Source organism: Myotis yumanensis, unplaced genomic scaffold (genome assembly GCF_028538775.1).
Source record: "Myotis yumanensis isolate MYYU_CA2020_CCGP unplaced genomic scaffold, mMyoYum1.0.hap1 SCAF_1, whole genome shotgun sequence".
NCBI classification, from domain to species: domain Eukaryota; kingdom Metazoa; phylum Chordata; class Mammalia; order Chiroptera; family Vespertilionidae; genus Myotis; species Myotis yumanensis.
The window spans coordinates 163,240,816-163,312,478 of record NW_027223752.1 but is presented as its reverse complement, the minus strand read 5'-3'; the positions used below and the strand labels follow the sequence as shown (position 1 = coordinate 163,312,478).

Sequence of the window (71,663 nt, the reverse complement as noted above, 5' to 3'; positions counted from 1 at the left end):
GATGTGACTAGGTGTGCCCACCTCCACAGGTGTGTGGGCAGGAGGAACTCTTGCTCAGAACCAGATGTGACTAGATGTGCCCACCTCCACAGGTGTGTGGGCAGGAGGAACTCTTTTTCCTTTGGTCTCAGATCCTACAGTGTTTGTGAAAACTTAGGTCTTGATTATGACCACAACTTAAGTTCCTCTTCCTCTGCTTTGAAAATCCTAGGCATAGTTAGCACTCAATAAATATCAATAAACTTGTATCTATTAAAAAAGGTCAATAACTTTGGTGCCCTGACTTTGTCCCCACTCACCTAAAGGAGATTGTAAGTCCAGTGCATGTTACATATTAGATCAGGGGTCCTCAAACTACGGCCTGCGGGCCACATGCAAATACAAATATTGTATTTGTTCCCATTTTGTTTTTTTACTTCAAAATAAGATATGTGCAGTGTGCATAGGAATTTGTTCATAGTTTTTTTTTAAACTATAGTCCGGCCCTCCAATGGTCTGAGGGACAGTGAACTGGCCCCCTGTTTAAAAAGTTTGAGGACCCCTGTATTAGATGTTCAATTGATATTTGTTGAATTACTCCTGCTTCAAGAATTCTTTCCTCCAGCCCCGCTACCTGAGAGTGACAGCTGCCAGTGACCTGTGCTTCTGAGAACAAAGGCTGTCACTTGGGAACACAGGGTCCCCATGGGCAAGGATGTTGGTTTTTATACAGAAGAGACCTGGCACTGGGCCTGGGAGGCAACTAGTTTGAGTTTCCAAGCTTGGAGGGTGCACAATCCCCTCATCCCAACAAACACACCACCTACATTAACAAACAGGCACAAAACACATGTTTGTGTAAATGCGTGAACAAAAATGCAATGAGTGTAAATAACATCTTTATTAGTAAACAGAACTTTATCTACAGAGTGATGGTTTCACGCCTGGCCTTTGCACCTGCTGAGTCTCTGTCTCTGCAGTTCAGAGAGGTTGAACAGTTTGTTCTAGGTCACATAGCTGGCAAAATGGAGATGCCCCATTGCCTCTCCCCAGGTCAGACGGAGGTAAGAACAATCCAATCTTCTCACCTGTTCACATTGAGAGCAGAGGTTGCAGAAGGGGGAAGAGGGGAACCCAGGGTAGTTTGTCCCCCAGCAACAGTGGCAGTTAAGTTCACCAGGACATGTGGGACCCAGACTAACTCCAGACTAAAAGGCAGAGGGTTTTGCAGATGCTCGTTTCAAGTCCAGAAGTCAAGCACACACCGAGAACGTCTGTGTGCAGGGTGCTGGTTGGACCACATTCCTCTTTCAGCCGAATGCCCAACAGCTAGAAGACAGAATGACAGATGGAGGAGCTTGAGGCCAATTGAAAAGGAGAATTCAACTCAATTTAACAAGTGTTTTTCTTATACTTATTGTGGGCAAGGCTTGGTGCTAGGCACTAGGCATCTAAAAAAGTAAGACAGGGGTGGTTGGCAAGGTAGTGAGGGAGGTTGACAAAGTCAAGGACAAAGAATCAGAACGCAAAGCCCTGGGCATTAGGCTTTATCCCAATGCGCCCCACAGGCATCCTGGTGCCATCAGCCCAGATGGAGGCCCTGGGGTTGTCTCCCTTGCCAGGCTGTGCCTGTGCAACTCCAGCTCCCAACACATCGTGTGTGATGGAGACAGACAAGGAGAGCAGGGCTCTCAGCCCACCCTCTCCTCCAGGACCAGCCTGGCTGTATCAGCAGCCAGTGGACACCATGCCTACGCTTGGTTATGAAGACAACATGCCCTCACCTTTCCCACACCCCTCACTCTAGTAGCAGAGGCTGCTCCTTCTAAAAGTACTTGGCCCCCACTCTGCTCCTGAGGGGGCAGGGGAGATTGTCAGCTGGGCGAAGCTTGGCCCCAGAACACGACACCCTTCCTCTGAGTATTTTCTCATTCTGGGCCTCCAAACAGCTCTCCCCTCTCACTCATCCCACTTCCCCATGACTTCTCCCACCAAGGCCTTCCTTCACACAGTGTCCTAGGGCCTCAGCTGAGATGCCCAAATGGACTTGTCTTCAGATCACTGGGTGGGCGTCCTGGTCCCAACCTAAAGACTGTTCCCAAAGGTTTAGGGTGGGGCCTGGAAATCTGTGTTTTCAAGAGAGTCCCAAGTGGTCCAGGCTGCCAGCAGGCTAAACTCTCTACGTGAGGATGCACTCCTGAGCTAGGTGTCTCAAGGGAGCACATGGCTGGGCTGTGGTTCTAGGGTCAAATGTTTTCAAGAAATTTTGCCTAGGGAAAGGGGGTGGATGGAGGAGGAAGAGGGCATAGAGGGGATAAATGGTGATGGGAAAATAAAGCAAAAAAAAGAAATTTTGTCTATGAAATTCTCTTTTAGGGGAGAGTTGTGATTATGGTAACATATTAAAAGATTAAAAGGGCCTTGACAACAGATTTCCATCATCTGTATATATATAAAAGCCTATGTGACCATTACTACGGAATGACCGGAACAACCATTGCTATGACGAGTGCTGACCATCAGGGGGCAGACGCTCAATGCAGGAGCTGCCCCCAGCCCACAGGCCCCAATCACTGATGGGGCCTGTTGGCCAACCTCCCGGTCCCTCCCCCTGGCTGGCAGGCCCCAATCACCTGATCGGGGCTGGGCCCTGGGCTGGGATGGGGAACCTGAGATGGGTGGCAGTGGACGTGGGCAGCGAGGGAAGGAGGAGGAGGGGAGGCGGGGAATGTGATTGGCCCTGATCGCTGGCCAGACCTAGGGTCCCCACCTGTGCAAGAATTTTGTGCACAGGCCCTCTAGTTTAGAGATAAACAAAGAAGCTCTTTTGATGAGCAGCTGAATTCACAGCAGTGTTTCTGGAACTGGTGTGGGAAGTTCTGCTCCAGGCTTTTTCTTACTTCTCCCCTCCTTTCCATCAAAACACACCCACAGTGTACCTACCCTTGGTAAGGGTGCCATGGGGAGGAAGGGAAGAGGGACTAGAGAAATGAGTCCTGGGGAAGTTATTAGCTTATTCATAAGTTCCCAACTTCACTGGGAAAATAATTCTGTGATCCAGTGAAAATATTTGTTTCCATCAAGCTTTTGAACGGGTCTTCCTAACCTTGAGACTGGTGAAGAAGGGATTTGGGGGAAGGTGGGCTTTTGAGAGCATAGGATTCATTAATTCATTCAACCGACTAACTGTCAGCAACCCAAAGTTGACTGAGAGACCACTGTGTGTAGAAAAACCTGAAAGGTCCAGCTCAAAATCACACCACTGTAGGTGAGACCCCAAATGTGGTTGGATTAGAAGTCAGGGTTCTAGTTAGGATGTTACATTCAGAAGAGAAGAGAATGGGGAAAATCAGTCCTGAGCACAGCTGAAGAGCAGATTTAGCTTAGTGGAGATTTCACTTTGAAGATTCCATTTTAGGTCACCTTAAATGGGCCCATTTAAAAAATATATGTATTTTTATTGATTTCAGAGAGAAAGGGAGAAGAAAAGAGAGATAGAAACATCAATGATGAGAGAGAATCATTGATTGGCTGCCTCCTGCATGCCCCACACTGGGGATCAAGCCCACAACCCAGTCATGTGCCCTGACCAGGAATTGAACCGTGACTTCCTGGTTCATAGGTCGACACTCAACCACTGAGCCTTGCTGGCCATGTTAAATGGGCCTATTTTGAAGGGTCACCAAGATAATTGTTATAGCGTCTGTAGTCAAACTGTCAGGCTTGAATCTGGGGTTATGTGTTTGTGTGCAGAGGTGGGTTATTTACGCTTGTGTGCCTCAGTTTCCTCACTTGTCAATGGGATTGTTATATGGATTAAATGAGATAAAGAAAACTAAATGCTTAGAAAAATACCTATTTATAACAAAGGCTCAATAAATGTTAGCCTTTATTACTATTAGTACTTTTGTCAAATGGGAGTAGAATTTGTGAGGATTTGGGCACTATCTGTGCTGTGGTCAGGCTGCAAAGCACATACTCACACGACAGGGCTCTGTGGAGAAAACACAGTTGATCTTGGAGTCACAAGAGGCCAGGATTGCAGGGGACTAGAGTCCCAGTCCCCTCAGCAGTGAGGTGAGGGTTGCAGGGGACTAGAGTATCAGTCCCCTCAGTAGTGAGGTCAGGGTTGCAGGAGACTAAAATCCCAGTTCCCTCAGTGTTGACCGGCTCCTTCATGCATCATCACATCTCATCTCTTCCTGCCCTGATTCACTGCTCACTCATCACTCTCCTCCCTAGAATCACTTCCCCGAATTAACCACTTGCCCTCAGCCTTAGGCTCTGCTTTCTGGAACAAATTCAAGCTACGACAATAATACCTGTTCACTGGGGAAAATTTGGAAAATAAGAAAAGCATGACAGCAATCATTAGTACCCAGGCATATGTGGCATATGTCAGTATATTTCCTACTAGTCTTTTCACTTTGAATATACATGACAACATAATTGTCATATACATGGTTTGGCATCTTACATTTTTAAAGAAGTAAACATATATGAAAATGGTTTCTGATGATATCTTTTATTGGCTGTATGCATCATAATTTATTTAACTATTACCCCATTGTTGAAAAAAGTTTTTTTATTTTTAAAACCCTCACCTGAGGATATGTCCTTATTGATTCTTTTAGATCAAGACAAGGGGAGAGGGAGTGAGAGAAAGAAGGAAACATCAATGTGTGAGAGAGAAACATTGATGGATTGCCTCCTATATGCACCCTGACTGGGATTGAATCCCCAACCTAGGCATGTGCCCTGACAAGAAATCAAACCTGCAACGTTTTGTTTGCTTGTTTGTTTGTTTTGTATGGGATGTGGCCAGGGCTGAAATTTTTGATTTTAACACTTGGTTAGTATAAACCACACTGAGAACAGTATCATTATATATAACTTTATCCTTATTTTTGATAATTTCTTAAGAATAGTTTCTTAGACGTGAAATGATTGCATCAAAGGTCATGGACATTTTAGGATTACTATGAAAAAAGAGAAACTGGGCATAGCCTCGCTTTCCACAGGACTAGATTCTTTTGCCTAGTTTGAGTTCCTCACTGTAACCTAATTTGATGCCACAGGTGATTAATTTCAAGGACCCACAGGTGGCATCTTTGCTTGGACCGGGGTGGATTCAGATGTGAGAAGCCAGTCATTGTTGTCTGCAGCAATGGAAGGCCAGAGAAACCACCCGGGCAGCAGGCCCACCCACTCACTTCTCATGCTGCCCTGGGTCATTCACCTCCCCCAGGCCTTCCTTCCAGATGCTAGTTAGCCGGCAGATATCACTGTGCTGCTCCAGAGGTCAGTCAGTCCTACCTCTGCGTAGACACTGCACAGCTGTCTATCGTATGGAGTCTCTGATGCTGGTGGTCATCTGCCCAGGACAATCTTTAGAGCAAGACTTGTGGAACTGCTTTTTTAAAATCTTGGAACTGCTTATTGAACCTTCTTCAAAAAGTTGTGCTCTTTTGAGAATTCTCTCCTGTGGGCTCTCTTGACATGAATCATGGGAAGTGAAGTCCCTGAGCATAATTACAATCTCATGTTACCAGGCTGCCATTCTGAGGCCATAGTAAACACGGTCTTATGCTCAGGGTGGGAGTCTGTGGCATGGGAGCGTGGTGAGCAAGCATTCACCCTCTGTGTTTGGTCAGGGGGCAGCATGGAGTGAGAAGGGCTCCAAGGAGGGTTCCCAGCTGTGGTGGGTGGTGCTGCCTGGGTCTCCTTTCCAAATGTGTCCGGTTGGTGTTGTCATCTAGTAGGAAACTCACATGCCCTGGGCAGAGAGACTGAAGCTTTGTGGGGAGAGGTGTTTTGAGCTAGGGCTGAGCCTGGGCACCCTGGGTGGGGTGGCAAGGCCTGGTTCCTGCTCTGTCTTATTTCAGAACCTTCTCCCAGGCCTGGTTACTTAAGGATGAAACCTGTTTGCTCTTTAACATAGAGGCAAGAAAACCCTTTCTCTACTCTTAATTTGATTATTCCACATTTCTAACTAAAGACTCATTTCATGAGTGTCTATAACACATTTTGGTGGGATGCCTTAGAGCCTCTGTAACACAGGCCACACCAGGGGGTGCCACTCTCTTAGCCCCCCCAGAGCTTAGTATTGGGGGTTCTCTTCCTTCCCTACCATGTTACTACTCTGGGTAACAAGGACTTGACCTTCTGGTTTGGAGCTTAGAGCTGTCCTGAGCTATTAAAAAAAAGAATACAGGAAGGCATTGTAATGAATCTCTGGAAAAGTTAATCAGTGGTTGTGTCCGTTCTGCAGGGTAATCCACAGGGCGGTGCAGTGAGCGGACAGTGGGCGGTCCTTGCCAGTTGACCAGGACAGCGAGTGTCCCCCTCAGCAGAATGAATAGGTTCCCTGCATAATCAGACTGTGAGCTGCGGACATCAGCCTGGTTCCAGTGTGGCTTCCTGGATTCTGGTGTTTCCTAGCCCATTCTCTGTCCCCTCAGCCAGTGCCTTACCCAGTCCTCCTAGGACTGGGCAGCCAGGTTTTCCTCAGGAATTTCCAGCCTATTGTTATGGGCAAACCCTATGCCCACTTCCTTCCATGCCTTCCTCCTTGATTATCAAAGAGCCTTTTCTGTTCTGAAGGAGACTCATCTCTTGGATTCGATCAAAAGTTTTGCTTTCACAACTGTTGTTCCTGAATTGGGCATCAAGAGGCTTATTGGGAAGTGAGAAAATGGATCACAGGCAGTTCTTTCTCTCTGTATTCATGTGTAAAAATCTGAACCATCTTTGAGGCACAGTGGATGACTCTTATTGACAGGCTAAGAATCAGCATAAAGAGCTACAGGGAAGACAGAACAGAGAGATGGACAGTTCCCCATCACATCTTGTGAGGGGGAGTAATGATGGGAATGTTCTATGCCATCATCTTGGTGATGTCACCCCTCTCCCCTTCCACAATTCAGAAAGTGTTTTGACACCTCTCTGAAGTTCGCTTTTGGCACTCCCCCTGATCATTTATTCTATTTTTCTACAGGATCATGGCATAATATAGTAAAATATACAAAGGTATGCAGGTGTATGGATTCTTACATGTGTATACATCTGTGAAACCACCATTGGATCAAGGTTTAGAATATCTCACTGATAATTTTTTAAATCTGAGCAATAGACTTCATTATAACTGGCAAGTAACATTAGGAATGACCTCATCTTTCAAGAGAGATTTCACCTCTCCACCCACAGCAGGGGGTGTGGTTTTATGATTTAGGCTCATTAATATGATCATATATTCATAAAACATGTGATAGCATTCATATCACAAAACAAAATATGCATACATATCAGGAAAAGGATTATTCCCTTGTACCATAATGAAAAAATTAATATTGGTATTACTTAATGAGCTGAGGCTCTTAAAACTATTACTTAAGGAATACAAGTTTTGAACAAGGTGGTATTTCCTCTTATCACTGGGCAAATATTTACAGATGATTATTTTAACAAAAGTTATTTAAATCTATATTTTTTGAGTATTTTTTTGGCTCACAAATATTTTAATGACATCTTGGGGGGTCAAATGCAACATGTTTATTTCCAGAAGATACTAGTATAGCAAGGTTTGCAAGATGCCCTTTATTCATGCCTATCTTTTATAGATTTATGCCTAGTTTTATTTTTGGGCAAATTCAGCCACCAAAGCAGTTTCTGATCAGAAGTGTGAGAAAAATCTTCAAACTAATTTTTGTTATAGGTAGATGCTAGAAGCTACCCATTGTCTACACTATCATGAAAGTACAGCAGGGAACACAGAAGGCTGATGGACCTTGGGCTTTAGCAGGGCTAAAAGCTATGTACTGATTGTTCTGTCGAGACAATGGTGGCTCAAGGCAATCCCCTAACCTGATCATCTTTTACTGTTTACCAAACTTTACCTTTGATATGTGTGTTTGCTTTGCTAAAGGGCAAATGCATATTCTAGTAAGTAAAAAGCTATGGGTCTGGAGATTCTGAGAGCCACTCTGACAGAGAGTAAGGCCTCCACCTGGCTTCTCCCCTGCCTTCTAAATTTATATTTCTTGTCTAGTATATCCGTTTATGCTCAGCCCCTTCTCCAGATCCTGAATCCTCACTGCAAAAGGTTCTGGCAGGTAGAATGTTTTTTTTAAAGTAACATACATGTTTAATGGTCTTGCACTATAGCTTTTGTGCTGTGCAGGGGCCTAGAGCAGTTCCCATTTTATCACTGGAGGAACTAATGCCAAAGGCAAGTTAGCTACTTCCTGCCCCCAGGGAAGACTCTCTGCCCTACCCAAAGCTTACTAGTCACACAGTTGTCCTAGCTACAAACAAACTGAGGGACCACTCATCAATCATGATGATCATGAGGGAAGATGAGTTCATCACCACTTTGACTAATAGAGATGACAAGTACAGTCCCTGCCTGGGGGCCCATTTCTAAAGGAGGTTAATGGGGTGGGGAGGGTTGCCATGATGATCGCCAGTCAACATGAAAGAGAAAAGAGAAATTTGGTTTAAAATGAAATATGAGCCTTAAAAGGAGGAAGCACAGGTATGGGAGGAGGGGGGGAAAAGAAGGCAGAGGGAGTATTTGATGGCCTACAGACAGGATCTATCACATAGTAAATGGAAAGTTGGCCTGTAAAATAATTGACCATAGGCCAGAAACCATAGCCACTTAGGTGACTATCAAAGTGAGTAAAAGTGTAATGGTGCCCTGAAGCTAGATGAGAATTGGTGGGCATGTCTCCATCTTTTGTATTAGGACCCTTTACAGTTTTGTCCGGACTGGATTTGAACACATGCATATTTCCATCTTGTGGCTTTTCTGGAGATGTAACAGGAAAGCCCACCCATGGGAAGTCAGTTCTCCCTGACTTTGATTCTCATGACCAGAGAGAGGCTTCTTGTCCTGCTTTTTCTCAGGCTAAAGATTGTGTGGGCCTCCTCACCTTCCAAATTGCAGGAGATAAAGGGACCACAATCACCCTAAAGAAGAATAGATTCTCCTGACCTGTTTTCCCTGCTATTCTGCTTCTCCTCCAAGTGAGAAACAGGTGTGTGGAGAAGGCATCTGAGGGGTCTGAAGGCCCCATGGGTACTGAGAGGTCCAGGGATTGGGTGATGTGTCCCCAGGGAGCATTGGTGGGATGGGGCTGGGTAAGGAGGCTGGCTGCCTGAGGGACCACTCACCACTGAACAGCTGGCATCTGGTGCTGCCTTAACAAATAGTGATGTTAGCAGTAGGATCTCTTGGGCAAGATAAAAAAGTTTTGGGGCTTCTTTTGGATATCAGAATCAGTAACCCATGAATCTCACAGAAAGGCCATTAGCCTTGAGGATAAACTCTCAGGATGACTAAACACTGGGCCATGGTAGGGGTCACCTCAAGTTCTCTTTTGTTTTCCCCTTTCCTGATCTGTCTGCAGAAGTTAAGCTCCATTCATTCCCTGGAGAATGGTCTGAATCCCTATAAGCTCACCCATTCTCATCTTCATATCCTCTCTAGAACCACGTCTCTGCCCCCAAGACACAGGGTTGTCAGCCAACACCCCTGTCTATCCTCCTCCCCCAGTACATCCACAAGCCTCAGATGAGGGCAGGAAGAGAGATCAATCCTTTGCCTCTCACTTCCCAAGTGTCTCATCCCATCTGCCTCCAAAGCCTGTCTGAATAGCTGACTCCACCCTGAATCACACCTTCTCAGCCAGAGACACCCCCTTCCATGGTTTCATCTCCACAGACAGACTCCTTAATCCTCTTTAATCTGCATCGAGGGTTCCACCCTCAATATTTCATCACTTCCCAAAGGCCCACCTCCTAACACCATCACATTGGGGGCTAAGCTTCAACACATGAATTTTGGGGAACAGACATTCAGTCCACAGCAGCATAGCATTAGCCTAGCCTTGGGGAACAGAGACCCAAATGGGGAGTTGGTGTTGACAGGCACAGGGAAAGTGAAGAGTGAGGGGCCCTGGGGAGAGGAGAGAAGCCAGGAGGAAAGCAAGGAGGGCAAGGAGGGCTGGGAGACAAGGTTGAGGCTGTCGGGTCTGGAGGACTCTGTCAGGGAGATTGAGACAACAAGCTGGTGCTGAGGGTTTGCAACCAGGGTGTGATCTGATCTGATTTGCATTTTAGACATCCTTTTGTTGACATGTGAGAATAACATGGAAGTGTCAATTTTTCGGAGGCTGTGAAGCTTGGGTAATCTGGCCTGGCCGAGGACACCAGGACACCCAGGAAGTAGGATCTCATTGTTTTCCCCTGAAGGCCCTCAATAAAATAGATCGACTCTTAAAAAAAAACAAAACAACAAAAACAGAGGTGTCAGAACTGGTACAAGGAAACCTGTTTCAATGATCCTGGTGACAGGTGGATTGAATTAAGGTGACAGAGGGAAGGTGCTCTTTGGGTTCGTCATGGAGTCACAGGATAGCACTCAAGAGGTCAGGAGCAGGGAAGGCTATAACTCAAAGATAAGTGAGGGGGACTGAGGCTTCCAAACAGACAGCTGGCTGGGGCCACCTCATTCTCAGTCACACAAAGTTGATCCAACCTTGAGGCTGCTCCAGGGCCAGCAACAGCTGTGTTGAGAGCCATCTTACCATATTTATGAAAGGTGTCAGGCCTGGACCACAGAAAACTATAGAATTAAGATGCTTGGCTTTCCTATGAGGCCTAGAATTCCTTCAAAACTGAGCCATCGGATGTGCTATCCCTTTGGCTCCTCTGTCTGAAGGTGGACCCTTTAAAGGCCTATGACACCATTTTCTCAACATTCCATCTCAACCCCCTCTGGCAGTCTGTTATTTTGGCATCTGCACTTGGCAGCCACTCCTCTGAGATGGTCACAGACCTCATTGTTGATGTCAGCATTTCACTGACTTAGAAGAAGCTGCAGCGTTGACATTGTAACTCGTGTCTGGACCCAGGGCAGTAGCTTTGATGAATTTGCTATAACACAGAGCCTGGGGAGCAGTCCAGGCAGGCCTGGGCTGGTGGGCTGGGAGGCATCAATCAACTCACAGACCTCACTCCAACTGTGTCTGGCTTTGTTGAACCAGGAACACACAGTCAGCCAGGGCCCACTTATCCTTGGCTCACTGGGTGCCAGAGATTATGTGAAGAAATGAAATAAAAAAAGAGAAGCTCCAAAATGGTGTTGTGGCTGTAAGTTTGAACTTCTTGCCCACCAACATTTTCTTAAATTTTTAATTTTTAAAAAAAATATATTTTATTGATTTTTTTTACAGAGAGGAAGGGAGAGGGATAGAGTTAGAAACATCGATGAGAGAGAAACATTGATAAGCTGCTTCCTGCACACCTCCTACTGGGGATGTGCCCGCAACCCAGGTACATGCCCTTGACCGGAATCGAACCTGGGACCTTCCAGTCTGTAGGCTGATGCTCTATCTACTGAGCCAAACTGGCTAAGGCCATTTTCTTAAATTTTATGTCTTTTGCTTTTTGTTGGAAGGTTTTATTTATTTTTAAATTAAAAAAAATTTCTTTCACTTATAGTTTATATTCAATATTATTTAGTATTAGTTTCAGGCATACAACATAGTGGTTAGACAATCGTATATTTTACAAAGTGTTCCTTCTGATATTTCCAGTACCTCATTGGTACCACACATAGTTATTAAAGTATTATTGACTATATTTCCTATGCTGTAGTAGAGAGGTTTTACATACATATAAAAGTGAACAGAATGCAATAACGAGCCTGCTCCTTCATTACATCATCAATAATGATTAACTCATAACCAACCTTATTTCATCTTTGGTTCCCTTATGTGCCCATACTATTTTTAAGCAAATCTAGATAACAAATAATGCCATCCTTAAATATTTCAGTATGGAACTCTGACCAAAGCTTTTTAATAGAATTGCTAGGTACTAGGGAGAAAATTAAGTGATTTAAAGTTCTCTTAATGTGCCGAGTAAAGTTGGAAAAGAAAAAGAGGAAAAATAGACATTGATGATTCATGTTGAAGACTTGCACACAAATAAGGGGCTCACTGGTGGCAGAGTAGTCTCTGTTTTTGTTTGTTTGTTTTTTAAATATATTTTATTGATTTTTTACAGAGAGAAAGGGAGAGTTAGAAACATCGATGAGAAAGAAACATCAATCAGCTGCCTCCTGCACACCCCCTACCGGGGATGTGCCCTCAGCCAAGGTACATGCCTTTGACTGGAATCGAACGTGGGACCCTTCAGTCCACAGGCCGACACTCTATTCACTGAGCCAAACCGGTCAGGGCAGGATGGTCTCTGTTGATTTAAGTTTGCAAGTGGGACCTCAAAGGTCTCACCCACTCCTTTCTGGCTGTTGAGGTGAGGAATTTGCCTTGGGGGGCAGTGAGGAGGAGTTCTTCATGTTGCTTCTTCGAGTAGAAATGGAGGATAGCAGGTAGTCGACCCTGGTCCTATAAATTGTCTTTTGAGCCCCATGTGAGAGTTTCAGGCAGAAGCTTAGGCAGCTGTTTCGTGAGGAACGTGTGAGACTCTGTGGGTGAGGACATTATATTCTGGTGCCAAAGTGGCCCCGGAGATTTGGGCTGTGGAAACACTGGGAGGCAGCAGCCTGTGCTCTTGGTTACCTCAAGGGGGACACCAATAGCAGCAGCTGTGGTACGATGCTTGAAAGGCTGTCCAAGCAGAAGATAATGAAGGGCTTCAGGAACATGACCAACAAGGTGCAGCAGGCTCTGTTGCTGGTGGAAGCTCTGTAGATGGACTAAAGAGGGCGTGTAGGACACCCCTAAGAGCCATTACGTCTTTCTGAGAGAGGGGTGTGTCAGTCTGACGGCTCTCCAGCCTTGAGAGCTAGGTGTGGTGAAAATGAATCCAGTTTGCAGATAAAACAGGACTGAGATTGGGACCAGAGCACAGGGTGGTGGCCGTAGCTGACAGCAAGGAGCGGCAGCAGGAAGCAACCATAAACTTGGGAGGGGCGTTCAGGAGAAGCAGGATGTGGGCTCGGGAGCCACCTGCCTGGGTCTGAACCCTCACTCTGCCACTTTGGACTACTGACTTAGCTCTTCTGCACCTCTGTTTCCTCATCTGTGAAGTGGAAGGCTCTCCCCATAGAGTGTTTGTGAAGGTTGAAGGATTAATGCATGCAAAATGCTTAAAACGGCCTCTCACACATGTTAAGCACCCAGGCAGTGCTAGGTATTGCTGTTGTTATTTTTCTTACTATTATCATTGTTGACATGATGCTGATGATAAGAAGTAAGAGGGAACACTGTCACTGAGTAAAGTCCCGCACCTTCAGCACCGATTTAAGCTCCCACCTGCTCTGACTCACCCTGCCTGTCATTTCCTAACAGGACTCAGCCACATTTCCCACTCACCCTAGTACCTTTTTCCTGCCTTTCCCTAGGATTCTCCTCTCCACCCATGGAAGCTCCATTTCTCACTTTGAACCCTTTTTCAAGGGCTTTCTCAAACATCACTTTCTCAGTAGGGCATGAGCTCCCCCTCCCAACTCCCAGGGCCTCTGCTTTTGTGGCTGATGTGACTGTCAGGCATACCTTTGAGAACCGTGCTAACCACAGGGTAGCACTGAAAGCCCTGAAGATACAACTCAGCTTTATTTAATCCAACAAACACTATGAGGTGGTGACTATGTACCAGGCCCTTGGCAAGGCATTGGGAATCCAAAAGAGAAAGACATGACCAGATCTGAATGTCCAGTTGAAAAATCAATGAGTCAACAAGTACAATGCCAGATAAATCAGATGTGAACCAAGATCTCTGGGAACAGAGGAGTGGACTCTTAGTTTTCACATCTTCCACAAGATACCCTGTCACATCTCAGCAGACACTCAGAAGCAGTTTGCATAAAAGAGAGCATTAACTCAATGCAGGCTTTATCTGACTCTGCAGACTACCGCACCCCATGACCCTTGGCTCACCCCTCCTGCAGGGTTTCTAGGCAGCTGGAGCGCTGAGAAGGGTCTGCCTGCATTTTTCCCCCCAGGTCTGGGCCAGGGCTGCCAGAGATGGTGGGAAAAGATCTGCTGAAGGAGTTTGAAGCGTAGGACATGGCCTGAATTCCCCCACTCTGCCCCCACCCCAGGTCTACCCCTCCTGGTGGGAAGGAAGATGGTGGTCATCTTCACTGGAGGTGTTTCTTACACCTGGTGAGGCCACTGAAGACATTCCACAGCCTCATCCTGGGGTACCTGAGGATCCCTCTCAATGGGAGTCACTCACTAGGTGTGGTGTCTGGGACGGGAAGATAGGCCAGCAAAGTGGAAGCAGACGACCCGGAACCCCATTCTTTACAAGAAAGCAGTCCTGCCCGGCCATGACTAAGGAAGAGGGAGGGTCATGGTTACGATGCTCAGTAACCAGCTTCTCCACCCGACCTTTTAAACAACAGTCATTGCTAAACATGTCCTCTGTGGACATCTTCCTCCCCGGTCTCTATGTCACCTTGACCCCTGCCTGTCTCTCCAAGCCTGAGCTTCTGTGAACTTAATGACTGTGCTACTTATTTGCTATGCTGCATGGGGCCTTGGGCATTATTTTATAGATGATAGTAATAGCCCACCTTTACAGAGAACTTGTATGTGCCAGGCCCCATGCGTGCCTCCTCATTTAACCTTTACAATACAGCTCTGAGGCAGGAACAGTTATCACCCCCGCTTCACAGGTGAGGGAACCAGAGCTTCAGGAGTTCAAGCCATAAGGGGCAGTGCTAGCCCTGACCGGTTTGGCTCGGTGGATAGAGCGTCAGCCTGTGGACTGAAGGGTCCCAGGTTCGATTCTGTTCAAGGGTATGTACCTTGGTTGTGGGCATATCCTCAGTGGGGGGTGTGCAAGAGGCAGCTGATCGATGTTTCTCTCTCATTGATGTTTCTAACTCTCTATCCCTCTCTCATCCTCTCTGTAAAAAATCAATAAAATATATATTTTTTTAAAAAGTGGCAGTGCTGGACCTCGCCCCCTCCCTCGCCCACCCCCGTCTTCAGTTGGTAAACCTCATCCCGGAAACTGCATCATAGGATAGGCTCCTCGGCAGCCAATGTTAGGCTTTAGTTTTCTGCTATTTTCCGTAAACAACCATTGATTGATTGCTTGACCCACAAGACTGTTTTAAGTAAAGTAGAATATATTTATTTTAAGGCGCCCAAATCCCTTAGAAGATCATTTCCAACCTGTTTCCAAAGAATCTCTGAGCAAGAACGGTCTATTACTCCCGACTTTGCAGACCTCCCCCTCCCCCCTGGCACCGGGGCTGACCTTTTCCTATCGCAGATGCTGTCTGGAGACAAAGCTGAGCGCCAAGAGAAAGAAGCCAAGACTCAGATGTATTTCGGACAAGACCCCGAGTGACTGAGTCAGGGTTCTGCAGAGAACACTGAGTCTAATTTTAGATGAAACTCGACTTAGCCCTTTAAGCTCTGCCAGTTAGTTTTGGTTACGTGTCATTGTTTAAAGTTTAAATATTCTTTGCATTTTTCCTCCAAGAGTGCAGTTAAATTAGATGCTGGTCGAAAGGACAAGTTATTTGTGGCTGTGTGTGCCTCCCCATTAGGCCTCGCTGCCTGCGACTTTTTGAAGCCGCCTGGGAAGGTGAGCTGTATATAGAGCGAGAGAGTGTGTGTGAAAGCTGTTTGGATAACGATTGCAAGGTGCTCAGAGAAGACCTGACTTTATTTAGACATTCTGTTTCTTCACAGTTTCCTTCCTGGGAGAACTCTTGGCTCTCTCTCCAGACAGCGTGTATGTGGGGGGTAAGGAAAAGGCAGCATGTGGGGGTCTGGGAAGGGGCGGTGTGACTGCCAGATCAGAAAATAATAGATTTTTATTATGAGAGAGATTGCATCATTCATACTTGAAATTCCCATGTGGTAAAATTTTATTAAATTTTGATATGGTCCAGGTTCCCAGAGGTATTGTGGATCTTGGAAGAGTAAAAAAGTGCCCAGGCCACTTGATCAAAGATCAGAAGTTCAAAGACGGCCAAGGTAGTGCATAACTGCATGAAGGTCAACTCTAAAATATGTGCAAACATGTTGTTTGCCATTTGTTAAGCACTATGCCGAGGCATTTTCTCGGGAGGGAGGTCCCATAAAAAAGTTTATGGACTTAAAAAAATAAGCATCTACATAAAGCTGAGTTATGGTTGCTGGACGAATCTGCCACATAGGAAACTCTTGGAAGAGAATTATGGCTTATATCATCCGTGATTTATCTGGGTCCAAATGTACTGAAACACGCAACAATCTTGAGTTGGAATAGCACCTACGTCCTCCAAAGTCTCTCCTGCCTCCAAGACAGGGACTTGAGACAGGCGGCTCTCATCACATAGAGGACAATGGAAACACACAACTGGCTGATCCATGGTGCTGAAATCCTAGAGCTGTCCCCAGGGGCTCCTTGTTTTAAAGTCAACTCAATAAATATTTCTGAGAACTTTCTATGTACTGGACACTCTGTCCAAGACAGTTGAGATTCAAAGATGAGTGGGATACAACACACACTGGGTAAGTCCCCTGGGAGAGCCCAGTTGCTGTAAGAACTTTAAAGAGACCATCTTCCTCTGGCGAAGGTGTCAGGGACCTCTTCACAGACAGGTGGTGATGTAGAAGGACCAGCAAGATGGTGGAGCCCCTTCTTCTGCCCACGCAAACCCGAGGGAACAAAGGCAGGGCCTTCTCCTTCCCCGGTCCTATGGAGAGAGTGCCCTTGCCCCTCTTGGCTAGCCAGCAGCCTGCTCCCAGGGTAGATAGCCAGAGTGCACGGTCCCTTTCTCATGCTGGGAGGAGGCTGTGGGCACCAGTCATGCACGGGCATGTGTGAAGAGATGTTCCCTGTAGTGTAGGAGTGGGGTCCAGCTCTGCCCAGTCTTTGAAGCTGCCCTCCAAGCTTCTGAACTGGAGTCTCCTGCCCAGGCCCTGGGCTCCTCTGGGGTCAGGATGAAGAGGAAGGATGCAGGGGGCAGTGTTGCCATGGGTTCCTGAGCAGCGTCCTTGTCCAGGCACCCATCACTGGCCTTCCCCAGGGGGTGCATTTGTTCTCTAGGAGCCCCCCAACACATATTCAGGGCTCCAGCACTACAGCATTCCCTGATGTGGCCATCTCATTTCCTGCCCTAGCTCTGCTCCAGCACACCCTTGCACCTTGGGGTGCTTCGGGATAAGCATCCACTTGGCACACGGGAAGACTTGCACTACCTGCCATGCAAGAGGTAGGAGAGCCCTCAGACCATGGTAGCCGGTTCCCCTGGTCCTGTTGGGAGACTCCCCCAGGCAGGCACTTGCGATCAGTCTTCTTCCTGAAAGTGCAGGTGCCGGGAGGGACCCTGGGATACAACTCCTCAGCTGACAGCTCAATTGAGGAGCTCTTTGCAACCCTCACTTAACTTGTGATTGGATTGTGGGGCTGAGAGGAAAAGGGGAGAAACACTCTGTCAACAGAAAAGATGCCAAGAAAGCATATGAAAAAGTACAGGCAGTGAGTTGACTTAGGAACTCAGGGAGCAAGAGGTCAGCTGAAATTTCCTCCTGGAATGCTGCATTGAATTTGTTCCGGAAATGTAACATGATAGTCTCTGCTTTCCAATGAAGTAGACTTTGATGCAATTGTTTGGTGGTGGGTCCACAGGCTAAGATCAGATGTACCCACACTTCCCCTGGTCCACAAACAGGACACGCACGGAGATGAAACACTTGGCAGAGCTGAGCTCAAGGGAAGGTCTGGTTATTAGGGGAGACAACGTCTGGCCTGAAAGACGCTGAGTTGTTCATAATGCTGTGAGGGTTCTTTGATGTGAGATGGGAATTATTTGGTGAAATGTCAAGATACAGCACAGGGATCAGGGTGTCCCTGGGGTTTCCACCGGAAGCCCCAATGCGTGTGCACAGAGGAGGAGGCCCTGGACTCCCTGTGAGGGAGGACTTCCTAATTATGAGGACCTTCTCTCAAGGCAAGGTAGAGAGCTCCCCATTACCAGAAGTGTTCAAGTGGAGTCTGTACAACCACAAGGCACGGGACTCAATGCTTCTCGCCAACCCTACTAGATTGAAAGCTCCTTAAAGAAGGTCTTTAGAGCCCGCAGACCCAGTGGTTTAGGAAGCTCTGATTATTATCCAGCCCTGACTGTCTGGTCTGAATGAGCTGGATCATCATTTCTTCCTTAGGGGATGTCTGATTCTTTTGTGGTTTTGTTCCCACCCTTGTGAGGTCAGCTGGGAATTACCCATTATCTCAGGAAGGTAACAGCTGCTGAAGAGGAGTGACCTGAAGGGCTCAGACCTGCACTTCAGGGAGTGAGGGCTCTAATTCACACACCCCCGGACAAGGCTCTCACTGGCGGTGCCTGCACAGGCCAGAGCCCTGGGACGCAGGCAGCCAATGCCCTGGCAAAGGGAAGGCGCCCAGCTCTTCCCGACAGCCCATTGTTCGGCCCATCAAGGCTGCCACCATGCTTGTCTCTCAAGCATTGCTTTATCTCAAGGCCTTGGATTTGGGGGGTAACAAAGGGGGAATTTTTCAATTCTTATGCAATGTATTTCTATAGTACAACAGTGGCTTATAAAGAATCATGTATTACGTATAAAATAAAAAATGCAAAACATATATTTGTAACATTGCTCACTTGGAATGAAGTGATCCATCACTGTTATAATGCCGCACTCTAACAACACCCTCACCACGTCCTCCGAGCACTGAAGCCTGGCTAGTTCATCAGATTACCTAAAATGGGATGATACAGAAAGAAGGAATGCTTAACTAGTCAGCAGAGGGTTGGATTTATGAGTAATGGGTGGTGGGATGGTGGGGAGGGGGATGTTCTAGATCCAGGTCCCCAAGGAAATCCAGGATTATAACATTCTTGGGCTGCAGGGAATTTAGCTGGAAATCTGTTAGTCTAGCATTTTCTTATGCTTCCCAAAGACCTAAGATGAGCGGGGTCTTCTCCCTTCCCCCTTCCCTCTTCCTTCTTTCTGTTTGGACTTAGAGCTCCTCTGCTCTGAAAACATGCCTATGCTTTGCTCTGCTTCATAGGCTGGTCTAGCAAGGTCTCTTGGCTAAAAAGAGCGTGAAGCCGCTGGTACAGCCCATGTATCTCATAGTCCATGCACGTTATAGAGGAGGAGTCTGGAGGTCAAGAGAGAAAAAGGTTTGTGGGTATCATGTCCTTAGTGCAGGTCCGGAGCTGGGCTCAGGACTTTAGGACAGCCAGGCCTGGCAGGTGTCCCTAATGCTCCTGTGCAACAGAAGGGGCCAATGAGATGTTGAGTCTTTTCTGAGAAAAGCCAGGGGTCCCAAGTTTAAAATGGCAGTTCAGGTTGTGTGTGGGTGGGTGGGGGTGGGAGGTGGGGGGGGCAGGTCACAGCAGTGGGAGGATCCAGGATGCCCAGTGCTTCCAGGCAAGGGGCACTGAAAGATGACAAATTGTGTGCTCGACAACTGCTTAGTGTTCAGGAACTGACTGCCGCAGCACTGAGGTTCTGGGCCTGCCATCCACGGTCCACTCTCAGCGAGCTTCAGAAAGTCCCCAACTTCCTGACCCTGTCCGGGAACAGTGTGTGTGGACATTTCTCTGGAACCAGGGTTGTTTGGGGGGGGGGGGGGGGGGGGGGGCGGGCTGGGCGGCTGGGATAATCACACTCTCACGGAGGTTAAGAACCACATGCAGACCTTGCACTCTTCTCTCCAAGTAACTTCTTTAGCTGCCCCTGCACTTCCTTTAGGGTGGGAACAAAAGCCACACTCAAGCCTCTAAATTTGGGATTGTTATTCTGCACTAGATTGCAGTACTTGTGTGTGTGTGTGTGGGGGGAGGGGGGGGGGGACGGGGAGGAAAGCAGTGGGGTTCAGAGAGAGAGAGAGAGAGAGAGAGAGAGAGAGACTGTGCGTTGATTGAATGTGTGAGTGTGAGTGTGTGTGTGTGTGTGTGTGTGTGTGTGAATGAGCAGGCATTTGTAAGCTGGAGTGCCCATGTTTCTTCCCTCTTCTTTCTGTTTGGACTTAGAGCTCCTCTGCTCTGAAAACATGCCCCTTCTCTTCTGCCAACAGCTCCCCTAATCTGTGCTGCTTTCAGGGCACAGCTCCAGTGCGTGCCAGCAACTTGGGCCAACGGCAACAGCGGAAACCAGACAGCTCTGGAAAAATATTTGTTTAATTAGCAGAAATGACTGGTGCGCCTCTGAGGGATCAGAATCCATTTTTAACTGGCTGGCTTGGAGCAGAGCCTGATGAGTTTTCAGGCAGGAGTGGGTTGGTTTGGGGCTGAGTAACTGGTGTCCGGCTCCCACCTGAATGCTGGTGTGGGAAGGTGCTGTGCGGCCTGCTCGGAGCCTGTGCTTCTCCATAGCGGGCAGTGCCAAGCACACTGTGGAATATTGAGGGAAGTGCTGACACTCTGGGTGTGTCAGATCCCCACCAAATGGCTGAGATCATTCTCAGACCCTAAACTATCCTGGAATTCCTCTTAGGACTTGGGCTGGGCCTGTGTCCATCAGGCCTTTTGAATAAGAGCCGTTAGGGTCACCGGAAGGTAGAATTGCCATTTCCCAGGGGGCACTGTTTACAGAAAAGTCGGGTTCTCCTGGGGACCTGGGGTGCCCTGAGGACCTTCCAGTCACCCCTCCAGGTCTATCCTGCCCCTCCCCTGAGAATGACCTTCATGGGCTCTCTCCATGCACACCATTACCCTCTTCCCTCTCTGGTTGGGGTGTGCAGTGGGCAGTCCCAACTGGAGAGGGAGGTGCAGGAACTGATTTTCCCTCCCTCCCTGCTGGGTCACCTTGGGCTCCTGTGTCTCACCCAGAGGGCATGGCCTCTCTCAACCCTCTTTCTCTTCTTCACTTGACCATTCTCCCTCTCTTCAGGTCTCTGACAATTGCTGTGTGGGGGCATGACATGATCCTGTGATTTCCCTACACCCTGTTTAACCTTCATAGCCATTCCCTTTATCATGCACTCCTCAAATTTTCCCAATTGGAAAGCTATCTTTTCTGAACTTCTCTATAAAGTGAGGTTAGACAGTATCATTCTCTGAGAACAAAGCTGTTCAAACAGATGTGTTTGAAAGCAAACAAATAGTGGGAAAGTTTTTTAAAACCCTGGGAACAGAGCTGCAGAATGGGGTGCTATGGCCCATACTCAGTGATCTGGTGCTGGTGGGCAGTCTTCGTAACCAGACTGAGTGATGTTACAGCTGTGGCCGTGTCAGGGTGAGGTGGCCTCTATCCATTTCACAGAGGCGTGGGTGAGAAAAGCAGTGCCAGTTTGTCTCCTGGGATCCCTTACTGCAGTGGTTCTCAACCTGTGGGTCGCGACCCCGTTGGCGGTCGAAGGACCCTTTCACAGGGGTCGCCTAAGACCATCCTGCATATCAGATATTTACATTACAGTTCATAACAGTAGCAACATTACAGTTATGAAGTAGCAACGAAAATAATTTTATGGTTGGGTCACAACATGAGGAACTGTATTTAAATGGCCAGAAGGTTGAGAACCACTGCCTTACTGAATGCTGACAACTAGATGAAAATCCTTTGCCTATGGGACCTGGCTCTAATAATTGCATTTAAAACCTCCCATGGTCCTATTAAACCTACTCCTGGCCACAGGTAGGGGAATGTGAGACCTGCTGGTGCATTCGCTGGGGTTCCCCAGAGAGATAGGACCAATAGGATAAATGGATACATAGAAAGAGATTTATGATAGTAACTGACTCACATGGTTGTGGAGGCTGAGAAGTCCCATGATCTGCCATTTGCAAGCTGGAGGCCCAGGAGAGTTGGTGGTGTAAGTTTTAGTCTAAGTCCTCAAGCCTGAGAACCAGAAGCACTGATGTCTGAGAGCAGAAGATGGAAGCAACCTGGATGTCCACTGATAGATGACTGGATAAAGAAGCTGTAGAACATAGGAGACAAGCCAGAAAGCCAGGACAAGTGGAATAGGGAAACTGAGACAGCTGAACAAACTGAGTAATTTACAGCAGATACAGAAGGCCACGTCCCTAGACATAACATCTAGGCCTCAGTTTTACAGCAGATATAGAAGGTTACCTCCCTCGAGATAACATCTAGGCCTCAGTTGTATTTCAGTTCCAGAAACTCAGAAAAGAAGCAAAAATAGGTGGGTGATACCAGGACCAGTTGCAATGATTAACGACTCCCTGCCCTGACACTGACCAATCAGTGGAGCCCACAATCCTGAAGGAGCACACCTAAAAAACTGATGAATATTCTGCTGAAACCCTCCCCTGAGACCTCCCCTAAGATTCCTGCCTGCAAGAAAGAAATAAAAGCCTCAAGACAAAGGCTCTCCCTCTGGGGAGCAGCCCCCACCATTCACTTCCCCTCTCCTTCCCCCACTTCCTCCTCCACGACGTGCATCTCCTAAACTCTAAGGGACCCACAAGGCTGCAACCAGGGGAGCCATGGGCAATGGCAGCTTGTCCCGGAACCTGTCCCCATGCCCCCTTTTCTCTGACTTCCCAGAGAACTAAAGCAGCCCAGCCTAGGCTCTCCTGTTGCTTCTTTTATGCTAAGCCCTTTCTTTTTCACTGTCCTCAACTTTAATACACATTTCCTCATAGTCACTGGATTTGTGTTGAGAAATTTTTCCTAAATGAACCCACATACTACCAGCCGGCCCTAGGCAGACCCACTCAGGGCCAGGTCCCCTCTCGGTAACACATATATACAACAGAATGTTACTCAGCCATAAAAAAAAAGAAAATCGTGTCATTTGTTTCAACATGATGGACCCAGAGGGTATTATACTAAGTAAAATAAGTCAGAGAAAGACCAAAGCCATATGATTTTACTTATAAGTGGAATCTAAAAAAACAACAAACACAAATCAAACCAAATGAATAAAATATTAACAGACCCATAGATATTGCAGGTGGTTGGCAAAGAGGAAGAGAGTGTGGGGGATGGAAATCTAAATAAATAAATAAATGACCTCATCCCTTCCCGAGTTTACACCCATCATTAGTCACTCAGAGTGAATGGGTGAGCTGTTTGCAGAGCTGGAGGTCACCTGGAGATAGAGTTCCTGGAAGGTGCCTGTGCCTTATCTCCCTGTAGTATGCTGGGAGAGGTATGTGTGCATGTGCAGGTGTGTGTGTGATTGTATGTTAGTGTGAGAGTGTGGAGTGGGGCAGGCAAGGAGGGGCTGACACCCCCGGGAGCAGACACAAGCCCTGGAGCAGGAGGCCAGAGCAGAGGAGGCAGAGGTTACAGGTGCTTGTGTGCTGGGCTGCATATCTGACGCTTTGGCCAGACGGGTCATGCTGTGCTGTCTGTTCCTAAAACACATAGATAAGAAGGTACTGACATCAGGCCAGGCCTTGACATATAGTCTCATGGCCCCTTCCCAGCACGCAGGCCTTCTTTCTCAGAAGGCCCGGAAGTCTCATTCCAAATTTGGGAGACAAAGGACTGGAAAAAGTATAAATAAATAGAGTTTCCTCCATATTGGGGGCCCAGAATTTGAAAGACACATTTTTCTCTGGGCCTCCACAGGATGTAGCTAATAAAATGTAACTATTGCAGTCAGCACTGCAGTTTAGCCTCTGCTTCGGCAGGGTGCTGTAACTGTAGTCAGCTGGCCAGCTTAATAAAGGCTCTTAAATTTAAATTCTGAGTCGGTGGTCTATCTCACTGAGTGAACCCATAACACTTGGGTTGGACTTTGAATTTGCTTCTTTTCCTTAACACTGGGGAAATGGTGAGCTGGCTCCAGTGATTGAGAGCTGGCTTCAGGCATGGCTATTAAGCTGCCTAATTGCAGGATCTCGGTTCTGGGGGATTGGGAAGGATGGGCAGAGGCTGAGGAGCAGACAGGACCCATGGAAGGAGCACAGGCCTTGGGGTCCCCCAACTCACCTGGTGGCGTGACCTCGGCAAAGTTACACAACCTCTTGAGTCCTCTTTCCTAGTCCAGAAAAGGGAAGTGGTCCTTACCAGCTTGTCTGGTGGGGAGGATTAAATGAGCTAATTTAGGGAGGTTTCAATAAATGCGTACAATGGAGGGCTCAGCACAGGGCTTGATCAGTACCTGGGCTCAGATATGTCAGCCACAATAGCTAGGGCCTGATGCGCTTGGCACAGGGCCTGCTCTCCCCTTTACGATTCCTGCTCCCTCCCGCTGCCCCCTCCTCAGTCTCTGCACACTGGAGGCCTCTCAGAAAGTCTTGCCAAAAAGCTCATTTAGCAGGGCGGTCCCAGCCAGGTTCCTGTTTGCCTAACCAAAGCTGCAAGGTCTTCAAAGGAGCCTAGCGGAGAAAGGTTTGTTTTTTTCTCTCTCTTACAGAAGAAGAAGGAGATGGAAAAGTTTGCTAAGTCAGACTCCATTAAACTCACAAAAAGGCTCTTTGTTCCAGCTGAGACGGGGAAGAAATCAGAAGTGGTAGAGGGTGTGGGCTTGTTTCCCTGTTCTTAGAGTGTTTAGGTAAGCCTAGCCCCACCTGGCTTTGTCTCCCGTTCCCCCACCACTGAATCCTCCACAATTCTAATCCTATCTTCTGTATCTTGTAGAACGACCCAGCCAGCAGGGACTTCCAAGGCGTTTAAGTTGGATTTTAACTTTCAAAATAATGATGCGTACACTTAGTAACTTATGTAGTTTCTGCAGTGCTTGTACATGCTTTATGCAGTTGGCAGTGAGGCAACTAAAGGCTGTTGCTTAAGGTCAAGAGCTGGGGCTGAACTGGGGCTAGAACCAGGTTACTGCGGCCTCACCAGGGGCTTAGCCTCCTGTCTACACTGCTTGTCATTGCTGACATTGGCGTGGACACATCTGTTTGTTCCTACCACGTTTATAGCCTGTAGTAAAGAGAGATCTATATTACAGTTTGTTCCCATTAAATCAGCAATCCCTCCGGCAGGTCACTATGTGAAGGCCAGCCCCTGCAGGTGTGCAGTGTGCCACAGGGGTGACTCCACTGGCGGCCCTGTTTCCGGGGTTAATCCAGGGGTATTAATTCAGCACATGGAATGATATCCTTAGGGGGAAATTATGCCCTTGCTCCTAAGACTGGTGGTCCTGATGCACATAACCCAGTAGCTGAGCCCAGCTGTGTTGCAAGAAAACAGCAAGGCAACCAAGGGCCTCCCTCTCCTGGACCCCCTGCTGCAGGAGGTGGCCCTGTGCTCTGGGCAGGCTGGGCTGGTGGCCGGGGGCAGGCAGGAGGGCGTTTCTGGGGGGCTCTGATGGGGTGAAGCCATCGGTTTCATCCTGAGGCAGCTAAAGAAGGAAGAAGGTCAGTTGCTGTTTCTGTCCTGACTCAGAGGTGACGTTGTGAAAATTTATGAACTTTTCTCCTTCTGGCTCCATTTCCGCATCTGTTAAAAAATGGCAGAGCGGAACCTGATCCACACCTGCTCTTAAGGACAGACAGAGCCCCAAAGGGCTGGTTTTCTGAAATATCACTGGGCATAGCTTGATGTCACAATACCTGTGTGGCACGGTGCCCGGGTGTTTCTGTGGGGAAAGCTGGCGCTGACACAGGAGCAGGCTTTCTCAGCGGTGGCCTCAGGAGCAGCACCAAGCATTGTCTCCGTGCTGGGCACACCATTCTTTTGTGCCACTAGGGAAATACCCTGCCCATCAGGCCTTTTTCTTCTGGAGCAAGATAGCCTGAGTTAGAATGCTGTTACACTGTTTTGTTGAGGCGTAAGTAACACACAAGAAACTGCACGTATTTAAAGTGGACAACTTGATACACTTTGACATGCGAATACACAAGTGAAACCATCACCCCACATAATATAATGAGCATAACCATCACCCACAAAAGTTTCCTTGTGCCTCTCCTGCCCCTATGCCCAGGCAACTACTGTCAATGTTCATTTAAAGCAGTGGTTCTCAACCTTCTGGCCCTTTAAATACAGTTCCTCATGTTGTGACCCAACCACAAAATTATTTTCGTTGCTACTTCATAACTGTAATGTTGCTGCTGTTATGAATCGTAATGTAAATATCTGATATGCAGGATGGTCTTAGGCGACCCCTGGGAAAGGGTCGTTCGACCACCAAAAAGGTCGCGACCCACAGGTTGAGAACTGCTGATTTAAAGATACTCCCATCCTGAGATGCACTGTGACTGCAGGGATCTTTAAATCCAAAAGAGGAAGGAGCACGTGTGGCAGAGGAGAGGCCAGGAGGAACCTCATGGTGGATGAGCATTGGAGGGAGTGGTGGTTGGGACAGGGGACGAAGCATTTGCCCCTAAAGCAGCGGTTCTCAACCTGTGGGTCGCGACCCCTTTCCCAGGGGTCGCCTAAGACCATCCTGCATATCAGATATTTACATTATGATTCATAACAGTAGCAACATTACAGTTATGAAGTAGCAACGAAAATAATTTTATGGTTGGGTCACAACATGCGGAACTGTATTTAAAGGGCCAGAAGGTTGAGAACCACTGCCTAAAGCATTACCCCTTTGGCAAAGGTCAAACGTAATCTGGCTCAGGTTGTAGTTTTTTTCTCTGCCACTCTGCTATGTGACCTTGGGCAAGGTCCCTAGCCCCTGTAAGCCTCAGTTTTCCTCTCTGTGAAGTGGAAATAATCATAGTATCCCCTAGGTTTGTTGTGAAAACCCAATATGTTAATTTTCTGTAAAGTGCTTGGCACATGACAGACAGTCAAGAAATGGTATATGTCTCAGATTTGAGATGTCTGTCAGAAACACACATTCTTTTCCTCTTCAGGGCGTGGTATCATCCTACAGTCTGCTATTTGAGTAGAGTGGTTGTGGAAACAAGAAGTGAATAACCTGCGATGGCTAGAGCTCACTATGTATTCAGTTCTGACTGTTCATGCTGCTCTTCCTGTTGGTGGCAGTGGGAATGGAACGGCACCAGGTGTTAGACCAGTGGGGTCAGACCGGACCTGGGTTCGGCAACCTCAGTACTTGAGTTCTGGCTAGGAAGAATTCAGACCCAAGACTCAAGCTATAAGAGAACATTTATTTATAAAATTACAGAGGTAGAAAAAGTAATTCCTAGAAGAAATGGGTTTAGGAAATGTTATGGAGGTAAAGGAAGGGCCCTTGGAGCTTGGGAGTGAGGAAGGTAATGACGCCATGCCTGGGAGGAGGGGAACGTGAAGTGAGAGGTACAAGCATCCTCCTGAGAGGAAGAGCGTGCTGGGTCCTCCATCCTAGGCGTCTTAAGGGTGGAGATTTTAGGGGAGGTCCCAGGGGAAGATCTTAATAGAATATTCAGCAGCTTGCCAGGGGTGTTCTTTCAGGGTCAGGGTCTCTACTGATTGATTAGTTAGCACCAGTGCAGCTGGTCCTGAGGTGAGCTGTGGAGTCACTTGTCTGGTTTTTCTGCTTTTCTGGGCTTGGAGCTGAAATATAATGGAGGCCTAGATGTTATCTCTAGGAAGGAAAGGTCTGGGTGTCCAAACTGCATGACCATTGATATGCTAGGGGAGGAAAGTTACCCTGGGGGCAAGATCCCACCCTACAATTGTCCTTTGCTAGGCATGCAGGGCTTTCCACCCTAGTGACCTTCTGTACCTGGCCCACCATCCTTGCTCTGCTCATGTCTGTCTGCCTATCACACTCCTACCTAGAATTTCATCTCCCCTCTCCTTAACCCATCTTTCAAAAATTCACTCAGGCCTCACCACCTCCAGGAAGCCTCTCCTGATTATTATGATCTAGGACTGCAGAGACTGAAGTTTTCTCTCTAAACTCCATTTGGGTTGTAACCACACATTGTACACCGAGAGTATAGTGGTCTGCATTATTTCCTGCTTTGTGCATCTCTATTTTGATTCCCATTTTGAGTAGAAGTTTCTTGAGGACAGTAACTTCGTCTTGTGTTTCTTTGTGCCTTCAGCCACATGCTTAGGTCAGTGTTACATAAGGATCGGAGTTCGTCCAATAGGTGAGCATTAACTTAGTGCAGATCTCACTAGGACCAGTCCTCATGGTCATCACACATACAGGATATTTTGAATGACAGGTGAGCATCATTCAAAGTATGTATCTTACTCAGCTCAGGCTGTTATAAGAGGACACTACAGCCTGGGTGGCTAATAAACAGCAGGCATTCACTTCTCACAGTTCTGGAAGCTGGAAGTCTAAGATCAAGGCACCGACAGATTAATTACAGGGCCTGCTTTCTGGTTGATAGACAGCATTTTCTCATTGTTCCTTCATAGGAGGGGTAAGAGGGCTCTCTAGGGTCTTTTTTTTTTTTTTTTAAATATATTTTTATTGATTTTAGAGAGGAAGGGAGAGGTATAGAGAGATAGAAACATCAATGATGAGAGAGAATCACTGATCGGCTGCCTCCTGCATGCTCCCTACTGGGGATCAAGCCTGAAACCCAGGCATGTGCCCTTGGCCGGAATTGAACCTGGGGCCCTTCAGTCCACAGGCCGACGCTCTATCCACTGAGCCAAACCAGCTAGGGCTGGGGTCTCTTTAATAAGGGCACTAATCCCATCATCAGGGTTCCACCCTCTTGACCTCATCACCTCCAAAGGCCCCACCTCCCTAATATCATCACACTGCTGAGTAGGTTTCAACATATGAATTTGGTGGGGGGAACACAAATATTCAGTCCATAATAGTCTGTGTATGGTGACAACATTGACAGTGGTTACACTAATACTGTTCCATGTCCCCCAGGGTCACCCACATTTGTAAGTGGCCCTCAACTCCTGTACCCTTACAAATAAGGCCTCAGGTTGGTCAGCCCAGCCTTCCCCTGCCCAGGGCTCCGGCCAGGCGGTGAGCCTGCACTGTCTTTCAGAAGGAGTGCCCTTCAGCTCTGACACACTGGGCTCCAGATGTGGACTTGTGACTTGCAATGACTTTGCTGGGTTTTTGTCAGCTCTCCACTACTGACTTCTGTTCAGCCTGTGGTCTGACCTGAGGCTCAGTCCCTGGGGCACTGTCCTCTCTGTCCCCCACAGAGAGAGTAACGCCTGCCAGACTCCTTATAGCTGCCCCCACGGGAAGCCCAGCTGCCTCCAAACCTGCCTCCTGTCTGCCCTGCTCTTTGATACACTGCTTTTGGAGTGACTCATCATTATGTTTCCTGTCAATAACAACAAACACCCGCAAAGGCCCAAGGGCCCTCCTTGGCTCAACATGCCTTGAAATTGAAGTAGAAGGGAAAACCCATTGCACAGAGGACTTTGCAGGGGAAGAGGGAAGGAGAAGGAGCCAGAATAAACATAAGGCGAGCCAAAACCTGGGGCCTGAGTGAATGCTCAGGCCGGTCAGCTGATGTCTACTGGGGTGGGTGGGAGAGGAACAGAAATCCTCAGCACAAGCTCTCTCACTCCCACCACACTTATTCACAGCCAGCTCTTGGCAGGTTCTTTCTGGCCCAGGGAAGATCTGTACTGGACAGGCTCTTTGCACTACTGACCAGAATAGACCTGGATATGGGTTCCAGGCCACATCCTGGTGTTATCCTAAATGAGAGGAGTGTCATGGACTTTGGAATCAGGAAGACCTGGCTGTAAGTCTGTTTTGCTGTTTACTGGCTTTATGGCCTCAGGAAAGTCACTTAACCTCCAGGGATCTCAGTTTCTTCATCTGTAAAATGGGTCTAATGCTACTTTCAAGATTGGTATATGTTAAGTGCCTAAAACATAGGAGATACTTACTAGCTAGGAGCTAATCTTATTTAATTAGACAGCGTCATCTCCCAAATAAAATAAGCCTCTGGGTCTGGTTGAAATAGAATTTGGGCCTTTCAGGTAGAGAAAGTGGCAGAGTGTGTTTAAACCCGGTCTGTTCCGAGGCCTGCATAACTTGGAGTTGCAACACATCTCATTCTGACAAAATCTCATCACCAGGAAACCAGGCCAGATGCTGGGCACCACCAAGAAGACCATTCCCTCTGATTTCAGACCTCTGCTGCCCTTTGCACTGTCAATGTAATAAATGTCCAAACCTGTAGAGAATTTTTATAAAAATTTATTTGAGCTAAACAGAGGATACCTCTGGAAGCAAGATCTCAACAGACTGAGACAAATGCTTCAGAGAACAGCAGCTTATAATTTCTTCTATGCTTTTGAGATAAAGGAAGGAATTTACATGAAAGTAGGAGGGAGCAATTTCGGTATGGGATTACAGGATAGTTAAGATTACGTGCCCTCTTGGATGTAGTTATTTCTAAGGTGTGTAAACCTAGATGCACAAAAATAATGCACAGGACTTGCTTAAGGCAAATATAAATGTTTTACTAAAAAGTTACATGCTTGGGGCATGACTATCCACCATGACCTGCCCTGTTAAGAATTTATGATCAGTTCACCATGTGAAGTTACTTTACTTAGCACCCTTCCCTCCTTCCCCCACCCCCCCTTTTTTTTTTGCTCACAGCACCACCCTAAAGTCAGGCAGATCTCTTGTACTAGTAAACTGTGGGACCAATGCCCCGTGGAACCTGGGTGAGACCCTGAACACTGGTCCCATCCACGCCTGACCAGGGAACAGGCATGGGTTCTCCTCTGGCTCTTAGGGCTCTCTGGCTCCTTAGCCATGAAGGAAGGCTCTGGGTTTGTGGAAAGATTCTCAGAAGAGAAACCTGGCAGGCGCCATAGCCACAGGACTGAGGGGAAAGACTACCAGTTAGAATTTCTGGAGGACACATTCCATTCCAATGGAGGGAAGAACTTTCTATCAGTAAGAACAAAACTTCACAATCACGGTATCTCCACCTGCTCTGCTCCTTCCTAACCTAGCCACTGGAGCTAGTGGGGATATGGAGTGTTTCACTTAATGATACATTGAACTTGTGTTGTGCAACCACATTCATAATAGGAAAAGGAGAATCTTTTGTCCTCAGGTTCTGTTAAAGTAGGTATGTTTGAAGCAATCACTGACTCCTAACACCAAGTTCCCCCCCAAAATCTTGTTGCTCATTGGACAAACCAGTTAAGCAGTGCTTCTTAAAAAATAACTAATTCCTGCCTGGCCATGCCCACGGATCCTCCAGATGCTGAGTGGGTAGGCAGGACAAGCATTACCTTCCTTTTGCAAAGGAGGAAATAACTTGCTCAAGGTTGCATGTCCAGCAAGTAGCAGGCCAGGGAGAAGAACTAGGTCTTCTGGATGCTCCTTCTATTACTTGTCCATATAAGGAGGGGGCTGCTCATGAGTCCCTGAAAGTCCAAACAGAGCCCATGACTCTGGACCAGATCCTGCAAGAGCCTCTGGAGCCCAAACTTGTCCTGCTAAACCAGTCTGCACTACGGGTAAGAGCAAAGTTGGCACAAGTTTTAGGAGTGTAATTTGAAAATGTACATCTAAAACTTCAAAGATGCTTTGACCAATTATTTCACTAGGAATGAATCTTAATCAAGGCCCAGCCGGTATGGCTCAGTAGTTGAGCATCAGCCTACGAACCAGGAGATCATGGTTCGATTCATGGTCAGAACACATGTCCGGATTACAGGCTTGATCCTCAGTAGGAGGTGTGCAGGAGGCAGGCAATCAATGATTCTCTCTCATCGTTGATGTTTCTGTCTCATTCTCCCTCTCCCTACCTCTCTGAAATCAATTTAAAAAAAAAAAGAAAGAATCAGAAATGGGTACTCAGATTAAAAAGTTAGACCTAGAATTCCCTATGTCTCAGCAATTTCACTCTTAGGTGTACATTCAAGAAAATGAAAAAATACATCCACACAAAAATATTGCTTGGGAATGTTTATAGCAGCATTATTTATAATAGCCAAAAAGTGGAAACTGCCCAATGTTCTTCAACAGGTGAATGGACAAATAAAATGTGATATGTTCATACAATAGAATATTATTCAGCAATAAAAAGGAATCAAGCACTGACACATGTTACAACAGGAATGATCCTTGAAAATATGCTGAGTGAAAAAAGGCAGACACAGAACTCCACATATTGTATGTTTCCATTCATAGGATATGTACAAAATTTGTCTCCGTAGGCAAATTTATAGAGACAAAGTAGATAATGGTTGCTTAGTGCTGAGGTTGGCAAGTGGGGAGGAATGAGGTTGATGGCTAAGGGGCATGGGGTTTACTTTAGGGGGAACAAAAACATTCTAAAATTAAATTGTGGTGATGGTTATGCAACCCTGTAAATATACTAAAAACCATTAAATTATACACTTTAATAGGTGAATTGTATGGTATGTTATTTGTATCAAAAGTAAAAAGTGGGCACCAGGATATTCTTCTCAGCATTTAAAAATAATAACAAAACATTTGAAATAATCAGATCCCTAGGAAAAAGATGTTATAAAAGTTAGTTCTTTGTGCCATGGCTGGTGTAGTTCAGTTGGTTGGTCATCGTCCTGTGCATGGAAAGGTTGCTGGTTTGATTCCTGGTCAGGACACATGCCCGGGTTGCATGCAAGCTCAATTTCTGGTGTGCAGGAGGCAGCAGATTGATATTTCCCTCTCACACTGATGTTTCTCTCTCTATCTTTCTTCCCCTCTCTTTAAAAATCAAGTAATAGCCCTGGCCGGTTTGGCTCAGTGGATAGAGCGTCGGCCTGCGGACTCAAGGGTCCCAGGTTCGATTCTGGTCAAGGGCCTGTACCTTGGTTGCGGGCACATCCCCAGTGGGTAGTGTGCGGGAGGCAGCTGATCAATGTTTCTCTCTCATCGATGTTTCTGACTCTCTATCCCTCTCCCTTCCTCTCTGTGGAAAATCAATAAAATATTTTTTAAAAAATCAAGTAATAATAAAAAAAATTAGTTCTTTATTTCAATGATTTTTTTCTCTTTTTAATGTAATTGATTTTGGCTTTTATCTTCCTTATTTCTGATTTTTAAAAATTTTTCTTACTCTTCCTAGGTTTTTGAGGTGGGAGCTTAGATTGTTAATTTAGGTTTCTCCCCTTTTCTAACATATGTATTTAGCTCTGTGAATTTTCCTCTCAGCTGTGTTCCACAAGTTTCAGCACTTTGTGTTAACATTTTCATCCAGTTAATGTGTTCCTTTAAAATTTATTTTGAGCATCTTCTTTGACCCATGGATTATTTAGAAGCATGCTATTTAGTTGCCAAATGATTTGAGATTTTCCTATTATCTTTTTTTTTTTTTTTTAGCAGGCTTAATTCACTTTATTTTTCTTGTATAAAATTATGTGGTGGCCACAGCGGGAGCCTGGGTCCTCTGCACAGAAACTCTGGTGTGGGTCTTGACAAGATGGTCAGTGAATTCCTGGTAGGGAGACTTGGTGAACACGGTCTCTTTCCAGAGATCTGGGGTGAGATAGCTGCAGGTCTTAGAGATGGCATCAAAGGTGGCCTTGGCGAAGTTGCCCAGGGTGGCAGTGCAGCCCCTGGCCGAAGTGTAGCAGTCGTCAATACCAGCCATCATCAGCAATTTCTTGGGCACAGGGGCCGAGACAATGCCCGTACCCTTGGGGGCAGGGATGAGGCGCACCAGTACAGAGCCACAGCGGCCAGTTACCTTGCAAGGTACAGTGTGGGGTTTGCCAATCTTGTTTCCCCAGTAGCCTCGCCGCATGGGCACCATAGAGAGCTCGGCCAGGATGATGGCTCCACGGATGGCAGTGGCTACTTCCTTTGAGCACTTCACACCCAGACCGACATGTCCATTGTAGTCCCCAATGGCGACAAATGCCTTGAACCGGGTCCTCTGGCCAGCACGTGTCTGCTTTTGCACAGGCATGATCTTCAAGATTTCGTCCTTGAGGGATGTCCCCAAGAAAAAGTCAAGATCTCCGATTCCTTGATGGGCAAGGAGAACAGGTAGATTTCCTCTAGGGACTTGATTTTCATGTCCTTGGCCAGGCGGCCCAGCTTGGTGACAGGGATCCACTCCTTGTCCTCGGCCTTGCCTCCACGAGCTCCGTGGCCTCGGCCCCGGCCGCGACCCCGGCCCCGGATGCCGCTGCCAAATCCTCCATGGAAGCCGCCCCGACCTCCTAATCCGGGGCCCCCGGCGCCTCCGGGGCCTCCGGGCCCTCCCGCAGCACCGGCGTCATCCGCCATTTGGTGTTTCGTCGGAAAAGAAGCCTATTATCTTTTTGTTATTTGATTCATGTGGTTGGATAAGATTTCAATTGATTTAAATATGTTGAGATTTGTTTTGTGACCCAGAATATATCTATCCCAGCATGTGGACCTTAGACTATGAGAAGATGCTCCTGATATAGTGTTATATAAAAATATAAATTATGACATATGTGTAGAGTATGATCTATGATTTATTTATTTAAAATATATTTTTCTTGATTTCAGAGAGGAAGGGAGAGGGAGAGAGAGAGAAACATCATTGATGAGAGAGAATCATTGATCAGCTGCCTTCTGCACACCCCACACTGGGGATGGAATCCACAATCCCGGCATGTGCCCTGACTGGGAATCAAATCTTGACCTTCTGGTTCATAGGTTGATGCTCAACCACTGAGCCACGCTGGCTGGGCTATGTTTTAGTTTAAATATATATATGAGAAAAGTCCTGGAAGGCTGTACATCAAATGTTAACTGCTCTTTATTTTCTTCCTTATCATCTTTTGAATTATCTAAAGTTAAAAATCTAGCTTTTACGATCAACAACTTTTTTTAAAAGAAAGCAGTGGAATGCACATGAAATTAATATAATATTGTATGTCAACTGTAATTGAAAAAATAAATTGAAATAAAAAATATGGGTTAAAAAACCAGCTGTCATTTACTTAATCCTGTGACCCAGGCAACTCAGTTAACCTCACTGAGTCTCACTGTTAGTATCTATAAAATAATATCCACCTCACAAAGTTGTTGCATGACAGAAGCCAGAGCCAACATTTGTTAAAGCACTTGCAATGCTAAAGCACTGTGCACACATTACAGCGGCATTTTAGTTATTGTGAGGTAGCTGGACTTTTACATCTCTTGGGTTCCTTCCAACTATTTGTTTTTAAGTTCTCATGATTCCTTCACTGAAGAGCAAATAGAAGGACAATGGAATGAATTAAAAGGAGTCTGAAGTATATTAGGCCTGTGAGTAGAACTTATCATAAATTGCTGTTCTTCAGGTATTTCTGGAAGCCTTGTGTATAATTGGGATGTAACTAATTTGGATTTTTCAGGAAAATAACAATTTTGAATATTCTGTTCTGTTGCTCTCCTAGTGTAAGAGTGCTTACCACACTACATAATTTCATTTCTGGTTAGAAAAATATGGATATTGGTTCAAAGATTCACCTGAAAGGGGAAGAAAAATTCTTGGACATTAGTCATACACCTTACACCCTTTTGGGCCTGCAGTTGTTCCCCAAATCAGGTCATGGTAACCAAAGAAGATGGATATCAGTTGCTTATACGACCTGAATTTCCCAAAGGCAGGAAGGGAGTGGGATCTGCAGGGTGTGTCAGGGAGCGACAGAGAGGTCTGGTGGTGACTGGGTTCCCTCCAGTATTACTTAATTGAAAGTCCTTTTCCTTGTTTTTCCATGGTTCCCAGGGGAACAGCTGCAGTAGCTCTCACTCTGTCACTGGTAACCTCTGGTCCCGCCTAAGGATCTCCTGCCTTCCTTGGCCAACAACCAGTCTACTGGTTTTAGTGAGGGCCCTTTCTCTCCACATGTATGGTGTTCTCTGAATCCACACTCTCCTCTGAGGACAGTGATTTCTTGACCAGGAGAGGCGTGGTGCAAGCTCTTCTAAAAATGTTCCAGAGTATCCCTGGATCTGTTCTATGACCCCTCAGCCACTCTCAAGACTCGAGCAATGCAGCCCCTCCAAACTCCCCATTCATTTGGCAGGCAGCATGTGCTGACAGTTATGCTTGCTCTCCCTGTGCCAACCAGCCATCCCCTCCTCTGTGATCTTAGTGGTTGATGCACATTTACACACTGTACCTATTTTATTACATGCCCTTTCACCACCCACAACTGTGAGCTCCTTGGGTTCAAGGACTTACCATTTGTTTCTGTTTGTTTATTTTTATTGTGGTAAAATATAGATAACATAAAATTTAACATTTTAACTGTACAATTCAGTGGCATGAAGTATTTACAATGTCATGCAACCATCACCACTATCCATTTTCAGGACTTTTCATCAACCCAAATGGAAACCCTCTACCCCAGCGGTTCTCAACCTGTGGGTCACGACCCCTTTGGGGGTCGAACGACCCTTTCACAGGGGTCGCCTAAGACCATCGGAAAACACATATATAATTACATATTGTTTTTGTGATTAATCACTATGCTTTAATTATGTTCAATTTGTAACAATGAAAATACATCCTGCATATCAGATATTTACATTACGATTCATAACAGTAGCAAAATTACAGTTATAAAGTAGCAACGGAAATAATTTTATGGTTGGGGGTCACCACAACATGAGGAACTGTATTAAAGGGTCGCGGCATAGGAAGGTTGAGAACCACTGCTCTACCCATTAAACAATAACGCCATTTATTTGTATATTTTCTCTCTCCTACATGAGGGCCACTGCCTTGCAGGTGTCCAGAGAAAGCAATTTACAGAGGACACAACATGAAGGTGCCCTTGGAGTTGTGCAAGGCAGCGCTCCTAACCCACATCCTGACACATTGTGGGAACTTAAATGTTCTTAAAAGTTGAACCAACTGGAGAACTGGGTATTATGGACATAAATTTAAATTCTTGGCTCTTGAGCTAAGCTATTCTCAAGAAAAACCTTGTTTTTCACCCTGGGGAGAGGACCTTTCTTCCATGGACCTCCAAAACCTGTGGTTTATGGCATCGATTCTGTTCAGTCAGTTGCATGTGTTTGATATTTAGAGTACACCTAACAGGGCCCTGGGCAGTGCCACATGAATGGAACAAAAACTAAAGCAATGAGACCCCTCCCCTCAAGTTGTCCCTCACCTGCCATTGGGGGGATAGACTTGTCCTTCCATGTATTATGTATGTGCAGCTCTTGTCTTTGTGATTGTGATGATGGTCAGGGGCCCACAGAAACTTTCTCTGCCGTGTGAGGACACAGTGAGAAGGTTGCCATCTACAAGCCAGGAAACAAGCTCTTACCAGAAGCCAAATCTTGGCAGACCTTAATCTTGGACTTCCAGACTCCAGAACTCTGAGAAATAAACTTCTGTTGGTTAGGCCACGCAGCCCGTGGTGTTTTGCTGTGGCAGCCCACCTGACTGAGAGCTCCCAGGGCTTTGTCTCCATGGTGTGGACGTCCCCCATCTTCCACCCCTGCATCCACCCTCACCACCCTCTCCTTGGGCCCAGGCCAGCTCCCGAGGCTCTGGCTTTGCTCATGCTGCTGTTCCTCTAGAAGATGCCCTCTTCCCCCTCTGCAGACTTCAAGGGCAGCGCCAGTCCTGTCCTTACACCAAGTCTTCCTTGATTCTTCAGGCTCATGCTGGGTTCTTTCTCCTCTGAACGGGCACATTTATAGTCGGCATTATACATTTATTATTTTCATGTCCTCTGACTGTTTACAGGTGATAGTTTTGTGTCTATAGATCCTGGAGAATAAGGTTTTTGAAGACAAGGACTTTGTTTTGCTCTTTGTAGCTCCTAGAGGGCATTCTAGTAGAACTTGCTGAGTAATAAACATACAGGTACACCTTTCTGTAGAAAGTCAGATGAAAACAGATGGAATTAGAGAAAAAACAAAGAGCTAAGAGGGATTCCCAAACAGCTGACACATGCTTCTCTTCTTGGCTTCTCCATTGTGTCTGAGATCCAGGATGTACCAAGAAACCATTCCCTCCAGGGCAGTACCAGGAAACAAAGGCAAGAGGCCATGGACAAGCTCCTACTGTTTCTGCTCTTGAAGGGAGAGGCTGCTCAAAGGCTGCCATGCCACAGGAAGGACAAACTCTGCAATAAGGCCATGTCAAGTCATTAAACAAATAATAAGTAGGAAAAGAGTGTCAGGATGGAGTGGAGGTTGGGTTAAATTTGGAAAGTTGAAGGACCAGGAGAAGATGGGGGAGAGACTCAAAGTGAAAGAGATGAAGACATGGGGACAATAGTGATAGAGAAGCAGTGGTTCTCAACCTTCCTAATGCCGCGACCCTTTAATACAGTTCCTCATGTTGTGGTGACCCCCAACCATAAAATTATTTTCGTTGCTACTTCAGTAATTTTGCTACTGTTATGAATCGTAATGTAAATATCTGATATGCAGGATGTATTTTCATGGTTCGTGACCCACAGGTTGAGAACTGCTGGGGGTAACAAGTAAGGAGAGACAAAGAGACAGGGGCAGAGATGGCAAAACAGAGAGATGCCAGTGAAAGCAAGAGAGAGAAGTGAGAGAGAGAAAGAAGAAAAAGCGGACAAGGAAAGAGAGGAGGGAAGATGAAGCAATACAGGCCGTAAAAAAGTGAAGAGTGGAAAGACAACAATGAGCATGTAGAGAATGAAGGACAGTGAGAATTAGAAAAACAAAGTGGACAGCATGGGAAGGTCCGGCAGAGAGACGTCCACACATCAAGGAAATGAGGGAGGGCCACGGAGAGGGAGCGGGTTTAGCGTCACAATCTTTTATTGTCCTGATTTAAATCTGTGTTTGTGACGAACATAGACCTGAAGTAAACCTTCAGGGCTGAGATTCTTGGCAATTGAGATGTGGTCTCCTCGTGCTCTGTCGGGAAAAACAGGAATCAAGGATATTCAAAAGGGTTGAAACTTCTCCCAGAGAGGTATTTACCGTGGTGCTAAGTACACTCATGCTTCTGCTTCAGGGCCCTCTCCTGTGGGATTCCTTCCAAAGCCCCAAGAGGGCCCTACAAGGTGTTCACATGGTCATATGTTTTTGTACAATTTGCTGAGGTCATCTGTTTAAATACAGCCAAGACTGCAGTCTTTTCCTCTCTAACTTAAGCAGTTTGCAGTCACTCTGTGTACAGTTAAATTATCCACAGAAGTCCTAGTAGAGAGATGGCTTCAGGAAGACTTCTACCACCACTGGCATAATCACATGCAGGTACACAGCCTGTGGTCTTACTGCCATGTGAATGCACCCTGTGCTGCTGGGCCCCCAAAGGACAAGGATGGGGCATGGAAGAGAAACCAGGCGGGAAGTGTATACAGGCAGAAGTGAGCTGGGGGAAATTCTTGTAATTATCAGATGCAAAATACTAAGTAGAGGATTTAGTTTCTATCATCTACCAGGATTACATGCGATGCTCTGCTGGTGAGGTCAGGGTGCACCATACATCTCGGTTGTTCCCTTTCAGATCACACCACCAGTCCTGGAGATATAGGAGACACCTGCTTGTGCTGATTATTGAACACCAGAGGCCCGCTGCAGGAAGATTCATGCAAGAATAGGGCTTCCTGTGGCCGGAGCGAAGGAGAGAAGGGAGCAAAACCCACTGAGGCGGGCTTCACTCCCGCCTCCACCGCGCCGCTTGCTTCGCTCCCGCCTCTGCAGCCCCTCTTGCTTCTCCACAGCTTTGCTCCCTTCTGCAGCACTTGGCTTCCTTCTACATTGTCTTCGGTCTTCGCTCTGTGTCTGCATATGCAAATTAACTGCCATCTTTGTTGGGTTAATTTGCATACTCATCTGATTGGCTGGTGGGCATAGTGGAGTGACACCAATTTGCATGTTTCTCTTTTATTAGTGTAGATTAAGCTACCTGAACGCAGGAGTCTCTCAGCTGTAGTAAACAGTTTTTCAGTTCTAGTAGTGCCGGGCATGTAGCAAACAGTCAACAAATAGTTATCTCTATATATACCTAAGTGACCGAAAGACCTAAGGACCGGTTGCTATGATGTGCACTGACCACCACGGGGCAGATGCTCAACGCAGGAGCTGCCCCCTGGTGGTCAGTGTGCTCCCACAGTTGGAGCACCACTCAGCTGACCAACAGGCACCAGACGCTGGGCTCACGGCCGGTGAGCACAGCTGTGGCGGCGTGAGCCTCTCCTGGCCCGCAGCAATGCTACTAGCGGCAGGCACAGCTGGGCCAGGATGAGTAGGAGCTGCTAGGCACCTGGCCTGGCTCAGGCTCCTCCCAGCTGCCTGCTGCTTTGCGCACTACTACATCCCCCGAGGGGTCCTGGATTGTGAGAGGGCACAGGCCAGGCTGAGGGACCCCACCGGTGCACGAATTCATGCACTGGGCCTCTAGTAAGATTTATAAATGAATGAATGAATGAAATGTTTAGTCTCCAGATGCCATCCAAAGAGTCTGTCTTCACTGTAGCAAAAGGAGCTATCACAGTAAAGATGTAGTCCTGCTTATGGGAATGGTGTCTTTTCATACCTCCCACCCTCCCTTCCACCAGGTTGATGAAGGTGAGAGCTGAGAAGGTTGCTGGGACCAGAGTCCAACATCTAATTTCCTTCGCCTTGTTGAAGTCCCTATGTTCTGGGGTAAAGAATCTGTTTTTAGCTGTTCTTGGGAGTTTCCTGATGTCCCAGAAGCTCTTTTAACAGAGGGCTTGCTTGTTACAAAACCTCTTTGCCTGTTTTTGTTCCCTTGGAGTGGAAATCTCTATCTGGCAACAGAACTAAAGTTTCTTCACAGGTTTTGGGTTACAAATAGAGTCTTGCTCCATCCTCAGAGAGTCGCCTTTGGGGACATAGCATTATTTTTTGAAGTTGTGACTGTGCAGAATTGGGGGGTTATATAAGGCCACAAAGAGTCTGGGCTCAAGCACTGAAAATTGAGTTTTAAATTAGGTATAGGACTTTGGACTGAGGTTTTGATTTGGAGGGCTGGGCTCTTGGAAAAGCAGCTGGTATCTCTGGGGAGATTCTAAAAGCTGTTTCATGCATAACTTCAGGCATTTCCTTAGGAATATCCTGCAAAGCCACTGTGACAGGGCATCATGGAACACAAAGACTTTTCCCCCACATAGGCAGTGCTCCCATGCAGATCAAATTTTCTCCAGTTTGGTGTCTGTAAGCATCTCAAAATCTATGCCATTGTGAAATCCTTCTTCACTTCCAATCAAAACGTCTGTGGATGATGGTTCAGACCATTCTTGTGGTTTAGTTTTTACTGGAAAAGACCTTCTGCCTCATCTCCCTTTCTGCATTGAAAGACCTAAGTCTAGTCACTGTGGAGAGTTTTCTCTTCCTTCTTGCTGGTAGTGATGGCAATGGGACATAGGAGTGTGGGGAGAATTTACAATCTCAGCCCAATCTGATCACACAGTTTGGTTGTTAGCATCTCTTTTCCAACTAGATCTGACATCTTGGCTGGGATGGGAAAGTTCTAGGGCTCCAAGCCTGCTGGAGACAGGTGACTGAGGATGAGGCATGAGCTGGCTGCCTGGCTGACCGGCCCTGGGGGGAAGGAGAAGGCGGGGAAGTAAAGCGTCATTTGGTGTCTGGGTTTTCTCCAGTCCACAAGGGACTGTTATCCTAAAGTAGTCATCTCCTCCATTCAGGATGTGATCTGCCAATACCAGCAGTGCTTTCTGGGCAGAGAAGCTACCAAAAGAACACGCTCAAAAGTGTCAACAGGCTGGGTGGAAACAAATAGCCCCTCAGCAGAGATCCTGCTTTGCTCTTCAGTGTGGGAGGATGGAGGGTTCTGAGTGGGATCAGAGATAGTCTGAGAACAGTAGGCCACTCAGTGGATTTAGGCCTCAACTGGCAGGACCCTGTGCCTTAGGGATGAACACTCAGCCACCCTCACACGTCATGATCCTGAGCAAAGAGCGTGTGGACTGCCAGCTTCTCTCTGAAACCTTCTCCTCCTCTGCTTTCCACCATCCCGCTAGCTCCCATTCTCCTCTTCCCTGATTACATCAATTCTGTCTCCTTTGTGGGCACCTGTTTCCCACTTACCTGTGGAACGATCCCAAAGTGGCAGGCCCTACCCTAGGAGCTCAGGAAAGTATAGTGAGCAGGATGAGCTACATGACTGATGGAGCCCAGTGCAAAATTTAAAACGCAGGGCCCCTTATTTGTAATCTTTCAAAAATTATTACGAATGTCATGATGGTGACAGTGAGCATTCAAGAAAGCTGGGGCTCTTCTGAGCAATGGCCCTGTGTGACTGCATGCGAGTCAGGATTCCATCTGCGGTCCATTTCTCTCCACACGCTCCCTGTTTTACTCAGCAATTCCTATGGCTTTGTGTTCATAGATACACTGATGTCTCCCCAGATCTTCAACGCAGCTCCACCCCAAACTTATACTCCTGGTTATTTGGAAGTCCCATTACCTGAAAATCAAGGAGACTGAAAAAAATTGATGTTCTCCAACCATCAGAATAAAATAGAAATCCTTCTCTTTCTCAATTGTTGCTTTCAGACAAGGATAATACCATAAACCCAGTTGCCCAAGTCCTTCTTGCCTCTTCCTTCTCTGAATTCCCACCAGGTTCTAGCTCTTTGTCTTTTTAATTCATTTCCCCTTTTCTGTCATTGTTTACTCCCTATTGTGAAAACCTTGCTTCATGCCCTGTCCTCTCTCACTTGGGCTATACCCACATTTCCTGACTTGCTTCTCTGCCTTACTCATAGTCTAATCTTCACTGCCCTATGGATGTCAGCATAGTGTCCCCCCCCCCCCCCACCCCCCACTTCCCAAAATCAACTCCCTGCATTGATTGCCTCTCCATTACCTACACTATCCAACCCGGACTCCTGAGAGTGGCAGAGGGAGCTACCCCACTGTGCCTACCTTGCCACTGTGCCTACCTTGCCATGATCTAACAGTGGTTCTCAACCTTGGCTGCACATCAGAATCACCTGGGAATCTTTTTAAAATCCTGATTTCTGGGCCTCATCCTCTGGAAATTCTGTTTCTTTGTTATGGGGTGGGGCCACAACATTAGTAACAAAGAAACAGAATTTCCAGAGGGTGAGGCCCAGAAATCAGGATTTTAAAAAGATTCCCAGGTGATTCTAATGTGCAGCCAAGGTTGAGAACCACTGATCTAACATCTCTAACTGGAACACGTGTAGCTGCTCCATTAATTTGTTCAACACACCTGTTTTTAATGACTCTGTGCCAGGTTCTGTGCTAATCATTCAGATATGAAGTTGATTAATGTGAGGGACTAACAGTTCAGTGGGGAGACATGAGATAAACATTTTATGGTAGTATCATAAAGTAAGTGCAGAGGTCACAGGTATGCAAAGAGTGTTATGAGGACAGAGAGAAGGTAGGTATCTAATCAAGCCTGAGAGTAGGGGATTGGAAAGTCAGCCTTCCTAGAGGATTGAGTTCATAAGGATGGACAGGAAGTGGTCACATGAGGAGGAGAGAGAGCCATTGTGCTCTTTGTGCCTCTGTGCCTTCTCCCATGCTGTTCCCTCAGCCTGGGAAGAGCAAATCCAGCCCTGCCCCCCTCACCCCGCCTCCCTTATCTGCCTGGCAGCCTTCAAGACCCAGCTGGCAAGTCATCACTGTGAAGTCTGTCCCCACACCTGCTCTGAGCAGGGCAGGCATTTCCTCCTCGGTGTTTCCAGAGCACTTTCCATCCATCCCACGTACACAGTCTCATAACCACTTGTTCATGATCTTCCCTTCACTCATTGTGTCCCCTTCTTATTAGGAGACTAGTCATATTGGATTAGGGCTCACCCTAATGGCTCATTTTCTCTGATTGGTCTGTAAAGACCCTATCTCCAAATTAAGTTTTATTCTGAGGTTCCAGGGATCAGGACTTCAACACATGAGTTTGGGAGGAACACAATTCAACCCACAACAGGGGACATGTGTCTTTTCTGATTGCCCGTCAACTGGACCTTACAAGGGGAGGTTGGGTGGATGGAGGAGTTCTTCCATGATAGAAGCTGAGAGGCCAAGACATTCCCCAGCTCATCTGCACTAATGACAAAGGCCTGTGGTCAGCTTTGGCCAGAGAGATGCCTGCCCAGGACTGTGAATTGATCACATCTACTGTCACAAAGATGTGGGCCAGTGCAGAATTCTGTCCTGGCAATGGTGGCTGTTCCTTGGGACAGCTGTGCCCCCACACTGGCAATCATCTCCAGTGTCAGGGCAAGGGGGCTGTGAAATGAGGTGCCTCGTGCAGGGCCCAGGGTTGTGGGGTGGTTTGACAACACTGGCTCTGCAGCCACCGATACCAACACTGACACAGTTCTGATCCCCTAGCACTTTTTAAAAAGAGATTTTTAAAAAATATTTTAATTGATTTTAGAGAGGAAGTGAGGGTGTGATAGAAACATAGATGATGAGGGAGAATCACTGATCGGCTGCCTCCTGCACACCCCACACTGGGGATCGAGCCCGAAACCTGGGCATGTGCCCTGACCAGGAATTGAACCCTGACCTCTTGGTTCATAGTTAGACACTCAGCCATGAACTACAGCAGCTGCCCCCAACCCCCAGCACTGTTCGATATCTTGTCTTTTCTCCATATCCTATCTGCCCAGAAGCTATTTTCACTTCCAGGCCTTGCTACCCATGTCTCTCAACTGTGGTGCCTTTTGCAGCTCTCCTGAGGCTCTCTCAACTTCTCTTAGACCAGCTGCTTTCAATTTCAGGCTGTTTGCTTTAAGGGGCTTCTCTTTGGTGTTGGGAAGGACACTGGCTTTGGATTCAAATTCTAACTTACCAGATGTGTGAACTTGGGGAGCTAAATCCTTGAGGTCTCAATCTTTTCCTCTAAAACTAGCTAATGACAATGGCAGCCACACCCCCGTGTTTTGAGGATTCAGTGAGTGAATGCAGTGCACAGTAAGCATTTCACAGTTTGGTCCCTGCATGCAGACCTGCCCTCAGTGAGAACTGTATTTCCTGGGAGCATCTAAACCAGGGTCCTCGGGGCAAACAATGGGCTATAAATTAGACCATCTCAGCTGGTGACAAGGGAGATGAGCTTTTCCCATGGCCGGCAGGATTGCACCGGGTCTGTTTCCAAGGGGTTCACTCCATTGCTGTCCTCCATGGAAATAGACCCGGTGCAACCAAGACAGCCTGGGTCCCCACAACATTCAGCCTCCAGATGCCGCCCCTCCTCTGGACTCAGAGCCTGGCTCCTTTCTCCCTGGTGATTCTGAGGCACACTAGGAAGAAACAGAAGACCTGAGAGGGTGGTTAGGATGCTGGGAGATTCCTTCTTTGATTGCCCCCATTGGTACTTTCTCCTCTGAGTCTGGAAGCATGCCATCCTCTCCAGGTCTATTCAAGCCTGTCTCCCACGACCATCCCCTGACTTCCCCCACACTTGGAGGAAGGTGCCCCATTCCCCCTGGGACCCAGCACCCAGCACCTGGTAGGAGGGTAGTGCAGGCCTTTTACTAATCAGTTGCTCCAGGCCCAGGTCCCATCCCTGGGTGGGTCTAGGCTCCTATCTGAGAACCTGGTTGCTATAGAAACAACCATCAGAAAAACAGAATAGTGGGGAGAGTTGCAGGTGGGTCGCACCGAGGCCTTTCTTAGAAATGGTTTTGTTCTTGTTGTTGTTTTTGCTTCTGTTCATTCATCACGGGGCAAGAACTCCACACGTGAGTTTTAATTTTAAATTTCAGTGGGAACAGCAGAGTCATTTTTAGTCGGCGGTTCAGGAGCCTTTGAGCGGCCCATGGAATCCGTGAGGATCAACAGGAGCGGCAGGGCTGGGCTGTGTTTGATTTAAAATTGGAACCCAGGAGGCAGAGGGTGGCTTTATATAGTCTGGGAGGTCCGGGAGCCTCAGCTCTGATTTATGAGACTCTTGGTGTAAGCACATGGAAGCCGAGGTAATATTTATAAATTCCTTCCCCAGGGATGGATGGAATGTTCTGAGCGGCAGTCAGCACCTTTCTGGGGGACAAAGGCAGTTAGCTGTTTAAGTCCCATTATTCAGTGAGAGAAAGAAATGTGGGTGAGAACTTTCTTGAAGTCTGTCCCAGAGAAACAGAGGGTGAGGGGCACGGTTCTGCAGCCCAGCTTCTCCCTTCCAGCCTCAGTACCTCCCCTAGTTCAGGAGGATTTGGTAGCTCCTTTCTGGTGCTCCAGCTCCACGCCTCCCCTGCCTTACTCCACAAAGGCAGGGACTACACCTGGCAATTATGGTGACCACATTTTACCAACAAGATGTCTAGCTGGGTGTGTGAGGACAGGGCAGGTCCTGGCAGCATGGGAAGAAGAAGGAAAAGAAGATGGAGCGAGAGGGGGAGGAGGCTGCAGAGAGAGGAGGGGTTGGCCTGGGCCCTGAGTCCGAGGCTGACGTGTGACAGGGCGCACTGAGTCAGTTTGGCCAGTGCAGGCAGGTGGCGTGGAGGTCAGCGGCTGCCAAAGCAGGGGACCCCCCAGAATCAGAGAGTGCCCGCCCAACGGCATCCCCCTCGGGCCTGGCAGCCCAGCAGGTTGGGAGAAGGGCCGAACCCTGTGGCCGAGCAGGCTGATGACCTTGCTCCGATGAGAAAGGATGGCGGAAAGCGACTTTTTTTTAGAAATTTGTATTCAGGAATGTAAACCCAAGGGGAGGGAAGGAAACATATTTAACTCTGTGGGGCCACCTTGACCGTGTCACCTTAGATTTCCCCACGTGGACAGGAGAGAACTCCATTTGTTGCTCATCTTTGTTTGTGATTCCTACCTGATTCTCAAAGTCACGAGAGCTGTACTGCCAATGACAGGGCAAGTGGCCTGAGGCCTCTGCTGTGTCTGGGACAGGGGAGAAACGGTCCCCTCTGTCAAGCCTGTCCCGACCTCCATCTGTAGCCTGGCTTCTGGCACTGAACACTTAAGGGAGGGATAGGGCTTGTCGGGAGGTCTTCCCACAACACCAACCTAGCCCCTGCCCTGGCCCACCGGATTCTCCATGAAAGGCTCTCAAGCCTGATAAAAGGCAATTAGAGAAGAATTACTTTGCTAACGCACCAGGAGCCTAGGTGCAAGCCCAGAAAACACCTCATCCCCTTCCTGCTGAAGGTCAGCAGGCATAGAGGCCAGGGCCCATGGGGCTGACACTGGGAAAGAAGGGGCACAATGCCAACTGCCAGCCAGGTCCAGGCTGGCCACTACAGGCCGGTTGACACTGGTTGTGAAGGGAGACCCTGGCCCCATCCCTTTCTTTGCCTGTTTCTTTCCTTCCTGCAGCATTTAGGAGCCGTTCCATGAAAGACACTGAGATCAGATTCATATTTGTCCCTGGGGTGATGGCAATGTTTCCTTTGGCAGGTGGGGCCCGTAATGCATGTCTGAACCTCTGAGGTGATGACTGGCTTGGCTCCCTGCTCACAGGTGCCCCGAGGGAGCTGAATTCAGTGACATCTGGATGCTCTGTCCACACTCACAGGCTTGTCCTGTCTTCACACACAGGCCTGATTGCTGAGAGCTGTGGGGAGGATCGGCCCAACGGGTCCAGCCTGCAAGGCCAGGCCACAGAGCATCACCCCCCTCTTCCACCACCGGCTTCACAGCTGCACCGAACTAGGGCCAATTCCATCTGACACCTGCCTCTGAAGCACCTTAGCTCCTGCCCCCTTCTAGCCTCGTCTTTTCCCTTGGACTATTCCTAGGGGTGGAACTATGTTGCCAAGCCTCACAGTGTTAGAGCTGGAAGGGTATTCCTACAGGTGATAGCAATAGTAACTGTTTCTAATCCCCACCAAGCCCAAGAGAGGCACCATAACAATCATTAGGCCATACCACAGTGGAGGCAAGGGGGCATGCAGAGGCAGTGAGAAGTCAAAAGTACAGCCTTGCATTCAAGCCCAGCTCTGTCACTTACCAGCTGTGGGACATCCACCTGGTTTCTTAAGTTCTCCGTGCCTCAGCTTCCTTATTGGTAAGACAGGAAGCCACTAAAAGAAGCTCCTGCATAGGGTGGTAGTGAGCTACCGGCAGGCAGAGTGCTGAGAACCCAGCCCAGCCCCCAGGACGGGCTGCGTGATGTCAGCTCTCATCACAGGGAGGCTAAAGGATTTGAGCACAGTCAGCAGCAAGAATCACAAGGCTGTCTGGCCCCATGTTCTCCGTAGAAACACGCATGGTGGGGAGGAGGTGTCAGGGAAGAAGGACTTATCCAAGATCGGCCAGGGCTGGGGCCATCTCTGATGAGCCCCAGTGTAGTGTCTGTCCCCCAACACATTGCCTCCTTTGGCACTAAAACAATGTCTAACAAGGCCCGTTCAGCCCCTGGGTTATCTGATGAGAACTCTGGTAGAATGCAAGTAACCGGCTCTTGTCCCACACATGCCAGGCCCTCACCTTCCTCTAACCACACAGCTGGCACAGCACCGGAGAGTGAACGCAGGAGAAAGGAGAAAGGCCGACAGTGATCAGAGCACCTTCCCAGCTAGAATTATCGCCTCTGCTCTTGAGACTGCGTGGAGTTTTAACCACTCTCTGCTGCCGACTGATCCATTTAATTTTGAAATAAAAATTCAAGATTCACCTTATGCAGACTTGTCCCTTTTTGCTATGCCCACCATACAAGCTTTCCCTGCATTTTTAAAAGGCACAAAAATGAAAATTCCAATGCTGTCTAAACCCTGCACTTAACAAAGACCATTTCAGAAAAAAAGAAAGGAAGAAAAGAAAAACCACAGGAACACAGGTGTTTTATTTAGTCCCCCTATGGCTTCCTTCTCCCTTTCATTCTAATTTCCCTCCAAGAAGATGAATACAGACATGTTACAACAGACCCTGGTTTCACTCCCACCTTCAAAAGATGAGTCACAGGGGTTGGGGGAAGACAGAGAGGAAGGGGCAGGCGCCCTGGGTAAGCGAGTGCTGTTTCCCAGGAAGCCTGGTCTCTGTTGGCAGGGTCCCTGTCGTCACCTCCACCTCGCTCCAGGGCAGGGTTCCTTCCACCTGCCCCGATCCAGCAGCAGATGAAGTGTGAGGGCTGCAGCCCCGGTCCCAGTGCCAAGTGCCTTTCAGGGGCCCGGCGAGGACTCTGTGATGTCATATCGCACCCTCCCCCCGCATGGCGCAGTCAGAGCCACTTTCACTCATCCTTCTGCTCACTGTCCTGGAGAGAGATGTCACTTTCCTTCTGCTCCTGAGGGACCGGGCACTCAGGCTGTGTTGGGCTTGCGAGCCAGCGGCCTGTGTCCTTCTGGGTGGGAAGAGGGTGGGAGGCGGTTGGCAGGAAATAGGAGACAATGGGAGAGGCAGAAAGCCGGCCTGACCTCACCTCGCAGGGAAGAAGCAGGGCCGGGGAAGCTGGTGGGTGGGGCAAGCGATGCAGGGCCTGAGGCTCTTGCTGCAGCCAGAGGCAGGCAGGTCCCCCCGCAGAGCCGAGTGGGGACAGCCCGGGGCTGCGGCACGTGCCAGCTCCTCACTTGGAGACCAGCATGCGGACAAACTCCTCGTAGTTGACCTGCCCGTCCCCATCCACATCGGCTGCCTGGATCATCTCGTCCACCTCCTGGTCGCTCAGCTTCTCCCCGAGCCTGGTCATCACGTGCCGCAGCTCGGCCGCACTGACCAGGCCGTTGCCGTCCTTGTCGAACACACGGAAGGCCTCGCGGATCTCCTCCTCGCCGTCCCTGTCCTTCATGCGCCTGGCCATCATGCCCAGGAACTCGGGGAAGTCCACGGTGCCGTTGCCATCGCGGTCAATCTCGCTCACCATGCCCTCGAGCTCGGCCTGCGTGGGGTTCTGGCCCAGGGCCCGCATGACGGTGCCCAGCTCCTGGGTGGTGATGGTGCCGTCCCCGTCCTTGTCGAACAGGGAGAAGGCCTCTCTAAACTCGGCCAGCTGCTCCTCGGTCAGCTGGTCGGCCATGGGCGGTGGAGGTGTGGGTGCAGGTACAGCTCCCGGCTGCTCTCCTGGCTCTGAAGGACAGCGGCGGGCAGGCGGTGTTCCAGCCCTGGCTTGACTCACAGGCGCTTAAGAAGGAGCAGGGCTCTCCCTCACCATTCAGACTCCCCCGCCTTGCGTTGCCTGAAGGTCGGGTCCTGTTGGAACAAGAGTCCAGGACAGGGAATGAGGCTGGTTGGCTAATTGAGCCGATGCCAGCGCCTCTGTGTGAAAGGCAGTGCCTCTCCGCCCCACCATCGCTCAGCTGTCAGGAACTACCTCAGGACACCTTCAGTGAGGCGTGCTGGACAACCTCTGGAGAGATTAATTTGGGTTTTTCCTCCTTGAATTTTCCTTTTCCTCTCCCTCCTCTCCAGTCTTCACACCCTTCACTCAATAAAATAACCAGCCCTGCACCCTTTCTCCCCTTCAGCTGCGGTTTTTGGCAGGATGAAAAGCAGAAGTTGTCTTTGCCTGAGAGGAACTTTTTTTTTCTTGTTTTTGGTTTCCAAAGCCTAAAAGAAAGTCTTAGGGTCCCAAGAGGGTATTCAGAGAAGGGAAAATTTTTTTTTTCTACAGGTAGAAAGCAGACTGTCTTTTTAATTCAGAAAAACACACACAACATGGATGGAGGATTTCCTCCAGCTCATTCATTCACTCCTTCATTTATAAATATTTATTGAGGGCGTACTATGTGAAGAGTAAGGTAGGCAACTCCCAGTCCTTGAAAGCTTATATTCCATCCGAGAGACAGCTAGTTAGCAAGTAAACTAACAAGCAAGATCCTTGGATATTTTTTATGAGTTTGTTTGAGCTGAAACTGACAATTGCCAGGAAGCAAGATCTCAAATGCTCTTCGGTACTTGGATACTTTTGATAAAAGCCAGGAAGGAAATAAAAGGGGTCATGATGGAGAGAACACGGGGAGGTTACTCCTATAGCGATAGAAGTGAAGGAAGGTTTCTCTGCAGAGGTGGCATGTGAGGGTGACCTGAAGGGGCAAAAGGGGCTCCCCAGCTAGGGAGGCTGAGCAGGCTAAGAGTCAGGGTGAGAGAGGGCTTGGCCAAGGGACATAACCGTGACCAAGGGGGCTGCAGCCTAATGGGTGAAGGGGAGAGGAGAAGAAAGACACACAAGCGAGGTGTTGTAGGACACAGGGAGGAACTCACATTTTATTCTCGGATCCTTGGGAGTCCCTGGATATTCTACACAAGGGCATGTCTGAAAGTCTGGGCCCTGGTTTGGGGGGTGGGGGGGAGCCAGCGCTGAAGTAAGGGGTATTTTTAAGAGGAGATATTTGTAAAAAGGGACTTAAGAAGGGGTGTTCACTGAGCACACAGGTTCCTCCCCAAGTCCCAGGAAGCCTGGAGAAATGACCATCCACAGAGTGAGAAGAAGATGCTTTGCCTGTGGGAAGCCATGGAAACCTGAACTGGGAGAGGCCCACAGAGGCAGGATGATACCGAGGGAGAGTAGCAATGTGGGAGGACTGATGCTACTTGACTTTAAGACTTACTCTAAAGTGACAATAGTCAACACAGCGTGGTATTGGCCAAAGAAAAGACAAATAGATCAATGGAACAGAATAGAGAGCCCAGAAATAGAACCTCATAAATATAGTCAATACAGTGAAACAAAGATAGTCTTTTCAACAAATGGTGCTGTGGGCAACCAACATTCAGAAAAAAATGAGTCTAGACACAGACCTTACACCCTTCACAAGAAGTAACTCAAAATGGGTCAAAGATGTAAATGTAAAATGCAGAACTATACAACTCCTGGAAGATGACAGAAGAGAAAATCTGGGTGACTTTGGGTTTGGCAATGATACCCAAACCCAAGGTCTCCAGTTTGGATCTGGGTTGGGTTTAGATATGACATCAAAGGCAAAATCCATGAAGAAAGAATTGATAAACTGCATTATGTGGTCTAAAAGTGTCCCTCCAAAGTTCATATCCCGAATCCTCACCAGCAAAGGGACATTCGTGAAATAATACAAGGGCAGTAGCAGGAAGCAGAAGGAAAACCGCTGGACATGGGGATGTAACTGACACAGTGTCCTGGAGAACCAAGGGAGAATCCAGCATCGTAGGAAAACTTGTGCCTGAGACAGGCCCGCCTAATGGACGAAGACTTCGAGGCCAGACAGAAACATGTTCTTGCTTCCTGCCTACTCCACCTACAAAAGGATAAGTGGCCAATGGGTGTCTGCAGGTTTCTGGATCATGGTGTTGTGGCTCAAACACCCAGCCCTTGCCTAAGTGTGTTCTCCAACAAGGCACATTGAAAGAGAACTCAGTAAGGATTTTAAACAGGATTACTCATGACTCACAAAGACTAGAGCTGGGATGAGCTAAAATGTCGCAAATTGCTAGTTAGGAAACTGTGACAGAGGGAATGTTTATTTCATGGGCTTCTGCAATTCTCTCCCTGTAGTTTCTCAGTGGACTGATTCCCTTCCCTACAGATTACACTTGTGGTCTTAGGACCATTTAAATATGTAAAAATTACTGAGGACTCCAAGAGCTATTGTTTATGTGGGATCTATCTATCAGTATTTTCCAGGCTTGAAATTAAAACCGAGAAGAATTTTAAATATTTAAATATATTTTATATATTTACTTATAACTTAAAAAATAGAAATAAAAAACCATTATAGGTTAATGTAAATAACATAGTTTCATGAAAAATAACTATATTTCTAAAACAAAAAGGAAGGGGAAGAGTGGCACCTAAAAAATAATTTTGCAAATCTGTCTGGCTTTGTAGAAGTGTGTCTGCACTCCACCTGTGGGAAGACATTGTTTTGATTTGAAATATGTGATAATCCATCTTCACACAGATATGTAATTGGAGAAGGAGAGAACATTTCATCTTTTTTTCCTCATCTGAGGACATTGATGTGTGAGAGAAATATACCCTCACTGGGAATTGAACCTAAAACCCAGGTATGTGTCTTGACTTGGAAATCAAACTGGCAACCTTTTGGTGCAAAGGATGACACTTAACCAACTGAGCCACTCCAACTGGGCAAGGAGAGAGCATGCAAATGACTCTTCTATAACTTAAATTCAACTCTTGAATGCCCATTGTACTTAGTAGCATATTAAGGATGGGCAATCCAGAGTTGAATTTAATAAAATAACAATTTTACTATTTCTGCAAAACATTCTTAGGTGAAACTGGCTTTTTTTTTAAATGAGACTATGTGTTGATAAAGAATATAATGACTACTAACTAGTACAGGAGACTGAATTCATGCTAAGGGGTTAGTGATTTTACCCACCATTGCTTTTGACCTCAGTGCAAGATGCCATCATGGTGAAAAAGGCAATGATGTCTTGAGAATGATGTCTATACTATTATGAGAATAGTTTTGACCTCCCAGATCTACTGAAAGGGTATTGGGGACACAATCCCCCCAACTGGAACCATGGAACACACTTGGAGGACCATATCTGTAGAGTGTTGGGAACCATCAGTCTGAACTGGGTATAGAATCCTTGGGCTGGAGGTGGGAGGCACTGAAGATGCTGGAATCTTGGCAGGGATGGTGTTGGTCTTACAGAGTATAGTATTAATGAAAGCCCCACTAGACACATATTTGGGGGATCCACCTGCTGCAGCTAATTCCTTTGAAGATCAGATGACCCAAAGTATTGGCTTCTCTGAATTGGTGCTATAATAGCATTTGTTAAAAAGAATTTGTTCAGCACCCTCGTGAACATACCTCTTGTGCTGAATGCCATAGAGAAAGTTATAGATTAGGATTCCCCAATCTTTTCAATCAGTTCCACTCCTGTGCCTTGCTAGAATGGGTGTGGCCGAGAGTGGCCATGGGACTCTCTTTCTCTCTTGATTAAGTCATTCACCAACCCTAACATTTGCTCATCTATTTCCCTTTTCTCCAATCTATATGTATAAAAGGCTAGTATGCTATGTGTCCCTCTGCCCATCCGAGCGGTCACTATGATGTGCACTGATCATTAGGGGACAGACACTCAAGGCAGGAGCTTCCGTGACACGCACTGGCCATATATAGAGAATGGGCACCACAGACCTGGTGCCAACAAAGCAACACTTGGCTTCCCCCAAATGGGACACAGGCTCCGTCACCACCCTGGAGTGACACTCCACCAAATCGCAGCTGATGCTGCCATGACACAAATTGTGGCCCACAGACCAGACCAGACCAGAAACGGTGGCTGTAGGTGCCAGGTAATGACATCACATAGCAATGCCCGGCTTCCTCTCCCTAGTGATTAGCCTCCTTGGAGTTTCTTCAGCCCAGGAACACAACTTGCTTTATAGCCAGGTGCAAATATTTTATACTTTAACCAAATGTTTGTGAAGTGTTTTCCCATGCCTCATCTCATTTGTTCCTCACAGAGGTCCTGGAGTAGGTAGATAGGGGACTCAGTAGAATCCTATTTTCTTTTCATTAGCTGGAAAATGGAGATTTAGAAAGTTTAGAAACTTGACCCAATGGAAAAGAAGTAAGAAATGGTAGACCTTGAAAATAACTTCAGGTTTTCTCACTGCACAGAATATAGTCAAACATTTGACTATATTAGAATATAGTTAAACATTTGACTATATTAGAATATAGTTAAATATTTTACCCTTTGTTCTCCCTGTGTGATCTACAACAATAATCTACTTATGTTGATATTTACTGCTGTGTTGCTGACAATTACCTAAAAGAGAAGTTGAGGTGCTTCATTAGGCTGGAAAAAGTTTAGTTAAACCAGAAAGCAGGTCTAATTAAGCAAGTTTAATATATATATATATATATATATATATATATATATATATACACATACACACACACACATATATATATATGGCTAAATATATGGCTAAGTTGACTCTCACATGCGTGATACATATAAAGCTCTCACTGGCGCCAATCGCACGTGTGTGTTTCCATCTGTCATTGTCAATCATGAATTTGGTTGACACTTCGATTATAGAGAAAGAGCAAATAGTGATATTAAAATATTTTTTCTAATTAATTTCCTTTTGATGTGCATGAATTTGTGCACCGGGCCACTAGTATAAATATAAACAACTTGTATTAGTGCATTCAGGCTGCTACAACAAAATACCAGAGACTGGGTGTCTTAACAACAGAAATTTCTTTCTGATAGCTCTGGAGGCTAGAAGTCTGAGATCAGAGGGCCAGCATGGTTGAGTGAGGGATCTCTTTTGGGTTGCAGACATTTTTTTGTGAGCTAGCTCACAAGGCAGAAAGGACTAGGGATCTTCCTGGAGATTCAGAAAAGAGGTGGAGTGGAATGGCTTAGTTGGTTGAGTGTCATCCTGTGCACCAAAAGGTTGCTGGTTTGATTCCAGGTCAGGGCACATACCTAGGTTTTAGGTTCAATTCCAGGTGGGGTTATGTTTCTCTTGCACATCAATGTCAGTCATGAGGGTTTCACTGTCATTAATGCCACCATCTCTGGGGTTTAGGATTCTACATCTGAATTCTGGGGAGACGCAAACATTCAGGCCACAGTATACCTTTACTATGTAACATGTATGAATTAACTTCATATTCATTGAACACTTACTCTGTGGCAAGCATGTGTTAGCAAATCATCCAGATATCCAGGGCCATAAAATCCAGTCAAACCCCCAAAAGGTGACCCCTGCATCCCCAGAGCCCTCTGAAGACCCCTGGGACAGCTGTCTTTCATTTCTGGTCCAGTATGGCTACTGAGAAATGCCAAACATCCCCATGCCTGGCAGCTCTAAGGCCATTGGGTATTCTCTGGTCTGGGTGAAGCTTCAGGTCTGGGGAGGTGTTTCTGCTCTTTCTCCCTGTCCCTCATGGAAGCCCTCCCCACCCTATCCCTTTCCTGTTTCTGTTCTACCGCTGGCCTGAGAACATGGACAGAGTACAACTCTCTCAGTGGGCCTGGGGCACTGCTGCAGGCTCCTCTTCTTGGGGATCTCATTTTAGCTGCTGATGCCCCACCTCTGGACATCTCCCTGGGGCACATCCTCTGTTTCTCATCTCCTCACTGATGCACACTCTCTGTGCTGCCTGGGCCTCAGGAACATGGACATGGAGCTCCCAGCTCCCTCCAAACCATCTAGTCATGTGGCACTTTATCTGACTTGCTTTTTATTATGGTCACCACCCTGAGACTTTGGCCTCGGCTTCTCAAAGAGAGGTCAGAGTAGAATCGAAGTGATAGGGGCCAGCTGATCCAGGGGTAGGGTAGGACTTTTCTCCTCAAGGCCAAATGTGAAAGTTAGGCAGATAGTCCAATCAGCATCCAATCCAATCAGCATCCACCTAGGGCAGCGGTTCTCAACCTGTGGGTCGCGACCCCTTTGGGGTCAAATGACCCTTTCACAGGGGTCGCCTAAGACCATCGGAAAACACATATATAATTACATATTGTTTTTGTGATTAATCACTATGCTTTATTTATGTTCAATTTGTAACAACGAAAATGCATCCTGCATATCAGATATTTACATTACAATTCATAACAGTAGCAAAATTACAGTTATGAAGTAGCAACGAAAATAATTTTATGGTTGGGGGTCACCACAACATGAGGACCTGTATTAAAGGGTCGCGGCATTAGGAAGGTTGAGAATCACTGATCTAGAGGAACGAGGGGCAAATTCAGAAGAGAGGAGGAGAGGGTCCTGGGAGGAATGGAGCATGGCCAAAGGATCTGTGGTGGGGCCTCCAACTTTCCCCTTGGGGGAGGGCACTTGTCCTGTGCCTCCCTCTCAGTCATAAAGTACAGGAGTGGTTCCCTTTTATGATGAGAGGCCTCACCTACAGAATGAAGTCCACCGAGTGTGGTGGGAGCTGAACAACCAGGTTGTTTTGAGAGTTTCCTGGCTCTTCTTGTTGGTCGTGTCCTCACTTCAGTTTCCACTGTTCTCACCAGGTGGATGGTTTATGAGGTCAGCCTCCAGGGTACCCCACCTGGGCCCATGTTCCTTAGTGGCTCAGTACCTTCAGTGTCTTTGAGTCCTCCACCCTCCTCCCCATCTATGCATTTAGAAAAGACCTAAGAGACATAAAAGTGGCCTGTCAGTAATTCCTGAGAGCTACTTTGATTCAATTAGGATTAAATGACCAACCAAACAAAGCCAAATTAGCAATAAATCTCACAATAAAAGCAGCCAAACAAGTATAACTCTCTTCTCAGACTTACTGCTTTTCTGGGGAAAGGGAAAAATTTTTTCTGATATGTTGGGGTTGGCGACTTCCCAAGTAGCTTGCCTTTGCTCATTCTCTGCCTCCCCTGTACTGTGGGCAGGTGCAGGGGTTTGGGCAGGAGGAACAGGGAGGGCAGGGGGAGGAGGGCAGAGCAGAAAGGAGCAAGTGCTGGTATGGCCCACCCACCTTTCAAATTTGATATTTAATGCTTTGAAATAAAATTAAGAAACAAATATTCAATAGGGTAACATTGCTGAGGGGCCAAGACCCTATGCTACAAATCTTTTGAAACCAAGATACATTTGATAATTGGCTCTGTAGACTCTGTTACTTAAGCCCTCCACACCTTCCGGTGGTGGTGATTATCTTCCCTGAAGGTGTGAAACTCACTAAGAGATGGGGGATGGGGTGGAGGGGGGCGCGTTTGCTCCAAGGGCCAAGCCCTTGACAGTTTAGCACTGTGATGAAATCTTTGCATTTAATTCAGGGAGAGGTGTGTGTGTGTGTGTGTGTGTGTGTGTGTGTGTGTAAACTGGTAGGTGTAGGAAGTGTGGAGAAAGCAGGAAGGTCTGGGGTGTGAGCTCGGTACCTGGATAAGTGATTTGAAAGAGGCAGAGGGCAGTTCCAGTTTAACCAGAGCTCACTTTGGAGATCATTCCTCCAGTGGTTTTAAACTTGCTCAGGCAAAGAGCACTGTGAATTAATACACAAGAAGCATCAGAAGGGGAGTGAGGACCCAGAAAGAGCTCAATAAGTATTAACTATTACTTATACAAATGGGTAAGATTTCATTTGAAGCATGGCTCCCACTGTTAAAGAAATTCTGAAAGCTTGTCCATCCAGTCCAACCCCCTCATTTTATAGGCCAGGACATAGTAACCCATCAAATGTAAGCATTTACCCAGGACTATACAACTGCTGAGGGAGGGACAAAAATGGGCATAGCAGAGAGGTCTCCTGGCTATGCGTCAGGACTTCCTCATGCTGCTCAGGACAGGGGGTCCTTAGGAACCGGACCCGAGGGCATTCCCAGTTGCTAAGGGAATTTCTCATCAGCCTCAAGCCCTTGAAGCAGGGAGAGTGTTCTGTTCATCCTTGGGGTTAGCACAAAACTAGCACATAACAGGCAGTTGAGAAACTGTTGAATGGATGATGACAGCTTGACCAAGGTCACATGGCTGGTTGAGGACTCAGAATTCCTGGGATGAATGAGCGGAGTGAAATTGGGGGGAAATGATGGAAGGCCCATGAGGAGCACTGTGTGGTAGAAAGGAGTGAGCAGGATGCTTGTAACGCTGGTGCCAGCAATCGCATGAATCTACTGCAAACCAAGAATCTTGAGGTCCAGTCCTGACTCTGACAGTGCTACTAACAGAAAACCCTGTGGCGTGTTCTATGTATGCATTTCTGCATTTGCACAAGGAAGAGATCAGATAGCCACATTCCTTGGAAATGGGAAGTTTGATGCATGTTTCTGATCGATAGGGAAGTGAATTTTATTTTGCAGAATTAATCAGGAGAAAAAGAACTTCACTACTGCCAAAGTTTTGTATTTCACTCTTTCACTCAGCCTCCATTTATTCATTATTATTCATCAGATTACTCTGTGATGTGACTCTACTTTGTGCCAGTGCCTGCCTGGCCCAAGGACATCAGGAGGGTTATGACAGTGTCTCCACTGTCAAGGAACTCATAGTGTAGGCACACATGTCATGAATGCATCCCGTGGGTGCTCAGAGGATGGGGCAACTGACTCTAAGGAGGAGCTGGGAAAGGCTCTCTGGAGGGGAACTAGTATTTGAGCTCCATTAAGTAAGTAAGAGCGAGAGCAGAGCATGCCCTGGGGTGGTGGGGAAGGGCTGTGTTCACTGCCAGCCCTCAGAGGCACAGAGCATTTAAGATGGAGGGGCAGGGTGAGCTCCCCAGAACTGGCACATGACGCCTGAGGAGGTTCCTGTGACAGACCATATATAGGAATTGTCCAATTACACCGCTGACATTGTGAGACAAGGAGAATGAGCCCTGCTTAGGGTCTGTCCCGTGGACTTGGCATTCCACTCTCCAACTTTTCCCCCCACCTCATGTTTCCTCGCCCAGACCCAAAGGCTTTGTGCCTGACTGAATTCTTGAGAGAGAGGGGATTAAAAGCCAGAATTGTGATTTTCTCTAATAAGATGCCAGCAGAAATCAACACTTGTGTGGTCTCTGTGTAACAAGGGGAATGCAAGGAGAGCCAGCCCTCCTCTTGCCTGCTGGAAGCTGGCAGGGTCTATCATCAGAGCAGCTACTTTGCTCCCGGAGTATGAGCAGCACCTGACCCCTAGACCTGGTGGGGCTGAAGGCTGTAGCAGCCTTGGCAGAGGGGAGGCTCTGGGAGAGAATACCCTGGGTGGGCACCGTGTTCATTCGAGAAAGAAAATGCAAGGTGTATAACATGTGAGGGCTGGGTGGGCTCTTCATGCTGCCCAGTAGGAAAAGGGGCCCCATGCTGCACCACGCCTCAACCCCTACCCTGATACCTATTACAAAATGAAATAGGGAGAGACATACTATGGCACCCCCTTCTCTCTTCCTCTTTCTCTCCACCGCCGCCCCCCCAACTCACCCCCTCATACACACATAAAATATATTTATGTTACTGGTCCAAAGTTTGTATGTCTGATGCCTTGAAAGGCCAAAACTCAAAACATCAAAGTCTGGAGTAAGGAAAGGCTTATTGATTGAGAAGACTCCAACTGAGAGGGTGGGAGCCCATCTTAAGGAGGTTTAGAGTTCAAACTTTTATCCTAAGGGAAGGGAAAATGGAAGGGGCCAGAGGCGATTGACCACCACAGACATTATGTGCCAGGAGGGTCTGAGGAAGATTGTATTAGTTTATGCGAGTCTAGAAGATTCCTGCAAATCTTTGATAAACAATAATTATTTTTGTACATACTTTCCTTATCTCCTCAGGGAAGACACTGTCTGGTAAGGGAGTGTTTTTTGTAAAACTTAAGCCTCACCCTGGCCGGTGTGACTCAGTTTGTTGAGCATCATCCCATGCATGGAGAGGTGGCCAGTTTGATTCCAAGTCAGGGCACATGCCAGTGTTGTGGGCTCCATCCCTAGTAGGGGGCATGCAAGAGGCTAGGAGGCAGCCAAGCAGTCTCTCTCTCTCTCTCTCCATCTCTCTCTAAAATCAATAAAAACATATATTTAAAAAAAAGATATAGAACATTAAAAAAACATACACAAGCCCGACCGGCGTGGCTCAGTGATTGAGCATCGACCTATGAACCAGGAAGTCACGGTTTGATTCCCGGTCAGGGTACATGCCTGGGTTGTGGACTCCATCCCCCGTGTGGGGATTGCAGGAGGCAGCCAATCAATGATTCTCTCTCATCATTGATGTTTCTATCTCTCCCTCTCCTTCCTTTTAGAAATCAGTAAAAATATATTTAAACACACATATAGCCCTAGCTAGTTTGGCTCAGTGGATAGAGCATCAGCCTGTGGACTGAAAGGTCCCAGGTTCCATTCCAGTCAAGTGCACATGCCTGGGTTGTAGGCTTGATCCCCAGTGGGGGGCGTGCAAGAGGCAGCCAATCAATGATTCTCTATCATCATTGATGTTTCTATCTCTCTCTCCCTCTGTCTTCCTCACTCAAATCAATAAAAAATATATTTAAAACACACACACACACACACACACAGACACACACCCTAAACCCTTAAGTCCCAAGCAGAACTCCTCTAATGATTAGCATGCTATATGCAGGACTGAGCAGAAGCTATTAACCTGGAGGCCATGTGAACAGACAGGCTTGAACAAGATGAAGTCAGAGAGGTCTAGCATTTCACTGAGCCACACACGTATATGAAGTGTACCTGGAGGAAGGCATTTCAAATGGCTCTTAGAGAAAATGTTATAGCTTGAGAAAACAAAATGACTATAAATACAAATATTTCGAATTGGTTTAGAAAACTTTGGTTCTAAAAGAAAGTCATTTCACTCTAAATGATACCAGCTTATATATAATATCCACAAGAAAGGGTAATGGGCTAGCACCCATGACAGGATTTATGTGTGTGACACAGGCAGTAACATGTGAAAGCAGATATCTGCCCTTTCTAATGGTGCATACGAACAGGATCAAGCTGGAGAGCCAAGCTCATGTATTGGGAGGAGAACTCCCACTAGAACTGAATAAAAAGATGTTAAAACTATGATAATAAGGAGGATCAAAGAAGGAGAAAAAACTCTGCTTTCTTTTCAAGGTGTCAGAAAATGGTCAGAAATGCTTTAAAAATGTGAAGAAAGCTCTTCTTAAAGAAGAAATAGGGGCTAAAGATCTTTCAAAGACATCTTCAAAAACACTGTCTCCATGTTTAGTGGTGAGCACAGACATTAAAAAGCACTGGTGAAAAAAAACCCACACAAAACAAAACAAAAAAACACTGCTGAAGAAACTGGAATAAAAATGGGAAAACTCTCAGGCTGTAGGATGCCCAGATGTCCCAAACCTGAGGTCAATGCCACAAAGACCATGGGGGTAGGGGGTTCTGCTGTCCTCATCTTCATTTATTTAATACTAGAGGCCCAATGCATGAAATTCTTGCAAGAGTAGGCCTTTCTTCCCCCGGCTGCCGGCACTGGCTTCCCTCTGGCACCTGGGACCCAGGCAGCCCTGGCTTTGTCCAGAAGAACATCTTGTCTAATTAGCATATTATGCTTTATTATTATAGATTTATTTATTTGTTTATTGTCTTTCTTTGTTCTCACTTTTAAATAAAGCTGTTGATCTAACTAAAAAACAAAATAGGGGAAAAAAACAAATAAAGAGATCTGTGTAGACAAAGATGAGGTTATCAAGAGAGAGAGAAGGGCAAGGGAGAAGCAGAGGGCAGCTTGTCACAGAATATTCTAGCAGATCATGGTAAACGAAAGTAAATACAGACTGACGAAGGTGATGCTGAAAGGATAAAACGATTTCCAAGGATTTTATAGAAATGTATTAAGAACTGTCTATGTACCAAGTACATTTACTGAGCTATCTAATTTAAAATTCAAAGCTGATTCCAATCAGTTATGTGCGCTGCCAAAGCTATGTGATTGGAGAGAGACAAGGCAGTGATTGAAATGCCACCTCCTCTGGCACATAGGTGGGCTCACCATTGACCCAGAGGCCCCTGCCCTTCTGCCAGATCAGACAGGTCTCTGCCCTGTGCCAGGGCACCAACAGGCATTTTGACTGTGCTTTGTCACCATGTGTTCACAGGGAGGTTGTGACCTTGTGGTGGAAGCCTTGCTGCCAGCTCTCAGCAGGTCTCCAAGGGTGGCTTGAACTGTGCTTTGACTGTCTTCAATGGTGTACGAAGCACAGTTGAATGTCAGACACTGAGAGGCGCTACAGCGCAGTGCAGAAGGATGGGGCTCTGTAGCAAGGTGAACCAAGATGCAAATTCCTGGCTCTTCCGTGAACCAGTTTTGAGATATCTCTAAGCCTCAGTTGCTTCATCTGTAACATAGAAGTAAACAGTGAAGACAAGATGAGGTCATGCCTCAAGAAGCAGCTCATGATATTCATATCAGCCCTCTCCCTCAGGTAAATGGGGCAGCGGAAGCATGGGCCTGGCTCACCCAGGTTAGGCAATGAGGTGATGTCAGCCTGGAATGGATAGCCCAGTCAAAGAAGGCTGGTGGTAACCAATGTTATTGCAACCCTGATGCAAGAGCGATTCTGAAATCTCATGACTAAGGGCGGCAGGAATACCAGGGGCCATGTTGTATTGGGCACAGAGCTGTGCTGTGACCAGGGGACTTCTGAGAATAGTAGGAACACACCACCTCACTTGTTCACCATGAACCAGTTATGAGGCTTCAGAGCAGGAAAGAGTGACTTCCCAAAGGAAGGAAACAGGGTGAAAAGCCAGTTCTGCTTCTAAGAAACTCAGTTGGCTGGACGAGATTATGGACAAGAGAGAGAAGGCCCACTGTCGTCGCACAGAAGAGACTCTTAGGGCCTTATTATAAGGGAGGATGAAAGAGGAGACAGCCCTAACTGGTTTGGCTCAGTGGATAGAGCGTTGACCTGCGGACTGAAAGGTCCCAGGTTCGATTCCGGCCAAGGGCATGTACCTTGGTTGCGGGCACATCCCCAGTGGGAGTTGTGCAAGAGGCAGCTGATTGATGTTTCTCTCTCACCGATGTTTCTGGCTCTCAATCCCTCTCCCTTCCTCTCTGTAAAAAATCAATAAAATATATTTAAAGAAAAAAAAAGAAAGAAAGAGGAGACACAGCAAATCATGTCAATGGGACTTCAAATCTCTGGGCCAGCAGATGCAAGCGCACTTCTTAGAGTGTAGAAGAGTTAAGAGAAGAAGTGGTTATATGAGGAGCCTATTGTAAAAAAAAAGGCAGACATTAGCCTGGCTGGCATGGTTCAGTAGTTGAGTGTTGACCTATGAACAGGAAGTCACTGTTTGATTTCTGGTCAGGACAACGTGCCTGGGTTGTGGGCTTGATCCCCAGTGTGGGACGTGCAGGAGATAGCTGATCAATGATTCTCTCTCATCATTGATATTTCTATCTCTCTCTCCTTCTTCCTTCCTCTCTGGTATCATTTTTTTTTTTAAAGGGCAGAAATTAGAGTTAGGAGGTGAAGAGTACAGGCCAGCTGGATTTGTAAGAAAGTGGTATACAGCCAGTGGTTGGGAAAATTTCACTGGTGGATAAAAATTGCAAATATGCACATGCCTTTTTACAGCTAAATATCTATCTAACATCAAGGTGATCCAAGAAGAGACCTGAAGAACTACTTGTGGCTTACAGTCTTTGGCAGTGAGACGTTCAAGAGATCCAGAGCAGTGGTGCTCAAGCCCTGGGTAACAACAGGGGTGGGTTGGTTACAAGAACTACAAACATCTGGTTAGGAGCAGGAAAATAAGTAATTCATAGAACTGTCAGTCTATGATAAATGCAAAGTCACACAGTCACATATTTGTCTTCCAACTTCCCTTCTAAGGGGCCAGTTCCTTCTCTCCCCTCCTCAGTTTTCTGGTCACTGAAATGGGTTAACTGTACCTGCTGTCACTGCAGCTGGCCACAGGAATTGGAGGAAAGGGTAATCTACACTAATAAAAGAGAAACATGGTAATTAGCGTACGATCGCTACCCTTCCTATTGGCTAATCAACATATCCTTATGCAAATTAACTGTCAGTCAAGATGGCGGCCAGCAGCCAGGCAGCTGGAAGCGAACATGAGGCTTGCTTGCTCCAGTGACGGCGGACTCCAACATTCCCCGCCTGACTTGCCAGCCTCTGAGCTGGCAGTTTGAAACATTCTAACAAATATAGAAGCTAAATAAAACCCCAGAAACCAGCTTTCAGCCAGCTGGGATCTCAGAGCTGGAGTTATACATTGTTTCGATTATAGAATGCAGAAGCCTCAGAGCTAGAGCCAGAGCTAAAGCTGGCCCAGAATAAAACAAAAAAAAAAGAAAAGAAAAAAAGGAGTGGTTGGGAGCTTCAGTCAACAACCGCCAGCCTGAAAGCAGCCCTCAGCCCCTCACCCAGACTGGCCAGGCACCCCAGTGGGGACCCCCACCCTGAAGGGTGTGTGACCAGCTGCAAACAGCCATCATCCCCTCATCCAGGCTGGCCAGGAACCCCAGTGGGGACCCCCACCCTGATCCAGGACACCCTTCAGGGCAAACCAGCCGACCCCCACGTGTGCACCAGGCCTCTATCCTATATAGTAAAAGGGTAATATGCCTCCCAGCACCGGGATCAGTGGAGCCGAGAGGCCTCCTGGCACCAGATCAGCATGACAGGGGGCAGCGCCCAAACCCCCTGATCGCCCTGCGACTCTGTGTGTGACAGAGTGCGGCGTCCCAACCCCCTAATCGGCCCTGCTCTGTGACAGGGTGCGGTGCCCCAACACCCCCCCCCCCCCCCACAGGCCCTGCTCTGTGTGTGACAGGGTAGAGCCATAACCTCCCCATCAGCTCTGCCCTGAGTGTGACAGTGACGGCGCCCCAACCCCCTGATTGGCCCTGCTCTGTGGGTGATAGAGGGCAGGGCCCCAACCCCCCCCCCCCCCCCCCCCAAGAGCCCTGCTCTGTGTGTGATGGGGTAGAGCCATAACCTCCCCATTGGCCCTGCCCTGAGTGTGACAGTGGCGGCGCCCCAACCCCCTGATCCGCCCTCCTCTGTGTATGACAGGGGGCGGTGCCCCAACCCCCCAATCGGCCCTACCCTGAGCGTGACTGAGGGTGGCATCGCAACCTCCCAATCCGCCCTGCTCTGTGCATGACAGGGGGCGATGCCCCAACTCCCCAATCAGCCCTGCTCTGAGCCCGACCAGGGGCTGCACCTAGGGATTGGGCCTGCCCTCTGCCACCCAGGAGCAGGCCTAAGCCAGCAAGTCGTTATCTCCTGAGGGGTCCCAGACTGTGAGAGGGAACAGGCCGGGCTGAGGGACCCCCCCTCCCCCCCAAGTGCACATATTTTTGTGCACTGGGCCTCTAGTCTATAATAATAAAAGCGTAATATGCTAATTAGACCAGATGTCCTTTTAGATGTCCTTCCATCCTTCTGGATGAAGCCAGGGCTTCGAGGGAAGCCTGGGCCCCGGGTGCCTGACGGCAGCCGGGGGAAGGAAGGCCTACTCTTGCATGAATTTTGTGCTTCGGGACTCTAGTTAATAAATAAATGTCAAGCACTGTTCACAAGAGATGAAGGAGTACTTAGCAGGAAAGCACATTTCTTCTCTTCAACCTAAGCATTTGACAGTCAGAAGATCCAAGGACCAAAGAAAGGGCTGGGGTCCTCACAGACCACTGGCATACTGCCTCAAGCCCGCAGAGAGGGACAGCTGCTCCGGGGAGTCAGTAATCGTGTGAAGGTGCTGGACCCAGGCTCCCCACCCTGGAAGCAAGGGCACCTGGCATGCAGACACACTTGTCCTGCTCCTGAGTCAGGAGCACTGTGCTCAGCCGGATTGAGTTCACGTGCACTGGTGTGGAGGCATCCTGGCCACCACGTGAGAGGTGGGCCTGGAATTACACAGCAGAGGGTTGGTCTTGACTCTGCTATCACCCTAGTTGTGTGACTTGGTCAGTTTCCTTGATCCCTTGAGGCTTCATCTGTGACATGGAGAGTGGCAACACCAGCCCTTACCAAGTCAAGGGAGAACAACCAGACCCCTTCTTCTCTCCCGCCCTCCCCTGAGCACAGCACCCCCCCACCGGCCCCCAGGGCTCCAGCCTAGGTTCCTAGAAGGACAGGCACAGCTCCCCAAGCAGTGAGTGTCCAGCAACCCCTCTGCTGAGCGGGACTCCTTCGCAGGGACAGGTGTCTCTGGGGAAATAGCTCCAGCTGAGGCAGCAGGGGCTGTCTGTGCTGGTCCAGTTCTCTCCCTGGACCTGGCACATTGAGGACCCTCTCCTAAAGGGCAACTGAGCCTTTCTGGGGGTCACCAGGAGCCACTCCTTCCTCAAGTAATGGGGCAGCAGTACATCACCGTGGCCCTGCCCAGGTTAGGCAATGAGCTTGCCAAGCTGGAGCAGAGCTGGTCCTGCTCTACCAGTTCAAGGTTCTGACCTGGTTTAAGTCAGTGGCCTATCTCTGGCAGCCATGTTCCCAAGGACAAGCACAGGCAGGACCGAGTGCCAGTCCTCATCCTCGGTTTTGTTAGGCCCTTGGTTTTGTTAGTTACTGTCTTTCCTCCCTGGCCCTATGTCAGATCCAAAGGTCATGACCTTCTTCCTTGCACCAGCTGTGTTAAGAAGAGCCTTGTGTCAGCTGGTCTAGGGTCCACTAGCTCCTGCGGGGAGGAGGGGAAACCCAAGAAGGTTAAAGGAATGGTGAGGGTGGGAAAATCGACCCCTGGCCTCTGTGTGCTGCGTCATAGGCTACAAAGCAGCCCCACCAATGATTTTCCACTTGATGCTCACACAGTCCTGCAAGGCACAAGGGTTAGGTATTCTTCACCTCTTCTACAGGCGATGAAACCAAAGTGAACTGTAGATTCTTCAAACCACCAAAGCTGTTAAGGGCCGGCCCTGCTTAGACCCATGTCCTCCCGGCCTGGCTGCAGCGACCTGCTGTTTCTAGGGACCAGGTTCTCTCAAGGCCAGAGCAGCTCCCTTCTTGGCCTCCTGTGCCACCTCCCGCTCTTCCTTCCCAGCCCCCTACTCTCTCCCCTGGGGGCAGGGCCCATTTGAACAATTGAAGATGTGAAAGAATCTTCCCCCAGGGTCTGCAGTGATGAGCAAAGGAACTTTGTGAGGAAAATAAACTTCTGCTCTCAGTTTCCCAGGGTTGTTTTTTGATTTGCGCTCTTTTGAAAACTGCTTTATCTCTGAGGCCTACGCCTTCCCCAGAATTTCACCTATGTCCCCAACCACACGGCCCTGTCCTAAGGAGGCTTCAAATACGTCATGTCAACCGCCAAACAGGCCATCATAGTGTGGCTTCACACCAGGAAGTTTGTCCTCGCCATTGTCGACATGTTGACAGGTGTCAGATATAGAAACGCTTGTATTTTCGTAGGCCATGCATGTGGTGCCTGGTCCTAGGAAATGTGACACACAATATTACAGTTCAACTGCATCACCATGGCTGAGGACCACCCACCAGCTCAGGCCCGGACAGTCTGGGAACCGGCCAGCAGTTTTCCTCAAAGCGAGCATACCTGCTTCTTTAACATGGATACATCCAAAGACACCAAATTTGCAACTTAAAAAACAGATTAAAGAGCTTATCCCACCCTGGTAAGATTGAGAAGCTGAGAAGACAGTCCCTCAGGTAGATCTAAAATGAACCCTGCTGAACCCCTCCTGGTCTGGACCACTTGATCCCCAGGCCCTGCAGCGAACGAATGCCCAGCCCACAGCGGGGTCTCACCACATCGCCGAGAATGCAGTCACGATGTAGTCGCGGGATTTAATTCTCCCAAAGACAGTGCTTCTCTGGGCAAGAGCTCTGGAATGGAAACCCAGTACAGTGGGGCCTTGACTTCCGAGTGCCCCACTAACGAGTTTTTCGAGATATGGGCCGTCTCTCGGCCAATTTTTTGCTTTGAGTTGCGAGCTAAAATTCGGGTTACAAGCCAGCTTCAGATACCCCACCGCTAGTTGGCGCAGCGAACGTCACAGTGAATGCCACAACATCAGCCCAGCATCACATGTCTCACTAGTTCACTTTATGATTTGACATACAAGTAATTTGAGTTACAAGCTCTGTTACGGAACAAATTAAACTCATAAGTCAAGGCCCCACTGTATTTTAAACTTCCTTCAGCTACGTGTGCTTATCTGGATTCCCTTCTTTTAAAAATGGAAGTTATCTGAGGACTGGGATTGTGAAGAAATGGGTCCTTATCAAAATAAGAGGTATTGAACAAAATAAAGGTTTTTTTTAAAAAGATGTCACCCACAACCCTTTCTTGCTCACACACACACAGACACACACACACACACACACACACACTGACCATATCAGACTTTTTAAATCTTTTTCCCTTCTTTTTCCCCTTCTTCTTCTTCTTCTTCTTCTTCTTCTTCTTCTTCTTCTTCTTCTTCTTCTTCTTCTTCTTCTTCTTCGAGATAGAGAGAGAAAGAGAGGGAGGAGGAGAGAGAAAAAGAGAGACATCGATGTGAGAGAGACACATCAATTGGTTGTCTTCCCATAGGCACCCTGACTGGGGCCGAGGATTGAAGCTACAACCCAGATACATGCCCTGGACTGGGAGTCAAACTTGTGACTCTTTGGTGAGAGGACTGAAACTCTAACCATTTAGTCACACTGTCCAGGGCATCTTTTCCTTTTTTAGTTTCCTGCTTTCCAACATATCAGTACCTCCCCAACCCATGTTAATGACCTAGATTTTTGTTCATGTGCATATAATCCTCTTATTAGTTTCAATACACAGCATACTGCCAGATTACTTAGAAAAAGGTTGCCATGTACATTTGACTGTTTCACCAGAGAGAGAGAGAGAGAGAGAGAGAGAGAGAAGAAGAAGAAGAAGAAGAAGAAGAAGAAGAAGAAGAAGAAGAAGGAGAAGAAGAAGAAGAAGAAGAAGAAGAAGAAGAAGAAGAAGAAGAAAAGAGAAGAGAGGAAAAAGGACACAGATGTGGCAGATACTGTCAGGTTCTATGTGGTTGCTGCCTGGACACGTGGGAAACATGCTGCTTACCTACAGGACACCTGACCTGCCTTGTGTGGTCATTTACACAGTGAGGAAAGCGTGTTTGTATAGAGACCCCCTGACCCTCACGCCTGGCTCTCCTTAGGGCAAAAGGGAGGGTAGCTTTCTGGGGAGAAGGGTGAGGGGGTGGATGGTGGAAAAGGCGTCTGAAGTTCTCCAAGCAAACCTCAGGCAGTAGGAAGATAGGCCTGTGGCCCAGCTGTGTGTGCGTTGTGCCATAACGCACTCTTTCTGAGCAGGGCACTGGACACGAGGGTGTGTCACAGGCCCTCCTTTCGTTGGCAGCAGTATCTGGGGTTTGCTCCCTTCCTTTACGTCTTTCTTACCCGGTGGCTGGAACTAGCAATGGTGGGAGCAGAGATGAGAGGGAGAGAGGCTGGTACAGGGTGTCTGTGGGAATCCTGCTCTGACTCACACTCGGGCGTACGGCAATCTTGGAGCTTTAGGATTGGTCCCAAATTCAGAAATATATTAACAGCATCAAGTACCACCCACGGAGCAACTGATTTATTACTGTTTTTAGACTAAACTTGCTGATTTACAACTTTGGGTTCTGCCTCAAGTTATGTCAATAATAGCTGTGCAATGAAGCTTCAGACCAATGGAAGCCCAACAGCTGACCAGGCTACACAGGCGGGAAGGATCCATTGGAAAATTAGCAGCAAGCTGGGGCTGTCCAGTGCCTGGCGGACCTACCTGCATAAAGTCCCCATGGGCAGTGCTACATAATGACAAGACTGCTGTCATACTGGGAATTTCTAACCACGGGGATTATATTCCACCCACCTTGTTTAAAATGGCAAGGAATAAAACATAATGTACACCCTTAGAGAGATTTCCACTGAAGGTGGTTGAAGTTAAAATGCTCGGTGGTTACAGGGGTCATTTTCAGTTATCTGGAAAAACCCTTGGCTCAAAGCACTTCTTACAGAAAGTGCAAGACAACCAGCGCATTGTCATTGGGGCCGGGCCTGTGTGTGAACTGTGAGTAGGCCCTGGGTCTGGGACAGAGAGTAGTGCGTGTCCTGCCAAGTTCCCAGGTGTGTCATTGACCAAACAAGAGGGGGAAGGACTGTTCTTGCCAACCGCCCCAACAAGTCTGGGCAAATTGTGGGCACTGAACACACAGCAACTCATTCTGAGGGCAGAGCAATCAAACACACGATCCCCGTAACACAGACACGTGATGTGTCTCTTTGAACACAATCTCCATGAGAGTCAGGCCTCGGCGCTTTCCCAGGTGACCCCCTGGGAGCCCAAGAACCACACCTGTGATTGCACAGGGATCTCAAATGGAAAGGTGGTCTCCTACTTCTGAGTCCTTAAGATGTGATCTTTCCTGCAGAATGAGATTCATCTGCGAATTCACTCCACAGCCAGTAGCTCCTGCTCGGAGGCAGGCATGGGAATGACTCGGTGAGCAGGACAGACTCCGTCCCCGGCATCAGTGAGATCAGGTGCTTAAGTCGGCTGTAGACTTTCTGAGAACTCAGTAGCCATCTGGGTCTGCTTCAAGAATGGTAGACCTGTGGCCAGGCGGAAGATGGCTTGGAGGAAACAAAATTTGGGCAAGTGGATAAATGAGTGATAGTAATGGTCCTATTTACTGAGTATTTACCTGATGCTGGACACTGAGCTAATGCTTTCCCTGAAGCTCAGTTAACCTACTTAACACCTTATAAAGCAGGCACTACTATTATCTCCTTTAGAATTCAGGCGGCTGATGCTGGGGAGGTGAAGTCACCTGCCCCAGGCTACATAGCCTGTGACACAGGAAGCCAGGAACATGCCCCACAGCCGCCCAGTCCCAAAGCCAAGCACTGTATTGCCTCTGTGGGGAGTGTGAGTTATGTTTAGGGGAATGGGCACAATGGGGGCTCGAAGCCCACCATCTACTGCTCACTCCTTAAGAAAGGCATGACAGAGGGTGGCCTCACGTGGGCACAAAATGATTCCCACATAGGAGCCTTCCGTGTTCCAGGAGGTGGGATCTCCCTGGGGAAGGTCAGGGCGGTGTCAACACCAGAGACTGGCTCAGGGGTAAGGGACAAGCAGGTTCCAGCAAGTCAGGGAAGCCAGAGGAGTCTCCAGGACCTGTCTTACTGGTTTCTCACAAGTAGTTTGTCCACAAAGCCAAACAGTAATGGGAGTGCTGGAGTGTTTTGTTCCTGGGGTCAGGCTCCTGTGAAAACTGGAGCAGGCTTTAGCATTGGTTCTAAACATCTGAACAAAAGGACAATCACCCCCTACACCCTCTCCCAACACACAAACACACACACACACACACACACACGGCCACTGCGCCAGGCAGTCTGACAGTGACAACACCCCTTGCTCCAGGGCCTCCTCCTTCCTCTAACATCCTCAGAGCTTTCAACTCTCCTCAGTGAAGGAGACCTATTTCTCCTCCAGGACCACAGCTGTTCCCGCTAGGAAGGGTTTTCGTGGCAACAGTGCCAGGGAGATACACTGAGAGGGGGCAGGAGAGGGAATGAGTCCTGGGCATGAGACTTGACCTCCAACAGGGACACTGAGAAGGCTCAAAGCTTTCTCTAACAAACCTGCCCACTTCTCCCCTCTCTGACAAACCACATCCTCATTGGTTCCAGGTACACCTTTAGTAAAACTAACCATTCCTATCAAGTGTGGTTATTCTGTGCCCCTTGGCACAGTTCATGCTTCTTACATGACCCCATGGGGCTCAGCTGTGGGGCCAAGCAAGTGGCAGTCTCC

At 47.6% G+C, this 71,663-nt stretch overlaps 1 protein-coding gene and 1 pseudogene across 1 annotated transcript; both read right to left on the bottom strand.

The window, feature by feature from the left end:
* Nucleotides 1-32,992: 32,992 nt before the first annotated feature.
* On the bottom strand, nt 32,993-33,932 carry LOC139006325 (small ribosomal subunit protein uS5 pseudogene; annotated as a pseudogene).
* Nucleotides 33,933-48,339: 14,407 nt separating this feature from the next.
* Nucleotides 48,340-49,786, bottom strand: LOC139006314 (calmodulin-like protein 3). Its single transcript, XM_070408758.1, has one exon. It carries the CDS (start codon nt 49,526-49,528, stop codon nt 49,079-49,081), a length of 450 nt encoding a protein of 149 aa, XP_070264859.1. The 5' UTR covers nt 49,529-49,786; the 3' UTR covers nt 48,340-49,078.
* Nucleotides 49,787-71,663: the final 21,877 nt, after the last annotated feature.

Bases quoted from the DNA above. Each gene is read 5' to 3' on its own strand.
- LOC139006314 (XM_070408758.1), bottom strand. From the start codon at position 49,528: ATGGCCGACCAGCTGACCGAGGAGCAGCTGGCCGAGTTTAGAGAGGCC.